This window comes from Heptranchias perlo, chromosome 8, assembly GCF_035084215.1.
Source record: "Heptranchias perlo isolate sHepPer1 chromosome 8, sHepPer1.hap1, whole genome shotgun sequence".
Lineage (NCBI taxonomy): Eukaryota > Metazoa > Chordata > Chondrichthyes > Hexanchiformes > Hexanchidae > Heptranchias > Heptranchias perlo.
In genome coordinates this window covers 19526897-19590163 of record NC_090332.1, presented here as the reverse complement: position 1 = coordinate 19590163, position 63267 = coordinate 19526897, and the positions used below count along the sequence as shown (strand labels likewise).

Genomic DNA, 63267 nt, shown 5'->3' with positions numbered 1-63267 from the left:
TCGCTGCAGGTAGGCTTGTTGGTTCTAGAGGAAACACTTCTGCTCCTCCGGGCCCACAAGCTGTGCAATGAAGGCATTTACCTGCTGAGCCGGGCTTTCTCGCCTCCTCTCATGTGGCAGGAAGCAGAAGGCCCGGGGATCCTGGCCCCCGGGAGTTAAAAATAAAAAACCTGTCAAAATGGAGGCCCGCAACCTCCTTAAATGCTTTCACTGTCCGACCCGCCTCCTAAGAGTGGGTTGGTTATCCACCCGTTGACCCGTCTCCGTTAAAACTGGAAGTGGGTGGGTTGGAGTCGGGTTTTACTTTTTTACGATTTTTACCTTCCCACCCGTCCCCAACCCACCCATTCTTGGGATTAAAATTTACCCCAAAGTGTTTGTTTTTGGGCTGCTGATTGATGTATGTGCAGGTGATGATGGTTCATCTGCACTGTAACCTGATGACCAATGGGTTTTCTATACGCTGTGAAGACAGCAGGTGGGATATTCTTAGCACCTAAGCACATTTATCCATTTGGATACTGCACTTTCATTCACTTAATTATGAAATACTTGTGCAGAATGAGTATAACACACAGTACACAGCGTGGAATATATGAATAATATAATACATACCAGCCCTCCACCCTCCTAGCGCTCCCCTTCCTATGAACTGCACCATGTGCTAATCATGTTTTGACAAAGACATTTTTTGGATAGTCCTGTTGCACACATTGCCCTACTATTCAGGACAAGTTGGCCTTCAAACATAAGAACAATGTGAATTAACAATGGCACTACATTCATTCCTTTCACTGTCTGAGGACTGCATTGCTTTCATTCAGCTCTTTAACAAAGTATATAACCGTCAACTCCATATTAGGGCCCATGTGCCTTATGGCATTACATTCATTCATTCATTTAATTCAATCTTTAACAAAATGCACTACAAAGAATCCTTAATATATGTCCTTCAATTGCATATTAAGACATGGTAATACTCTTGTTTTACCTTTGTGCTATTTTTCAAGTTGTAGAATCTCTTCTGACTTCTGTCCAGACTCTGGTATGTTCTTTGGGTCCAGTGCAACTTTGTGAGCTGTTCCACTCCTTCCCTGGTCACCTTTAGCCTCGGCCTAAAAGGCTCAGACATTATTCCAGAACGTTACCAAATGGGACTTAGACGTCCTGGTCCATGAAATAGTTTGTAAATTTCTATTTTGCTCTAGTTTTACAGAGTTCTGTGTACTCCATAGCTAGATGGGCCGAATACTCACCATTTGTACCAGCACAGTGGAAATGCAGATGCTTGAAAAGTGTGAAAGCAGTCATGATCAGGCACTTTTCTTTTCTACCCACAGTTGAATTCAGATAACACAGAAATGTTGAGCAAAAAATGGCCAACCTGATTTGGGTTTGTTATTTTCCATAAAGGGCAATTAGCTCTTTATTCAGAAAAAGAGCAGAATATAGCCCTTAATCCTTCCCCAGTGTCAGCCTGCACAACAAACTTGTTTTACAGCACATCACGGAGCATTACAAACCTTGCTACCAATTCACTTATGTTCTCCATCAATGTTCTGAAAGCTAGCTTCAGTACTTGAGTAGAATGGTGTATTGATTTGGCTACTGAACTTCTCAAGCCAGGGTTTACCTACAGTCTAGTACCTGTTAGCAATGTAAAAAGGACCTAATACAGGAGGCAAAGGGTGAGTTTTCTTTTAATAAAATATATTTCTACTGATAATGTAGGTATTAGTGACTAGCACTGAATAAAATATATAATGGGATATTTAAGTGGGACTGGATAATGCAGTGGTCCAATCCTTTTACCTGGAAGACCTGGATTTAGTTCCAGCTCAGACTGATGGGATGAAAGCCTTCACTGCCTATTCGCTGTCCTATGTGAAGTTGATTTGAGTTGAGTTCACTAGTTCCTAGTGGGTGTTGGCTCACAGCAGAAAACTGCCTCAAATTCAGCACGAATTTGCACTAAATAGGTAATCTCAGTGATACAGCGTGCTGAACAGGTGGTGTGGGAAATGGAAATGGTCACACTGATGAAGCAGGGGTGCTTTTCTGAGGTTAAGGCTAAGACACATTGTCAGGCAGAGGTTTGTTTTACATCCAAACCTCCCAAAGGCAAGTTTAACAAAACTACCTAACATTCATCCAGCCTTATACTGTCCTCTATTCATTCCTGACTGGTTACTTTTTTTTGTTCATGGTCTCAGCGACCACCATGTTCCATACAGCGTTAGATCATCTCTTCGTGTGTTTGTCTATTTATTCCTTATTTCTGTTCCAACTCAGAAATTCAGCTCGATCTTTTTAATTTTAAAACTGCTAATTGACATTTCAAATATACTATTGGAAAAATCCTTCTAATTCTGAAACTGGTGAAACAATGAATAAGAAAAGTTCACTTTTAACTTTAGTGTCTGTTTGCACACCAGCGTAGGGTCCAGCTGCCTCCTTGTTAACCCATTAATCAATACTATGTAATTATATTTAGTCGAGACTTTACTCAGTGTGAAACACTGGGAGCGATTTTAAACATACACCTAGAATGGGTGTGAAGTTGGAGGAGCAGCTGCGTTGCCCGTACAAAGCCAGTGTTGGGAGGCCCAAGACATGTTCAGGTTAGGACCTCATTTGAATGCAGTCTCGATAGGCACCTCGCTGCAGCTCACTGGTCATGGGAGGACTGGAAATCGGACTGTTCCTACGCTGATCCCAGAGGGGCCGAGCAAAGGCTGGTAGCAGGCCGCAGTATTTTTGTGGAACCAGGAGGGGCACTCCTGCTCTTCCTCACTCCACAAACATAAAGAAAAAGAGGTCTGGGGCCCTTTTATGGAGGGGCCACCAGTGGTCCCTTTAAGGATTGCTGGATAGGCAACTCACCACCTGGTATAAATGGGCAGAGTATCCAGGGCGCACACTCTGCCCATTTGTGCTTGAAAATTGCAATCAGGGTCCTACAACGGGGTAGGACTCCAATTTGCAAATTTAAAAAAACCTCCCACCCAAAACAGATGCAAGTGATGTGCGCCCATTACAACAAGCCTGCCTACAAATTGTATCAGGTGAGTCTTGGGCATTCAAGGGGGCCCGAGGTTTCTCCCCACTTCCCCTACTACGATTTTCCTCAGGCAAGAAATAGGTGAGCGATAGTTGAAAATTGTCCCTGATGTGTCTACTCAGCCCCTAACAAGGCTGCCATTAGTTTTTCAAGTATTAACTGACAATACTAATTAGTGCCATTTTATTTCTGTTCTTCCACAGTGAAAGTGTTTGTATTCCAAATGCAGATTGGCCGATTACTCATAAATTACTGGTAGACTTTGTATCGGGATTATATTGAATTTCACATGGGTTGTGTTGACCTCTGTGGAAATAGCAGGAAAATCCTCAAAAAGTTTTGAGTGGGATGGAGTGGTAGATGAGATTTGTTTTAGTGAGAGGGGATCTGGTCAGGGAATTAAAATTTTGATACAATTTCAGTACAGTGTAAATAGCTGGTCAGAAACCAAATTGACCACTTAATCTGTTCCATTTATCTCTTTGTGAGTCATTGACCTATTCATTGGGCAGTTGTTCACACAATACATTTAAATTTGCTTTTCAGGTCACAGCATGTATCAATATTTTCTGCTGCATTTTCCTGATCGCTGATGTAATTACAGTATGAATAATATATCATCCCCAATACTACCAGGGCTTTGCAAATCTGGCCAATGCCAATTTGCAAAAAAACCCGCTCTTCTCTGTGACCTGTATCTGAGTACCAGAGACAGAGACTGCAGGGACTCGATATGTGTTACGCCTTATTTTAAACATGTAAAAGATTTTCTCATCAGGCACATTTCTGTAAAAAGGGAAAAGTCAGATGATGAAAGTTTTTAACAATATGGTGCAATCTTGATCTGGCTCTGAATCCCCCACCTATTGGAAAGAACCATATAAACCCACTAAGCAAGACTGCAATCAACAAAAACTGCAAATGGGGAGAGGGAAATAACCTTTAAACTGGGAGAAAAAACTCTGACAATAATAGATGAGGCCTCAGAAATGCATATAGTTTAAGTTGAGTGCTGTAGACCTTGGGACTGCATGTGGCGTGAGATGTCATGAATCATTCTGGAGATGTGCTGTAGAAGGCAGCAGGAAGAGTACTCAGGCTAAGTACTCTTTGTACCTTTGCTGAATAAAATCTGACTGCCCTGATTGCCGCTAAAGCTTTTGTTTTTTTCACCTACTTTCACTAGTTTCTGCTAACCTGTTATTCATAATGGCTAAAGCACCCACCCCTCCCGAGAAGCCATTCTGCCTCGTGTTGACGCAAACTGTCCGAGGATAACCATTGGCAGTTTCTGACAGCTGCTTCTGCAGGATGGCGAGTGACACCTTGTTGGAGGCAGTGAGGTCCCTCATAGAGATCATTTCACCAGACAGCCTCCTTCCCTCTGTGTCGCTGTCACATGGCCCATCTGTATCTGCCAAGACGTGGTTCCTACGGATACGAGATTGTCCCGGCGTGATAGCGTTGCGCCGGCCAGTGCGCATCTTTCCTCTCCGGCATCTTGGGCAGCACCTACATTCTAGTTTCTTCAGTAGCCAGTTCAGGAACTGCTTGATCACGATGGAGATGACATTGAAGAGAGAATAGATACAGCACACCCCCAGGAGTATGAATACAAAATTACCAAATCTGTACAATCCCTGATTTGTATAAACTGCGTTCTGACTGCTGACCAGATCCCCAAAGCCAATAGTACTGAACGTGACAAAGCAGAAGTACAAAGAGTCGGTGTAATTCCATCCCTCCACTGGCGTGTACATTGCTGCAGCACAGCAGGAGATTATAATCGCTGAAATCCCGAGGATCAGCATGACGTAGTACACAGACGGCTTCCAACCGGTCAAACTGTCCGTGTCCAAGTTGGCAGATCCCCGACGAATGATGGGAGGCAGCAGGCCTTTACTCCGCAGCTGCCTCTGGTAGCATGCCTTCATGATGAAAGCCAGCAGGGTAATGATGCGCTCCAGGAAGAGGTTGAAAAACAGAATGGTTGCTGCACACCCGAGTAGGCCATAAAATATCAGGAACACCTTTCCTGCCACGGTTGCTGGAGTTGTCATGCCAAAACCTAAAACAAAACAAAAAAAAGAGTGGGTTTTCTGGGTTCGCCATTCACACTTGCAATCCTTTAAACATGTAGTGGAGAGCCGTTTACCAGATATCCCAGCTGACCAATTATATGAACCAGCTGGACCTCCCAGTGTGCCCTGTGTGGGTAATTGTTAGTTGTACTGACTAACATATTCAATGCTGAATTAATATAATTTAAGACAGTACAACACTTAAAATAATATATGATCAGTTCTATAAATTACTTACACAAACAGGGCTGTTTCCCAAACTGTTTGAAAAAAAACTGCATTCCATCAAACTACAGGCGTTGACTCCTTCATTTGTTTCTTAAATATAACATTACGGCTTCTTTCTTCTTTCCACCTATTTTGAAATTATTTCCTCCTCCCTTTTCTCTGTTTAGATCATACAGTCACACACCATCCCTATCAAGAACCTGTTCTCAGATCATTTTAACAGCAACTGCAACCAACTGGGGATCAATCTGAAGCTACTCAGTCTGTGGAAAACATGTTTCATACAATGCATGCGGGCCACCAAACCGATAGGGTAGTTTTTTGGGGCTGGATGGCTCCACGTTGTCTCCTAACCCAGTCAAAATTTGCAGCCACCATTTCAATTATGCCACTGGAATGACCAAGAGAAAAGGTCACCATTGGGTGGGAAACCTCATGTTTGAATCATGTTTTCTTCTTACATAGACATTGGGGGAATACTTAAAGCAAAAAGGCAAGGCAAGAGAGATTCTGAAGTGAGGACATGTCCAATACAATCAAGTACTTTGTGATCACCAGGGATCTTTTGCTGCTGGGACCATAGAGGGATCACCTGTGCAAAGCTGAAAAATGAAGATGGAGGTGCCGATAGATATTCTGAAATTTTGTTTAATTATCTTTGGGTTTGAGGGAGAAATTTGGCAGAACCTTTTTTCAAGAGGCAGAGTTCAATACAGGGTGGATTGTACATGATCTGCGCAAAAAATGTGGACTCTTCATCCTCAAAAAGGGGCATGTGAGGGGAGTGTTAAGGTTTTGTTTTTTTTTACTCTAGTTATTTTTGCCTCTCATGGGTGATCCCTAATTCCCTATGTCTTCATTGTGAGTGTCTTCGTTTGCTCTGATATCTAGGCAAGATTCACAGTGTGCCGAGTGCCTCCACAGGATCCTCTTTGTCCTTGAAAGGTAGCAGTATAACACTACACTAGACATTGTTTTCAGCTTTAACGGCTAAACAGGCTTATTAAACAATAATGAATGAGATATAACAGTAATTCAACATATATTCTTACAGAAATAGTTAAGCTTATTTGGCTCTTCATTGTAGAAAATAATTACTAACGTGCAACTTCTATGCTAAGCTAAATTTGAAATAAATTTCCTGCTTGTTTATACTTTTTATTTTCTCACTGACTACAGAAGTTTCTGGCCAACTAATGGTCTTTGGAAATTTCTGACAGATTCACTTCAAAGATTGCAGACAGCCTCTTGCCTCTTTGAAAGTCTCAAATGGACTTACTGGTTTGAAAATATCAGACCGATTTATCCCTTTAAAAACAGTAACTACAGTCAAGTAGAATTTAAATAGCTATCAATTAAATTCAAAGCTGACTATCAGACACATACTTGAACAAATCACACAGCATGTTTGTATTCAAATTGAATGGCTTGCCTCCTCCCTCAATCAAACAGCCTGTCAAAACAGACTAATCTTCACAATGATGTATTGAGTGAAGCTGGGACATGATTTCTGTGAGTGAAGTTGATTTTCAATTGAGTGAGCTGCGACAAAATTAAAGCCAATATAAACTAAATCTTAAGACATAAATGCTTCAATTTCCTCACAGAAACTTTACTTCGATTCTACAACACAGAAACAGGCCATTTGACCCGATTGGTCTATGTCGGTGTTTCTGTTCCACACAAACCTCCACCCACTGCAATTACCTCTTCCCATCTCATCCCCCTCTATTCCATTCTCTCTCATGTATGCAAGTCTCCCCTTAAATGTTTCAATGCTATCTACTTCAACCAGTTACAGAAATATATTTTTATCTCCATTACCATCTCCAGAAAATCATTCCGGGTATTAATCACTCTTAATGTGAAGAAGTACTTTCTGACATCAGTTTTGTACTTGCCTTTTACAAGTTCGTATCTATGGCCCCTTGTCCTGCAGTTGTGGTTTGACTTGAAATTGTGCTGAGAAATAACACTTTTAGAGTAGCTTTATTACTGGAATAATATGGTTTATTTCAAACTGTGCGTGACCTGAAAACTTATAAACTGGTTAGTTCAGGAAGACATGAATTTCCCTGGAACTGCCAACAGTCTAAGAGTTGATTGTATAATTTGCATTGTAAAAATGCTCTGTTACATGATGCCTGAAGTCACATCAATTATTAAAGAGTATTTGCATTCTCGTTCAAAAATTCATGCCATTTGATTGAGGCTGAGGGGTTGTAGGCATTATTAAATGGAAATAACTAGTCTTAAGCATTTTGACACAATTGCGTATTAAGGCAAGTCCAAAGGGGAATTACTTCCATGTTACTCCAACAACCTTTTTATCCAATATGTGCTACTAAGCTTACTTGGTCAATAACTTACACTTAAAGTCAATATGCTTTAATGTGGTTAATACTCTTCTCATGCAATACTCTTGGGGATGTGAGAAGGCAGCTGTGTGAATACAAGGAGTTTGGCCTGATCTGGAGTTTAGCACTGAAGTGTAGTTGGCTTTCAGTTATTTGATTTTCTGAATTATTTGAGTCAATTTATTATAGCAGGACAGTGGAAGCAAGTGCTGTGGGAAATGTACATGATGTAGGAGTTTCTGGAAACTATGAGTGTCCAGGGAAATCACAAGAGTAAGAAATGTTTCCAGGTGGATTTTCTCAAGCTCAAAATGACTGAGTTTGAAGAACTGTTGGGATTTGCTCTAAGGGAAGAGGAAGGGGTTCCTAGAGCACAAATTGTGGGAAGTGGTCATTACACAGCTGGAGAGGAATAGTGAAGCAGAGAAAGAGAAACGGATGACCATCCACCAGGAGGGAGGAGGAGAAGGAGGACTCAGGTAGAGGCAGTTCAAGGAAACTCTTGGTAGTCTATAACACTTGATAGTTGTGCAATGCGGGATACCTATGAGGATGGCAACTCACGGGAGGGAAATCACAAACATTGTGGAACAAGATAGAATCTTTTGGAATTAGTGGTAATCTACAGTGCTGGTTTGAGAATTGGCTGATAGCCTGGAAACAGAAAGTGGTTGTCGATGGATTTGGATCTGCTTGGAGACCATTCACCAGTGCTGTCCAACACTGATCGGTGTTAGGACCTTTGCTATTTACTATTTTCATTAATGATCTAGATGTAGGTGTAGGGGGAATGATCTAGGTACATAGGAACAGGAATAGGCCACTTAGCCCCTCGAGCCTGTTCCGCCATTCAATGAGATCATGGCTGATCTATGACCTAACTTCATATACCCACCTTAGCCCCACCCTGAAGTACTCCAATCTAGCCTTTTTAGGTCCAAAGTGGATAACCTCACACTTGCCTACACTGAAATCCATTTGCCACAGTTTTGCCCATTCACTTAATCTATTAATATCTCTCTGTAATTTTATACTTCCATCTACACTGCTTACAATACTGCCTCTCTTTGTCATCGGCAAACTTGGACATGTGGCTCTCTATCCATCCTCTAAGTCATTAATGAATATAAAGAATAGTTGAGGCCCCAACACAGATCCCTATGGGACACCACTAGTCACATCCTGCCAATTTGAGAACCTGCTTATTATCCCTACTTTCCGTCTCCTGCCGCTCAGCCAATTTCTTAATTTGCCCTCGATTCCATGAACTTCATCTTTAGCTAACAGTCTCTTATGAGGGACTTTATTGAATGCCTTCTGGAAGTCCATATAAATAATATCCATAGACTTTTCCCTGACCACTACTTTAGTCACCTCTTTAAAAATTTCGATCAGGTTCATCAGGCATGATCTACCCTTTACAAATCCATGCTGGCTCTCTCTGATCAGCTGAAAATTTTCAAGGTGTTCAGTCACTCTATCCTTAATTATAGACTCTAGTAATTTCCCAACAACAGATGTTAGACTAACTGGTCTATAATTCCTTGGTTTCACTCTTTCACCTTTCTTAAATAGCGGAGTGACGTGCAATTTTCCAATCTAAAAGAACGGTTCCTGAATTGAGAGAACTTTGGAAGATTAAAGCTAGGGCATCCGCAATGTTCTCACCTATTTCCTTTAAAACCCTGGGATGGAAACCACCAGATCCTGGTGATTTGTTACTCTTTAGTGCCATTATTTTCTTCATTACTGTTAATTTGCTTACGTTAATTTTGGTGAGTCCCTGTCCCTAATTCAGAATCGATTTCCTTGGGGTGTCCGGCATGCTATCCTCTTCCTCTACTATAAATACTGACACAAAGTAATTATTTAACATGTCCACCATTTCCTTATTTTTATTTACTGTATCACCATTATCAGTTTTTAAGGGGCCCACATTGCTCTGGACCACCCTCTTTTTCCTAATATAATTGTGAAAATTTTTTGCGTTGATTTTGATACTCCCTTTTTGTAGATCTTGCAATCTGTTTTGTCACCTTTTGCTGTTTTTTTTGTATCTCTCTCAGTCACCAGGATCTGTGCTATTTTTTGCATTTTTCTATGCTTTTTCATTTAGTTTTACGTTGTCCCTTACCTCTTCTGTCGTCCATGGCTGTTTTTTTTCGGCAAGTAGAGCTCTTGTTTGCCAAGTTTGCAGACGATACCAAGATCTGTGCGAGTTAGGACTGTAGAGGATGCTTGAATACTAAAAGCAGATCTAAATGCCCTGGGGGATTGGGTCCCCGATTGGCAAATAACGTTTAACTTAGAAAAGTGCATGTGGGCAGGTCAAATGCTGAACATACTTACACCCTTCAGGGTAAAGAATTAAAGCTAGTGGTGAAAGAAAGAGTTTTAGTGCATCAATTTCTAAAGGTTCATGACCAATGCCATGAAGCTATAGCTAAAGCGAATAGGGTGCTAGGGTATTTATAGGACCATTCACTATAAGACAAAGCGCACCATTTTGTCCTTGTACAAGACCTTGGTTAGGTCTCAGTTAGAATACTGTGTCCAGTTTTGGTGTCCTCACATTAAGGTTTTGGGAAGGATGCAGAGGAGGGCCACAGGATTAATTCCCAGATTAAAAGCATCTTAATTACCCAGATAGGCTTAAAGAGTTGGGTCTCTAAACTTTAGAGAAGTGTAGACTTAGGGGTGATTTGATCAAGGTTTATAAGACGATGACGGGACTAGTTTGTGTTTGTGTAGACCAATTGTTTCAACTGAATAGGTTAGGGAAGACCAGGGGTCATTCTTACAAGTTATGGAAGGGCAGAATTAGGTTAGTTGTAGGAGGTTCTTTCTTCTCCAGAGAATAGTGGACCTGTAGAACAGGTTGCCGGCTTGAGTGGTGAACGCTGATTAGCTGAGTTCCTTCAAGCAGGAGCTGGATCTGTTTCTGGCTGGGGCGGAGATCAGCTCGTACAAGAGGTAAATACCTTGTAACATTAATCAGGGCCAGAATGGTCTCCTGAACTAGTTTCAATCGCCTAAGGGAGTAGGAGAGGTATTTTCTATATTTTTTTCCCTCATGCTCCTCCTGGCCCCACAAAAATAATTTAAAACTTACCTATCTGGAGCCTCCGGCTATACCTCCAGTAAAACTGGTCAGAGTAAGCATGGCGCACGCTGAGCCCAGTTGTGTCCCAAAATGGCAATCGGGGCCTTATACATGTCATAGGACCCTGATTGGCAGATTAAAAGGGTCTGCTGCCTGAAATAGGCAGACACTTCGGCTGCCCAGTGGCAGGCCCCTTTAAAAACGGTGGTGTCCAGAGCGTCGGTGTTAATAAGGTGATAAGTCTATTGATCCAATTTTGAGGCCATTAGTGCCTTGTTAACGTTGATTTGACCGTTAAAATCAGCCCCTGTGATTCTTCATTTAACACCTCAAATTTTTCCTAGCAGTGACAAACCTGTAACCAAACAGGCATAACCACCAACTAAATGATGGTAGGGACACATCACATATAATTTAATGGCCTCAGTCAAGAAGATGTTCGGATCCACTGCTTTAACTAAATGGACTAATCAAGGTTTTACACTTTAAAAGGTGAATTCAATGGAGGATAACAAGATTTATACAGTGCGAGAGACTGATCATTCCTCCCAGCCCACACATTTCGCACAGACCAATGTTTTCTTTACTCCTTCCTGCTTGAACAGAACCAATAGATTTCTGGACTTTGAGACTAGTGACTGAGTCAGTAACTCACAACAGCGTTTCCAACATCTAACCACATTATATGCAACATTTCCAGTAATAGTGAGGCACACATTGAAGCAGCTCATCTGTTGGGCTCATGCATCTTTATAGCTTGTGGCACTCTGGGGCTCTTCGGCCGTGTATGCAGGTCAGGCTAATTTGTCACGGGGGCAGCCGCGCAGTTAAAGTCATCTTTGAAAAAGTACTGCCCCATTCCCGCCTTGTTTCCGCTCCGTTCCTGCCCGTTGCTGCTTTAACTGGGCCCTCTTTTTAAGCGGCCGAGGTGCCCACTTGACTCAGGCAGGAACCTTGTTATTATAGACAAAACGAGGGGGGGGGGGAAGGGGGGACTGGAAGCTCTAAAAGGTAACTTTTAACCTGGCCCTACAAGGAAAGTCTGGGCCTCAGCTTCCCCTCACCCATCTTGGGCAGCTAGCTGGCCAGCAAGATGTAAATGATGCCTGGGAGTTAAAACAGCCCGGGCTTCAAATTGAAGACTGGGTGGGGGGGGGCGAGTGACATTTGCTCCTGTGCCCCCCTGCCCACCTGAAACCTGCTCCCAGATAAAATCCCCCCCCCCCGATTCTCATCATTAGAAAAGAAATGATTACAAAATATCCTTCTTAAATTTTACACCTTTCTCTCCAGCATAGTTCTGTTTTTTATTATTTGTTTTCAAAATTTGACATCATTGGGAAACTGATTTAAAGGAGTTCCTGGTCTCAGTTGTGTTAAGCAGCTAAATAAACATTTGTAGCTGAAGCAGCTCCTGGCTGGAATTGTCCTGTGCTCTGTCATATTTTTGGTCACGTTGTTAAATCGATGAAATTATTTTTTTTGGGTGTTGGGGGGATATACTATAAGCATCATGACTCCAGTTGCATTTTGTACTGTTAAGCAGTGTTAAAGACCACTACCTGTGTATAAAATTACCAATACAGTCTACACCATATAATTCGAAGTTGCTTCATTCGAATTATCTGTTAATTTTTTCCTGCACTGCAGCCGGGTTCTGGGGCACCACCCAGCTGGTGGCATTTATTTGCTCTGCCACCTCTTTCCATGTCTGCTGACTAATTTGTCTTGGCACCTATTGCCCATGGAGGTGGGGGGAGGGGGGGGGTGGAAGGGAATTCCTTCCTGCTGCTCACTTGGTCAATGGGCCCTCAGATTCTCGACCGCTGTGTTCGAGAATCTGAGGGCCCTGGTCGCAGTCAGCCTGCTGCTCCACTATTCACCACTGAGAAAAGTAACTCCTCTTCAAGGTGCTGCAGGCTGCCTTTAAGTAGAGGCTGCCCCGTCAGATTTCCCACTCTCCCCATCAGTGTGCTGCCTACAGGGAGTGCATTTGGCAGCGGCAGCTCACTGATTTAATTCAAATGAGGCCCTACCATAAAAATGGCTCAGGCCCCATTCATATATCTTCAGGCGCACACCTCACCCATCCCCTGCCCCATTAATGATGAAACCGAAAATCATTGCCAATAACTCATACAGTGAGTAAATTTAAGGTATTAATTCAATCTCAGAGTTAGAGGAAAATTACCACATTACTTGAGCGTCACATTTCTGTGATGAGTGTCATCTGAACTCCTCAACTGGATTAATATCCTGCAGTTGACAGAGATGAATCCATTATCCCCTTAACAGGTATATTAGGAACCAGCCCTACATACAGCAAAGAGCAAGAAGCTCAGGGAGTCTCAAAGCTCAAGCCAATTCACCAATACTTCAAGGTAGACAGAAGGAAATAGGAAGAAAGCTCTTTCGAATGCTGACAATCACATTACATCGCCTTTTCACAGCGTGACTTATATAGTTCATGCATCCTGATCACCCAGAACTGCTCTCATTTATCTTCCACATGCAGCACTGCACTGGGATTAAACAGACTTTGTGACATCTGAAGTGCTAGGAGTTTTTTTGGGGGGGAGGGTATTTATCTGTATAGTCATTATTCCTTTTTATTTTCCTTGGAGAAACTGTAGCAGGAAGTTGGGAACTGAGGTCAGAAATGAATATGAAATCATATAACACAATCAGGGAATTATGGCCAACTAAACAGGATTAATTTTACCTGTAATTCACTGGGGTATATCGGTGGAATACACTGAATTGTGATTACTACAGGTCAATCCTCGCGGATTTCATTTTCACATCGTTCACCTGAGGAAGGAGGTAGCCTCCGAAAGCTTGTGAATTTAAAATAAAATTGCTGGACTATAACTTGGTGTTGTGAATTTATTTTGACAGTGGAGCCTCTGTTTAAATTGGAAGCTGCAACATATAACTGAGAATACCCTATCATTGCAGCAGTGGTCTGAGACTGAATGCTGCAGTCAGAAGTTTGGGGCAGGCATTTATACTGTGGACAGCTGATGGCCGTGAATTATACACTCTTGCTGCTATGAGTGAGAGCTGAGCTCCCAGCTCAGAGCACAGGCACCCCAGGGAGAGCCGGCAGAATGACTTGATCGATTTGGGTCAGATGAAAGATTGACAATTAAAAAAAAATTTAAGCTCTTTTTTTTTGAATATTAGCACTTTAAATACAATTCCCCTTATACTTGTCTTCTCCTTGAGTGTTCACATGTCATATATTGTGGCCAGGATTCTTCTCTTCAGGCCAGAGTTCTGGCAAAATGTCAATCACGCACTGCGGGCTGAATTTTAGGCCTCCTGCCAGGTACTGACAATAACCAAATGCCCCGTTGTCACTGTCACTGTGGCCATGGCGATGTTTCCCTGGGCCTACTGCTGGGCGGCCAGAGAGGCCCCGAGTCCAGCAGTAGACCCATTTAAAATTCCGATCGAGGTTCTATGATGTACAGAGGGACCCCGATTGCCATTTTTGGTCTGAATTGGGTGGGACGTGTACAGTGCACGCTGGCCGCCCAGTTGAAGAGGATCCCAAAGTGAAGTCCCTCTTTACTTTTGTGGGGCAGGAAGGAGCAGGACAGCTCTTCCAGGCCCCACAAAACCAGCCTGGACTGCTACTGCCCCAGCTCCACACTCCCCCACACTCCGCCCCCCCCCACCAACTCCTGAGATCGGGGCCCTCTCTTCCACTTAGCTTCTTGTGGCCGATATTGCAACGGTTCTGAGCCGGCCGGCTGCCCCAGGGCATTTGTTCTCATTGCATGTCGTCAACCCGTCATTTGTGTCCTATTAAAAAATACTCCTGTACATATTTGGGCAAACATATTACAGGACCCAACTCACTTCCGACAACAGATCCGGGAAGTGGTGTGTGGTGGCGAGGAGTTGGCAGAAAGGCACCTTTATACTGTGGGCAGCTGATGGCTCTGAATCCACACATTAGCCCATTTTTCTTCAGCCGATCTGGGCTTTGGGTACCTCCTTCTGGAGTGGCAGAGCACTGCTCCGACGTGCACCTCCTCGGTGGAGAGGGTGCCTCTGCCGCGCTGTTACGGGCACAGGGCTTGCCTTGAATATCTAATAATCTGGCGGATTTGGAATTGGGTTAGTGGCAGGGCAAAGTGGTGGGCAGAAGATCCCCTCCCTCACTGCACTTCTGCCCCCTCAAAGGGGTCAGTGGAATTTCTACCCTTTATTCTTTATCGGGTTACAAGACATCAGGTTGTAGATGAGGTGAAATATCCTTTCGCTTAAGAAAAACTGAAGCCATTGTTTTTGGTTCTAACATCAGAACATTTGGCTCTGATGCCATTCACCTCCCTGGCAGCCCACTAAGTTGAACCAGATGGTGTCCAACCTCAGCATTCTGCTCAACCTTCAGCTGTCCTTCCTACCCCATATTTGGTCAGCTGCCAAGGGTGTATTTTTCCAGATCTGCAACACTGCTTTCCTTTGCCACAGGAATCCTAATCTGTGCTCTCTTCAGCTCGAGAATAGATTTCTCTTTAGCCCTCACCTTTATTTATTTCACAAACCCCAGTTAATTCAGAGCTCTAACTACAATCCTGTCCCATGTATCCGATACTCTTGTCCATGCAAAACTTCTTTGGCTCCCTGTTCACCAGTGCATCGACTTTAAGGTCCTAATCCTCATTTTCAAATCTCTCCACATTTCGACCTGCCTTATCTGAGTGATCTTCTGCCAAATGTCCTGGTCTACATCCTCCACTCCTATGTTACTGGATCACTGCTCCCCAGAGTTGAGCATTCAGTCACCACACTTTGGAGCACTCTCTCAAAATTGCTTTGGTTTATTAGCTTTCTTCGTACGGCTCTTAAGAACCAATCTTTTTGATTGAGCCTTCAGGTCCCACTTTAATTCTTCCCATCTCCAATTTTGTGTCCTCCTGCCAAGTACTCTGAGGTCTTCTTCTATGTGAGGGATACTATCAAAATGCAACTTCTTGTTATGCCAGACATTTAAAATATAATTTTCTCTCCTCACCACTTACCTGACTGACGGGGACTGTTCCCATGGGTCCCGGGCAGCGGCCTTCCTGTCGCCCGAATTTCCGCTCCCACCGGCCGGCCAGACAGTGATTCCTGCCGGGCTCGGGCGTGAGTTGGGTTTGAATACTAAAATGAGGCTCCGGAGTTAAAATCTCTCCGGGTCTTGACATGTGAGCTTGTTGTTTGCCCAGGTCCCTCACAAGGATGGATCCTGCCCTGTGATAAAATCAGGGCCATTGATACAATAAAGCTTCTTGAATAGTTAACTAGCCACTTAACTGTTTAAGAAGCTTTAAAGTATCAATGATACTCCTGGAAGTGGCCCAAAGTTCATTCGTCTAGAGTGTAAGATTTTTCTGGTAAATGGCTCAATAAAAAAATTTAAAAGTCCACAATTTACCTACAAGGCTCTTTGTGTGCCTAGGACTATAATGCCGGTTCTGAGTTTCCTCCAGAATGGTTTGAATTACAATGAGCCATTGCTACATTATGAGAGCCAGCCAAGCCTCTGATATAACAAGGATATCATGGGATATATTTTCGAGGTCTGCACTGGCAGTGAAGTAGCTTGCCTACTGCCAGCTGTATCGGAAAATCTTGGGATAAAGACAGAGGTACTCAATCCTACGACCAATGGATCAGAACAAAACTCTGTAGCCCTACCACGTCCTGTCAAGAATAGTGAAGCCTAGGAACACAATCCAACATGTCCCCTTGATGTAGGGGGAGATCCCCCCATGGTTCCACTGACTGGAATTTCTAGGATCTGGTCGAAATGTGGTGGAATCACAGTGTAATTGGTACGATTGGCAGCATAATGGGTTTGCCCATCGGGGCATGGCTACTCTGAAAGTTTTCAATAAAATTTATGCCCCAAATAGTTAATTTAATATAATTAGTTGATCTCACATGGCCACTGTCTTACCTATCTCTGATGTTTCTGTGTGGCTGATTCTCCGTGTCTTGCCACTGCTGACTCTCTTCTCTGCTGATTTTTTATGTCCTCTTCTGCTTCGCTCTGTCTTTTTATTTTGTTCTTTCCTTTTCGGTGGGAGGAATTGTGTGGTGTGACATGGAAAGGAGCCACCGACAACTGAAATGTTACAGCATGGAAGGAGGCCATTCGGCCCATCGAGTCCGAGACTGCAGGCTGCATTTGGGGTGGGGTTGTGGGGATCTGCAGGTCCCGTCTCATCTCCTCCCCCAATCACTCAAGCTTCTTCCCAGCCCTTTGCTCTCATTCTGTCCCCTACCCCTTCATTTTCCTTCCTACTACCCCCTCACTCCCATCCTATCCCTACCTCTTCCTCTTTGAATGACCCACTCAACCCCTGAATCCTCCCTTCCACCTTGCTCCACTGCCTCACATCACCATTCCATCCAATCTACCCCCTCTCACTCACTCCTCCCAAGGGTGGGTACTGAGAGGCGGAAGGCTCCCTCACCTTTAATTAGTTTCTTTCCTACCCTCTCTTCCTATCTGTTTCCAATAAAGTGGCTTTGTTGGCTTTCAAAATGTGACAACTTTTTAAAAAATAAAAGATCATATTAGAATGAGGAAAGAGTTTCTCTCTATCAGCCTTTCTTTCCCTTTGTCTTATAGGTGTTAAAAATTAGAAGCTGTGTCTCACAGGTGTATCTGATTAGCATTGACCTTTTCTAACTGTTAGGTGGAGATAATCAGTTGGTTTCAAAATGTAACTATTTTTTCAAAATTGAAGTAATATTAAATGAAGAAAGCACACACTCTCTCTTTATTTCTCCCAATCCCTCTTCCTCTCATCTCTCCCTTACTTTAATATGCTTTTTAAAGTTTATAGAACATAAAACAAAAACTACACAGACGTGCATTCGGAACACTGTCATTTCTTTTTCACTCAGACAGACACACACGCTGCCTCTTATTGTTAAAAGAAAACACAATATCAATTTTACCTCAGTAAAGTTTTTTAAATTTATCCTCTTGGTCTTCAAAATTATTTGAAGAAAAACTACTGGGCAGAAAGCGCTAGGAGGTAAAGAAAAATATCCCATCAGTACAGCTGACTGAACAGTACTGATGTATCCTGCGAAATTAGGCACACTGCACATGCTCAGGCCGCATAATCCAAATTTAGTTCAGAGTCACAGCTCGAGGCAAAAGTATCATTCCTGACTATGCGACACACGGCGTAAATCAGGCACTTGCTGTCTCCATATTCTTGCACTATACTTACGCCACAATTTTCTCGAAAATTGATTTGACTGTAGTGCAGCGAGCTTAATGATGAATCAGGGACTTCATTTGCAGCGCAGCCAATGGCTTACCCTGCAGACCTACCACATTATAAAAGACTGAGAACAGACGCTAGAACTCTGAGTGAGGCTTGGCATTGAGTGATAAGAGTGCATCTGTTAAAATCATCTTAAATCAATTTGAAAAAGTTAAATTTACTTGAAAATTGTTGTAAAACACCGTAAAAGTAATTTAGAATCATACAACTCAGAAGGAGGCCATTCAGCCCATTGTGCCTGTGCCAGCTCTTTGAACTAACTATTCAATTAGTTTCACTCTCCCGCTCTTTCCCCTTACCTCTGCAATTTTTTCCAGTGTCTCCACATCCCCTTTTCCACAGATGTGTTGCAGTCATGAAGAAGCACAGAAAAGGGCCGTGAACTTCAGGGACCCAATGAATTTGAGCAGAGATGTGACCGGACGTATTTAATGAAGTCGGATGCCCTGAGAAAGAAGGCAACTTGTCAGCTATTGAATGCAGGCCCTCACAGTTCTTGGTTGATGTTACAGAGGTGTCCAGTGCCTGACTGGAAGGAACCAGAGCATTAGAAATTCTGAGCCATTATCACCTTCATTCCCACTGACAAGGCCTGACGGGAGGTAGACCCTGGCTTCAGGTTTTCTTGCAGCATTTCGCAGAGGTGGACAATTGCTTCTTTGGTGAAACACATTCTGTGCACGGAAACTCCTCCAACAGTGCCTCAAATGACATTCGCTCCCTGTGCACTCTCGAGAGCTGGGGAATGCCCAATGGATAGGCCATTGCAATCCTTCTTGACACGTAGAGAGGGGTGAGGGGTTCTGAAAGTATTGCCTTCAGACACTCAAAGGACTCGGGATGGCAAAACTGTCAACTGAGAGAACGAGAAAAGAAAATCTGAGAACAATTTCCAGACAGCAGGGATGAGGCTCCAGAGCTTTACTGACCCCTTTGTTGTCCTCCTAGGCTGAAAGTCATGTGGGGCCCATAAATCCCGCTAATACCAGGTCACCTGCACCATTCGTTTTTAGTCGAAGCGACTACGACGAGAAAACGGAGGTATATCCAGGAAATTTGTGATCGCCAGTCATGGCAATGGTGGGTGGAGCTATGATGATGAACTTTTGTTGGTTTCGACAAGGGTCTCAGCGGAGTGGTGCAAAAGTCCCAGAAAATTATGGCACAGCACAAATAATGGCATAATTCACTTACACCATTATTTCCAGGATCTTCTACGCTGAAATAGTGACACAAGCCATTGATGCACCATTACTATAATGGCACCTTTCCAGGAAATTCCGGGCCGTCAATGCTACACCCAGCTTTTGGGAGAGGCTGAGGCCTTCAAGTAAGGCATTAGAGACACAAAAAAACCAAAGCAATTGATACATTTCATGATGCTATTGTGAAATATGCATTTTTCATCACATTTAAATGTGGCGGAATGGGCCTGGTGTTTTTTTTGGAAGGATAATTCAGGTTCATTTTTATTTTGTGGTGGATTTGAAGCAGCAGCCTTTAAGAATGCATTTTCCTCTGTTTACTGCTCCAAATCTGCCCCAAAATAATCAGTAAGTCAGAGGAGAATCCAAGCCATTCTCACCACAATGTCACCAGGAAAAATGAGTATCTTCCCATACACTTTACAACCTTCCGGACTCAACATTGATTTCAATAACTTCAGTTCATAATCATTGCTCCCATTTTTCCGGGCAGCAAGTGCTGATAATGGTTCTGCTGTTACCATTTACAGCTACTCCAGACGATCTTTTGTTTCTTAACTTATCCCATTACCACACTCCTTGTCTTGCACCATCATCCCTTTTGTCATTTAATCACTCCTGCCCTCCGCCCTATCACAGACCTTCCCTTATGTTCTTTCCTCCCGTCCCTCCGCCCCCACTTTCCCTGGCTCTATACTTGCTTAAAAACTTTAACTCTTTAACATCTTCCAGTTCTGATGAAAGGTCTTCGACCTGAGACGTGAACTCTGTTTCTTTCTCCACAGATGTTGCCTCACTTGCTGAGCTTCTCCGGCATTTTCTGTTTTTATTTCAGATTTCCAGCATCCGCGGTATTTTGCTTTTGATTGAGGAAAAGAGGCAAATCGTTTGATTGGACTACGAAGGAAAGATTGATAACAGCAGATGATATACTGAGCCACTTATATCAGATTCAATTGCCAGACCCAGATTCAATCCTAGAATCCTAGAGTCCTAGAATGATACAGCGCAGAAGGAGGCCAATCGGCCCATTGTGCCTGTGCTGAATTAGTTAATTTTAGTCAGAGTGGCAGCAAACGCCATCACGGCTTCAGTACCACTAGTCTAGGGAGGGGTTCCTGCTCCTTATCGCTATCTGGTAACCGCACGTGTGGACCTAAAGTGAGAACAGGATTGGATTTAGCTGTAATACTTCAATGGTAAAATGACATTCGAAACTTCATCTAATCTTATATTTAATGAATAGTCATTTGGGTGAGGTACTTGGGTGGGGTTAGGGGTGGGGGATTGGTGCCCCTGGAAGCGTATCCCAGAAAGTCAGTACCTTCAGAAGAGGAGAAAGGGGAAACAAATTGGGAAAAATAAAAGAATGTTAGAACGGGAAAGGCCAGTCGGTTTTCCAGATTCTGTTTCAGGATTCAACTTGATTATTTTTTCCCCGTCTCACACCCTTATCCCTCACTCCACACTGCATTAGGAATCGACATTAGATCTTCCCGTTCTCTTCTCAATGCTTCAAGTTTGTCAGTATTTTCTGCATTCTGCATTCTGCAAGCAGGACAAATCCAATCCGGCCAATTACCACTCCATCAGTCTACTCTCAATCATCAGCAAAGTGATGGATGGTGTCGTCAACAGTGCTATCAAGCAGCACTTACTCACCAATAACCTGCTCACTGATGCTCACTTTGGGATCCGCCAGGACCACTCGGCTCCAGGCCTTATTACAGCCTTGGTCCAAACATGGACAAAAGAGCTGAATTCCAGAGGTGAGGTGAAAGTAACTCCCCTTAACATCAAGGCAGCATTTGACCGAGTGTGGCACCAAGGAGCCCTAGTAAAATTGAAGTCAATGGGAATCAGGGGGAAAACTCTTCAATGGCTGGAATCATACCTAGCACAAAGGAAGATGGTAGTGGTTGTTGGAGGCCAATCAACTCAGTCCCAGGACATTGCTGCAGGTGTTCCTCAGGGTAGTGTCCTAGGCCCAACCATCTTCAGCTGCTTCATCAATGACCTTCCCTCCATCATAAGGTCAGAAATGGGGATGTTCGCTGATGATTGCACAGTGTTCAGTTCCATTCGCAACCCCTCAGATAATGAAGCAGTCCGTGTCCGCATGCAGCAAGACCTGGACAACATCCAGGCTTGGGCTCAAGTAACATTCACACCAGACAAGTGCCAGGCAATGACCATCTCCAACAAGAGAGAATCTAACCACCTCCCCTTGACATTCAATGGCATTACCATCGCCGAGTCCCCTACCATCAACATCCTGGGTCACCATTGACCAGAAACTTAACTGGACCAGCCATATAAATACTGTGGCTACAAGAGCAGGTCAGAGGCTGGGTATTCTGCGACGAGTGACTCATCTCCTGACTCCCCAAAGCCTTTCCACCATCTACAAGGCACAAGTCAGGAGTGTGATGGAATACTCTCCACTTGCCTGGATGAGTGCAACTTCAACAACACCATCCAGGACAAAGCAGCCCGCTTGATTGGCACCCCATCCACTACCCTAAACATTCATTCCCTTCACCACCGGCGCACTGTGGCTGCAGTGTGTACCATCCACAGGATGCACTGCAGCAACTCACCAAGGCTTTTTCGACAGCACCTCCCCAACCCGTGACCTCTACCACCTAGAAAGATAAGAGCAGCAGGCACATGGGAACAACACCACCTGCACGTTCCCCTCCAAGTCACACACCATCCCGACTTGGAAATATATCGCCATTCCTTCATCGTCGCTGGGTCAAAATCCTGGAACTCCCTTCCTAATAGCACTGTGGGAGAACCTTCACCACACGGACTGCAGCGGTTCAAGAAGGCGGCTCACCACCACCTTCTCAAGAGCAATTAGGGATGGGCAATAAATGTTGGCCTTGCCAGCGTCGCCCGCATCCCATGAACAAATTTTTAAAAAATTCAGTGTCAGTCTATGCCATAAGTCAGTGAGCCTAATCAAGTAGAAGTTATTCCTTCAGGTTAGCACAAAGCTCTTTTGCAGTTTTTTGATGAAGAATATTTTTTGAGTAATTTTATAATGGAGAACTATCAAAGTCAAAACAATGCATTGTACTCACTTTATTAAAGATTTATATATTATTATCCAATGGCAGGCACTTATAGTTGTCACTTTGTGATAGATGATTAATGTCTGTGAAACAACACTCCGGGCATATTGCACAGATGTGAATTCTTGGCATCCTTCTTAATGTGTGCTTTCAATTCAACAATGTACTTTTTTGTAATGTGATTTTTTTCAAACCTAATCAGGAGCTAAATACTTGATGAGAGGTACTTCCGACACCAAGACAGCATTTGATCAAGTATGGCACCAGTAAGCCCTAGCAAAACTGAGGTCAGTGGGAGGCTGAAGGACAAACTCTCTCCTCCAGTCTGGGGCACCTGCCCAGGAACATTTGGGTGTAGGCCAGGCCATGCAAATAAGGTGAGCTCAGAAATTCATCTGGGGTCAGCTGCACTGCACTCAGTTGCGATGCAGCCCGGCTATTGCTCGACTTTAGCTGGCGTGGAGGAGGGAGGAAAATCAGATCTGTAGTTGCGATGAAAGTGCGGTGGGAGCTTGTCCTAACTTAAGTTGCAAGTACACCAGCATCCCATCACTTGTACACAGAAAATTATAGCAAGAAATGTCAGGAGTTTCTTCTGCTTGTTACAGAGGGCTAGTATGGAGATGCAAGGGTATTATATTTTGCTAAATTTGGTTGTTAAATTGTTTATACAGTCATCACAGTGACACCGAAGCACAATCCATTCCCACCCCAGTTCACATGGTCCTCCTCTCCATCTCCCACCCCCACAACCCCCCGTTCAGGCTGGCGCTATTCACCTCCCTCCACCCTACTTCACACTGGTACTCTTCTACAATTTGTCCTTTCCCTGTTCACATTGGCGCTCTTCTCCCTTTTCCCCCTTAGTTCATCCTAGCACTCTCCTCCTGCTTCAGTTCATGTTGGCACCTTTCTCCCCTTCCTGTCAGTTCATGCTGGTACACATCCAACTCCCCCGGTTCATGCTGACAATCTACTCCTTCAATTAATATTAGCATTCCTCTCCTTTCTCTTTTCTCGGGGCGGAGCCGGGGTCGGCGGTGAGGGGCGGAGCCGGGGTCGGCGGTGAGGGGCGGAGCCGGGGTCGGCGGTGAGGGGCGGAGCCGGGGTCGGCGGTGAGGGGCGGAGCCGGGGTCGGCGGTGAGGGGCGGAGCCGGGGTCGGCGGTGAGGGGCGGAGCCGGGGTCGGCGGTGAGGGGTGGAGCTGATTTTCATCCACTGACTCCAAAATGCCAATGTGCGAATGAAATATGGACAATTGCAAATAAGATTTGTTGAAGAAAGAGGGGTGGATTGACTCAGTGTAGACATGGTATTAGGATAGATTTCCTGGGGAAAAGATCTGTTACGGGAGTGAATTTATTTCTTGACAACGGCTGCTGTGCCTCCTGCTGCAGTTTTCTTTGTTCGCACGGTGACATCAACATTTTGGGCAGAAGCCAAGGGTGATATTAAGGAGCTGACTCAGAGCAGCCAAAACTGCCCAGCACAGACACATTTTGCATGTACCTCCACCCCGAGTCCACTTTCCTGCTCATGAATATATCAATTAAAAGGCACAGTTAGCACTTCTCACAGCCAACAATCTCACTATTTATTAGACACAAAAAGCTGCAACTGTTTATTTTTAGATGATAAGATTCTCTAAATAAGGCTTCAAAAAGAAATAATAAAGCTGCAAAAAAAACACATTGTGAATTGATGTTGGCCGTTAGAGTGCTGGCTGAAAAACCACAGAGAGGTCAATTTGGCCCGTATGAGACGACCTCCATAAGGCGCAGCTGGATCGAGCAACAATGTAAATTAGTTAAGAAATGTAAAGAAGATAGAGTGTAGAATGGTTAAAATAGTTATCTCAGAGAAAAGTAGTCAAAAATAATAAAAGTCGGCGGGGGGGGGGCGATGGTTTGGAATGACAGAATGAAAATACAGGACAAGCAAAAGTAAAGCGTTGAAAATGTTCTTTTTATTTAAAATTGGTTTTAAGTTTTTGTTTTTGCAGCATAGGATTATTAAAAGATGTTTCAGGATCACAGTTTGTGATGGGAAACATTTTAAAAAACTGGCCAGTCTGGAATTCTCTGAAGCTGCTAACAGTCTACGGGTTAACTTTAAAGAAATAGCAGTTTAGATTATTTGATTGTGCTATAATCATCAACTTACTTTTATATAATGCTTATGGTGTTAAAAAAAAGGTGTTTCACAAATGGAAACAGAGAGGGAAATGGGCGCTGATCCATGGGAGAGAGATTAGGAGTGACTGAAAACCTAATCGAAAAGAGGTTTTTTTTTTGACAATGCTTTTAGAAGGATGAGGGAGAAGTGGAGAGATGAAGAGTTTTAGGGAAGGAGTTCCAGAGAGTGGGGGAGAGACTCTTCCTCCACTGGTGGGGCAAACTGGGGGGGCGGGGTGGTGGTGGTGGGACTCATAAAAGACCAGATTTGAAAGACCAACGGGTGGGGGGAGGGGCCAGGGGGAATATAAGGTTAGTGGAAGTTGCAGAGATAAGTTGGTTGAAGGTCCTGGAAGGATATAAAGACAAGCGGGTAGATCTTGACTTTGTGCGATAGTGTAAAGCGGGTGACAGCGAGTCGAGGCTCATTTTCCATCTCTCCCGATTGTTATTGCCATGAACTATCACTTGACTTCACAGGAAGGATTTGCACCAGTTAATAACCATTTAAAACTGACTAACACCTGTAGACAAAAATTGGCCCCACCGACTTGGAGCAGATATTGAGCTCAACCGTCATTAACTCAGACAGCTTCAGCAATCTTACTCCTCCATGCATTCCATGTCATCAGGTTCAGTAACTCCACCAAGCTAGGTTTCTTGACGATGTTATCCAAGCTCACTGTTAAATTAAAATATTCCATATATACTGGGAAATTCAGTTTTGCAAATCATCGCTTGTTATAATTATTCAGCTATATGGATCAAATATTACCTTCTAAACCCATTTCCCATTTGTCCTCATGTGTTTAGCCTTAGTTACAATGATCACTGGGCATTGAGATGTAAGCAACAGATCAGAAGTGATTTTCTTTGATGTTTCACAGGAAAGAAATATTTTAACAGCTCATAAGAATGCCAATTACAGCTGGATTGGCCTGCCTTGGTAAACAAATTAGCCTTTCTGATTTCCTTCTCTCCCCAACAATACAACTTGTGCAGAGTTCTAACCTGATAACAAACAAGGATACAATCAGGAATGCTTTGCTGACCAATCAGAACCCAGATTGCAGACTTAGAACTTGGGGGCAGACCCATTCAAGACGTTGACTGTAGTGAAGGGACCGAGTGTGATGTATCCAAGTTTGCTGATGATACAAAGGTAGGTGGGAAAGTAAGGAGGATGCAAAGAGGCTGCAAAGGGATATAGACAGGTTAAGTGAGTTGGCAAGAAGGTGGTGGATGGAGTATAATGTGGGGAAATGTGAGGTCATTTACTTTGGTAGTAAGAATAGAAAAGTAGAATATTTTTTAAATGGTGAGAAACTATTAAATATAGGTGTTCAGAGAAATCTGGGCGTCCATGTACAAGGACCACAGAAAGTTAGCATGCAGATACAGCAAGCAATTAGGAAGGCAAATGGCATGCCGGCCTTTATTGCAAGGGGATTGGAGTACAAGAGTATGGAAGTCTTGCTACAATTGTACAGGGCCTTGGTTGAGGCCTCACCTGGTGTACTGCGTACAGTTTTGGTCTCCTTATCTAAGGAAGGATATACTTGCCTTGGAGACGGTGCAACGAAGGTTCACTAGATTGATTCCTGGAATGAGAGGGTTGTTCTGTGTGGAAAGAATAAGTAGAATGGGCCGATACTCTCTGGAGTTTAGAAGAATGAGAGGTGATCTCATTGAAACATATAAGATTCAGAGGGGGCCTGACAGGGTAGAAGCTGAGAAGCTGTTTCCCCTGGCTGGAGAGTCCAGAACTAGGGGGCATAGTCTCAGAATAAGGGGTCGGCCATTTAAGAGTGAGATGAGGAGGAATTTCTTCACTCGGAGGGTTGTGAATCTTTGGAATTTCTCTACCCCAGAGGGCTGTGGATGTTCAGTCATTGAATACATTCAAGGCTTAGATTGATAGATTTTTGGACTCTAGGGGAATCAAGGGATATGGGGATCAGGCAGGAAAATGGAATTGAGGCCAAAAATCAAACATAATCTTATTGAATGGCGGAGCAGGCTCAAGGGGCCGTATGGCCCAATCCTGCTCCTATTTCTTATGTACTTATGTTCTTACTAGAACACCCCAGCTGTAGAATCAACTAAACAGAGGAAAGTTACAGATGCTTTCTGCACTGCTAACACTTTACACACTTTAGACCAATGTATCATTATACCTAAACAGAGAGCTGCATAAATCAATCGTTTTACTCGAATTCCACCGTATAAATAAAACAACAATGTCGATCCATTTTTAAAAATGAAGGTGAGGCTGCCCTTATAATTCATAATTCAAGGCATCTCTCTTTAAAGAGGCATTGATCCAGCATTATAGAGTCTTGCAACTTTACCATTTGTACACACAGAACAGGGCACATACACTCAATCAGATTAAGGCAATGATGCCTTTGTATTGCCGATTACATCTGGTGCTATACGTTAATTTTATTCAATCAAAATTAAAGCAAGGCATTGAGATAAGTCAAAATTCACATTGCAAATAATTACACTACAGTACAATTAACATCTAATGCAGTGTAACACAATTTTGGGGCAACACAGTATTCTTTTGAGAGAAGAAAGCTCCTAACCTTTCCAAGAACTAGAATATCCCCAATGCAGTGGCACTGACCCTTTAATAAACTATTAATTTCCCTCATGGATTACACCAGAACCTGGAACTGTCTTAGTTATGCAAACACTTAACTTGCTCGTATCAAATTGCTCTTCCTGCTATTTTAACAAATCTGTTAATATGTTTATTTTACACAGGTTAACACCTCAGTTAAGATAGCTGAAAGAGGAATTTGATATGAACACGTGAAACCATCTTATGATAGCATCACTTGTGGTAATTTTCAGGTTTATGTGGCCCAATTGTTTTTAAATTAGGATTAGTATCCTCTAACTTAGCCGGCAAAGAACTGGAATTTCAAGAACTATCTATTATTGTTTACACAATGCTTCATTTACTTTTTAACTCTGAGCACTGGAAGGCTTTATCAAAATCTAACATGATAGTTTAAAATTATCCTTTTCCCTCATTATTAGTTCTTTCTCCCCCATTTAGATCCGCACCATGTACTAGGCTGAGGCTAAGGGCAGACAAGTGACTTGCTCCCATGCCACTGCCAATGCTGCCCTGAAAATGGCCACTAGGAGCTACAAGTGTGTAAACTCTTTCATTAAAAATGATCTTCATGTGATAACTTCACTTCAGATACTCTTTGGCCAGGCAACTGTGCGCATGTTTAGATGGAAGAACCTAAATGAAAGTAATTAATTAGAAACGAGGTTAACGATACTGTATTACTGCTCTCGGAATCAAACAGCAGCAGAGAGCTCACCATTGCTCTCAAATGCTGTTGAATCAATTTGCACTGAAGGAGGCAATTGACTGAGACCTGGTCATGTGTCAGAACATGTTGTGAAGGTGTCCTCGATCAGCCCAGATGGGAGCAAGCCACTTGTCTGCCCTTAGCCTCAGTCAAATTGAGCCAGCTGTGATCAAATATAAACTATTCATGGAATAAGCAAGAATATTGCAATCATGTTACAATTTGCTTCTGCTGCTCCTAGTCCACTAAGGAAATGCTGGAGGCATATTCACTTGATCGAATGTACAATGCTACCAAACTCTAAGGAACTGTGAGTGCTTTGATTCTGATGCATTGTAATAATAAAACTACCCATTGGAAAAACAAATATTGCTTTTGACAGAGCAATATGTAGATGATAACCAGCTCAAAGCTCAAACGATTGGGAAATTAAATTAAAGGGTATGACGGTTGAGAAGCAATGGCAAACATTTAAAGAAATATTTCAATATTCTCAACAAATATACATTTCATTGAGAAATAAAAACACCACAGGAAATGTGATCCACCAGTGGCTAACTAAAGAAGTTGAGGATAGTATTAGGTTAAAAGAAGAGGCCTATAATGCTGCCAAGAAGAGTAGTAAGCCTGAGGGTTAGGTGAATTTTAGAAACCAGCAAAGGACGACCAAAAAATTGATAAAAAGGGAGAAAATAGAATAATAAACTAGCAAGAAATATAAAAACGGATTCTAAGAGCTTCTACAAGTATGTAAAAAGGAAGAGAGTAGCAAAAGTAAACGTTGGTCCCCTAGAGGCTGAGACAGGAGAAATTATGATGGGCAATCAGGAAATGGCAGATGCATTAAACAAATATTCTGTATCTGTCTTCACAGTAGAAGACACAAAAAGCATACCAGGAACAGTGGGGAAGCAAGGGGCTAATGAGAATGAGGAACTTAAAGTAATTATTATCAGTAGAGAAAAAGTACTTGAGAAACTAATGAGACTGAAAGCCGATAAATCCCCAGGACCTGATGGCCTACATCCGAGGGTTCTAAAAGAGGTGGCTGCAGATATAGTGGATGCATTGGTTATGATTTTTCAAAATTCCCTACATTCTAGAACGGTTCCAGCGAATTGGAAGGTAGCAGATGTAACCCCACTATTCAAGAAAGGAGGGAGAGGGAAAACATGGAACAATAGGCCAGTTAGTCTGACATCAGTCATCGGGAAAATGCTGGAATCCATTATTAGGGAAGTGGTAACAGGGCACTTAGAACATCATAATATGATTAGGCAGAGTTAACATGGTTTTATGAAAGGGAAATCATGTTTCACAAATTTCTTAGAGTTTTTTGAGGATGTAACCAGCAGAGTAGATAAAGGGGAACCAGTGGGTGTAGTATATTTGGATTTTCAAAAGGCATTTGATAAGGTGCCACACGCAATATAAGGGCTCATTGGGTTGGGGGTAACATATTAGCATGGATAGAGGATTGGTTAATGGAGAGAAAACAGAAAGTAGGGATAAACGGGTCATTTTCAGGTTGGCAGGCATAACTAGTGGGGTACAGCAAGGATCGGTGCTTGGGCCTCAGCTATTTACAATCTATATTAATGACTTGGATGACGGGACCGAGTATAATGTATCCAAGTTTGCTGATGATACAAAGCTAGGTGGGAAAGTAAGCAGTGAGGAGGACATAAAGAGTCTGCAAAGGGATATAGACAAGTTAAGTGAGTGGGCAAGAAGGTGGCAGATGTAGTATAATGTGGGGAAATGTGAGGTTATTCACTTTGGTAGGGAGAATAGAAAAACAGAATATTTTTTGAATGGTGAGAAACTATTAAATGTTGGTGTCCAGAGAGACTTGGGTGTCCTGATACAAGAAACACAAGAAGTTAACATGCAGGTACAGCAGGCAATTAGGAAAGCAAATGGCATGTTGGCCTTTATTGCAAGGGGGTTGGAGTACAAGAGTAAGGAAGTCTTACTACAATTGTACAGGGCTTTGGTGAGACCTCACCTGGAGTACTGCATACAGTTTTGATCTCCTTATCTAAGGAAGGATATACTTGCCTTCGAGGCGGTGCAACAAAAGTTCACTAGATTAATTCCTGGAATGAGAGAGTTGTCCTATGAGGAGAGGTTGAGTAGAATGGGCCTATACTCTCTGGAGTTTAGAAGAATGAAAGGTGATCACATTGAAACATATAAGATTCTGAGGGGGCTTGACAGGGTAGATGCTGAGAAGTTGTTTTCCGGGGCTGGAGAGTCTAGAACTAGAGGGAATAGTCGCAGGGCAAGGGGTCGGCCATTTAAGACTGAGATGAGGAGGAATTTCTTCACTCAGAGGGTTGTGAATCTTTGGAATTCTCTACCCCAGAGGGCTGTGGATGCTGAGTCGTTGAATATGTTCAAGGCTGAGATAGATAGATTTTTGGACTCTAGGGGAATCAAGGGGTATGGGGATCGGGCAGGAAAATGGAGTTGAGGTTGAAGATCAGCCATGATCTGATTGAATGGCGGAGCAGGCTCGAGGAGCCGTACGGCCTACTCCTACTCCTATTTCTGATGTTCTTATGTTCTTAACTAGCTCAAACTCAAATTAAATGAGGGCTAGGTCAGTGGGTTTCATGCTTGGCCACATTTTCCTCACTTACTGCCCGGTGGCCAATGGTGGAAAGGATCTCCACAGGGATTGTGGGCCTGCTTGTGGTGGCCTCCATCATTAAAGGACAGCAGGGACCTAGAGCAGCCTGAATAGAAGTTCTTAAAGTTTATCACGCAACCAGGTGCAAATAGCCACATGGGAATATGATGTAATGTTGGTAATGGAGGCCTGGCTCAAAAAAGGGCAGGATTGGGTACAAAATATTCCTGAATACAAGACATTTAGGAAAGAAAGGAAAGGAAAAAAAGGAGGAGGGGTGGCAGTATTGATTAAGGAGAATATTGCAGTGCAGGAGAGAGAGGATGTCATTGAGGGGTCAAGAACTGAATCTATTTGGTTGGAGTTAAGAAACAATAGAGGCGCCATTATACTACTGGGTGCATTCTATAGGCCACCAACTGGTGGCAAGGATATAGAGAGCAAATTTTCAGGGAAATTAGAGAGAGGTGCAAGAGCTATAGAGTGGTGATAATGGGGGACTTCAACTATCCTAATATAGTCTGGGATAGTAATACCATAAAGGGCAAAAAGGGGAAGGAAATTCTGAAGTGTGTTCAGGAGAACTTTCTTGATCAGTATGTTCCCAGCCCAATGAGGAAGGAGGCATTGCTGGATATGGTTCTAGGGAATGAAGTGGGTCAAGTGGAGCAAGTGTTAGTGGGGGAACATTTAGGGAACAGTGATCATAGTATCACAACGTTTAGATTACTTATGGAAAAGGACAAGGAACAATCTAGAGTAAAAATACTTAATTGGAGAAGGGCCAATTTCAGTGGGTTGAGAACAGATCTGGCCCAGGTAAATTGGAATCAAAGATTGGCAGGCAAAACTGTAATCAAACAATGGGCGGCCTTTAAAGAGCAGTCTAAGTACGTTCCCACGAGGGGGAAAGGTAGGGCAACCAAAGCCAGAGCTCCCTGGATGACGAAAGAGTTAGAGAGTGAGATGAAGCAGATAAAGGGGGAATATGACATATTTCAGGTTGATAATACATTTTTTTGTATTCGTTCATGGGATGTGGGCATCATTGGCAAGGCCAGCATTTATTGCCAATCCCTAATTGCCCTTGAGAAGGTGGTGGCGAGCCGCCTTCTTGAACCGCTGCAGTCCGTGTGATGAAGATTCTCCCACAGTGCTGTTAGGTAGGGAGTTCCAAGATTTTGACCCAGCGACGATGAAAGAACGGCAATATATTTCCAAGTCGGGATGGTTGTGATTTGGAGGGGAACGTGCAGGTGGTGTTGTTCCCATGTGCCTGCTGCCATTGTCCTTCTAGATGATAGAGGTTGCGGGTTTGGGAGGTGCTGTCGAAGAAGCCTTGGCGAGTTGCTGCAGTGCATCCTGTGGATGGTACACACTGCAGCCATGGTGCGCTGGTGGTGGAGGGAGTGGATGTTTAGGGTGGTGGATGGGGTGCCAATCAAGTGGGCTGCTTTGTCCTGAATGATGTTGAGCTTCTTGAGTGCTGTTGGAGCTGCGATCATCCAGGCAAGTGGAGAGTATTCCATCACACTCCTGACTTGTGCCTTGTAGATGGTGGAAAGGCTTTGGGGAGTCAGGAGGTGGGTCACTCGTCGCAGAATACCCAGCCTCTGACCTGCTTTTATAGCCACAGTATTTATGTGGCTGGTCCAGTTAAGTTTCTGGTCAATGGTGGCCCCCAGGATGTTGATGGTGGGGGATTCGGCAATGGTAATGCCGTTGAATGTCAAGGGGAGGTGGTTAGATTCTCTCTTGTTGGAGGTGGTCATTGTCTGGTACTTGTCTGGGGCGAATGTTACTTGCCACTTATCAACCCAAGCCTGGATATTGTCCAGGTCATGCTGCATGTGGGCACAGACTGCTTCATTATCTGAGGGGTTGCAAATGGAACTGAACACTGTGCAATCATCAGCGAACATCCCCATTCCTGACCTCATGATGGAGGGAAGGTCATTGATGAAGCAGCTGAAGATAGTTGGGCCAAGGACACTGCCCTGAGGATCTCATATGTCTCAATACATGTGAGAACCAGGCTGAGTATAGAAAGTACAGAGCAGAAGTGAAAAAGGAAATAAGAGGGGCAAAGAGAGAGTATGAAAATAGACTGGCGGCGAACATAAAAGGGAATCCAAAAGTCTTCTATAGGCATGTAAACGGGTAGTAAGAAGAGGGGTGATTAGGGACCAAAAAGGAGATCTACGCATGGAGGCAGAGGGCATGGCTGAGATATTAATGAGTACTTTGCATCTGTCTTTACCAAGGAAGAAGATGCTGTCAAAGTCACAGTAAAAGAGGAAATAGTTGAGATGCTGAATGGGCTAAAAATTGATGGAGGAGGTACTAGAAAGGCTGGCTGTACTTAAAGTAGATAAGTCACTCCGTCTGGTTGGGATGTATCCTAGGTTGCTGAGGGAAGTAAGGGTGGAAATTGCAGAGATGCTGGCCATAATCTTCCAAACCTCCTTATATATGTGGGTGGTGCCAGAGGACTGGAGAATTGCAAATGTTACAACCTTGTTCAAAAAAGGGAGTAAGGATAAACCCGGCAGTTACAGGCCAGTCAGTTTAACCTCAGTGGTGGGGAAGCTTTTAGAAATGATAATCCAGGACAAAATTAATAGTTACTTGGACAAGTGTGGATTAATAAAGGAAAGCCAGCACGGATTTTTTAAAGGCAAATTGTGTTTAACTAACTTGATTGAGTTTTTTGATGAGGTAACAGAGAGGGTCGATGAGGGCAACGTGGTTGATGTTGTGTATATAGACTTTCAAAAGGCGTTTGATAATGTGCCACACAATAGGCTTGTCAGCAAAATTGAAGCCCATGGAAGAAAAGGGGCAGTGGCAGCATGGATACAAAATTGGCTAAGTGACAGGAAACAGAGAGTAATGGTGAACGGTTGTTTTTCGGACTGGAGGAAGGTATACAGTGGTGTTCCCCAGGGGGACCACTGCTTTTTTTGATATATATTAATAACTTGGACTTGGGTGTACAGGACACAATTTCAAAATTTGCAGATGTCACAAAATTTGGAAGTAGTTTCTAGGACAGGGAGTTGGATAGTAATAGATGTCAAGAGGACATAGACAGGCTAGTGGAATGGGCGAACACATGGCAGATGAAATTTAATGCAGAGAAGTGTGAAGTGATACATTTTGGAAGGAAGAATGAGGAGAGGCAATATAAACTAACTGGTACAATTCTAAAGGGGATGCAGGAACAGAGAGACCTGGGGGTGTATGTGCACAAATCTTTGAAGGTGGCATGACAGGTTGAGAAAGCGGTTGAAAAAGCATATGGGATCCTGGGCTTTATAAATATAGGCATAGAGTACAAAAGCAAGGAAGTAATGTTGAACCTTTATAAAACACTGGTTTGGCTACAACTGGGGTATTGTGTCCAATTCTGGGCACCGCTCTTTAGGAAGGATGTGAAGGCCTTAGGGAGGGAGCAGAAAAGATTTACTAGAATGGTTCCAGGAATGAGGAACTTCAGTTATGTGGGTAGACTGGAGAAGCTGGGGTTGTTCTCCTTAGAGCAGAGAAGGTTGAGATATTTGATAGAAGTGTTCAAAATCATGAAGGGTTTAGATAAAGTAAATAAAGAGAAACTGTTCCCATTGGCGGAAGGGGCGAGAACCAGAGGGCACAGAATTGAGGAGATTGGCAAAAGAACCAAAGGCGACATGAGGAAACACTTTTTTACGAGTACTTATGATCTGGAATGCGCTGCCTGAAAGGGTGGTGAAAGCAGATTCAATCATGGCTTTCAAAAAAGAATTGGATAAATACTTGAAGGGAAAAAATTTGCAGGGCTACAGGGAAAGAGCGGGGGAATTGGGACTAATTGGATTGCTCTTACAAAGAGCCGGCATGAGCTCGATGGACCAAATGGCCTCCTTCTGTGCTGTAACCATTCTATGATTCTATGAATTTTTTAACTGTATTTTTGCAATTTTCTTGAAAGTATTTTTTTTTTACAAGTTTCCTATTTTAAAAGTTGCTTTAATCCTTTTTAAAGGTTCCCCAAGTATATTAAAAGTATATGTATGAATTTTTACAGTGTTTTTTTTTCTTACTATAACCTTGTGGGCTTCACCCTGTTTGAGCAGGAGGTTGAGGAGGACGACTGCAGCGATGTCAGGATGCACATGAACAGGAGACCGCCCCCAGTCACTGCCTGCTCCCCACGCCTCCCTGTCTACAGATGCAGTTCACCATCACCCTCATCAATGTTTGATAAGACTGTGCTTCCCCTACAAAGCAATCACTGAGTTGTAGCAGCTGTCAGACATTGGAGGGCACAGCTCATCTAACTAACATCTGAGGCCGCCGCCAAATGAATCCACGGCCATCGAGGTCCTCCTTTGGCAACAAAGTCAACTCAGTTACTAACTGACATCGAACTCTCCTCCACAGCTTCCAAAGTTCCCATTTGGAGATAATTCTGCTATTCCTTCACACGGCATTCCTCCACCTTGCCCCAAATCATTCTGCATGCATCCCATTAGTGATAAAAACATCTCACAGACAATAAACCTGACAACTTCCTTACTGTTTAGGTGTTAACTGTTGTGTGGCCCTTCATCTTAGTCTAACTGGAGAGTGACGAATCCCCAGGACCAGATGGTTTCCATCCCAGGGTTTTAAAGGAAGTAGGTGAGCAGATTGCAGATGTCCTAACTATAATCTTTCAAAGTTCTTTAGATTCAGGAACTGTCCCTCTAGATTGGAAAATTGCACATGTCACTCCGCTTTTTAAGAAAGGAGAGAGAGGGAAACCGGGGAATTATAGACCAGTTAGCCTAACATCTGTTGTGGGGAAATTGCTGGAGTCTATAATTAAGGATAGGGTGACTGAACACCTCGAGAATTTTCAGTTAATCAGGGAGAGCCAGCATGGATTTGTGAAAGGTAGGTTGTGCCTGACAAACCTGATTGAATTTTTTGAAGAGGTGACTAAAGTGGTGGACAGGGGAATGTCAATGGATGTTATTTATATGGACTTCCAGAAGGCATTTGATAAGGTCCCACATAAGAGACTGTTAGCTAAGTTAGAAGCCCATGGAATCGAGGGAAAAGTACGGACTTGGTTAGGAAATTGGCTGAGCGAAAGGCGATAGAGAGTAGGGATAATGGGTAAGTATTCACATTGGCAGGATGTGACTAGTGGAGTCCCGCAGGGATCTGTCTTGGGGCCTCAATTATTCACAATATTTATTAACGACTTAGATGAAGGCATAGAAAGTCTCATATCTAAGTTTGCCGATGACACAAAGATTGGTGGTATTGTAAGCAGTGTAGATGAAAACATAAAATTACAAAGGGATATTGATAGATTAGGTGAATGGGCAAAATTGTGGCAAATGGAATTCAATGTAGACAAATGTGAGGTCATCCACTTTGGATCAAAAAAGGATAGAACAGGGTACTTTCTAAATGGTAAAACATTAATAGCTGTTGATGTCCAAAGGGACTTAGGGGTTCAAGTACATAGATCATTGAAGTGTCATGAACAGGTGCAGAAAATAATCAGTAAGGCTAATGGAATGCTGGCCTTTATATCTAGAGGACTAGAGTACAAGGGGGCAGAAGTTATGCTGCAGCTACACAAAACCCTGGTTAGACCGCACCTTCGGAAGGACATATTGGCCTTGGAGGGAGTGCAGCGTAGGTTTACTAGAATGATACCCGGACTTCAAGGGTTAAGTTACGAGGAGAGATTACACAAATTGGGGTTGTATTCTCTAGAGTTTAGAAGGTTAAGGGGTGATCTGATCGAAGTTTATAACATATTAAGGGGAACGGATAGGGTGGATAGAGAGAAACTATTTCCGCTGGTTGGGGATTTTAGGAGTAGGGGGCACAGTCTAAAAATTAGAGCCAGACCTTTCAGGAGCGAGATTAGAAAACATTTCTACACACAAAGGGTGGTAGAAGTTGGAACTCTCTTCCGCAAACGGCACTTGATACTAGCTCAATTGCTAAATTTAAATCTGAGATAGATAGCTTTTTGGCAACCAAAGGTATTAAGTGATATGGGCCAAAGGCAGGTATATGGAGCTAGATCACAGATCAGCCATGATCTTATCAAATGGCAGAGCAGGCACGAGGGGCTGAATGGCCTACTCCTGTTCCTATGTTCCTAACTACTTCTCCTGCAGTGGCAGGAGGTTCTGAAATGGCTGACTAATTATTTGCAGCAGGAGCCTTGGGGAGATTAAGACGGTACTTCCTTGTCTCTGGTTTTGCAAAAAAAGTGTAAAATGGGTGTAAGCAGCTGAGCTCCTGTGCAGCCTTTAAAAAGACAGTTCAGCCTGCACACTGCAGCTGTCTGGAGACAACGAGGTGAGAGAGGTGCAGTCCTGTGCTCTTTCACTTCACTCTCAAATAACTTCACTGCATGTCTAAGCAAAATTTTTATTATACTTGTACAGAATTATGACCACTCAAGGGCAGCATCTCTACCCAGAGGGCAGCAGGGCAGGGTCCCATCCAGGAATGGAAATAAAAATTGGGAAAAAAGTAAAACGGGCGGGAGATTCGATATCACCCATTTTACACTATCGCCTAAAGTCAAAATTGTCCCTGTAGTGTTTAAACTCTCCAGACTCTTCACGCCTCACTCCTACCTTGACCAGATGATCCTGACAGCTCTGGTGCCTCATATATCACAGTCTAACGTACCCAGAGTGCACTAGCAGTGCAACCCCAGGAAACTCGAAGCTGCTTCGCCTGTGACTGTCACTCTGAGATATGCAAATAAGGCCAGCGAGGACTCAACAGGCAGATTGTGGGAAGGCTCAGAAAGCATGAGAGAATTCGACAGAAGGGTTTTAAAGGCACGGAACAGGAGGAAATTTCCTCGCTCAAAAAATTTCCTACGCCGTTTAGACACTGTTAATACGCTGAAAATGGTGAGGAAATTCACCCTCTGTATCTTGAACAGGTGCGGGATAAAATTGCTGCTATAAACAGTCTTTAAATATATTGGCACTGATTTAGAACACATGTAGAATAACAAATGCCTGAAAGTGCATTACCAGGCCCTAACTCAATGAAGGAGCATCAGTGAGGTCATAAACATTTGTAAATGCCACCTGACCTCCAAGATTGAATTTCAGTTTGTTAATCAATTAGTTGTCTTATATCGAATCTATGGGTTGAATTTCTGCCAGGATACTCCTGCTCGTGATCACCTGATCATTATGTGGTGAGCCCTATTCAAAAACCACAAGATGGATTTTCCTCATCAGCAGATTTACTGCAGGGAAGTGCAATAGTACAGGGAAAGAGCAGGGGAGTGACTAATTGGATAGCTCTTTCAAATAGCCTGCACAGGCACGATGGGCCGAATGGCCTCCTTCTATGCTGTATGATTCTATGATTTTTAAAAAAAAATTAGACATCTTTCTATATAAATCGAATGTTTACAATTTAAAAATCCCTACTTTTGGCACTCATGCTGTCCTGCTCCCCCTCTCATCCTGCTGGCAGGCATACTACAATACCTGCAGCCATAATGGCAAACCCACTCCCTCGTCCTGTGACTGCAAGTGGCTTCTGTGAACACACTATTTACGCCCGTTCTCCAAAGTTTCCATGGATCGTCTGCCGAAGTTACCTGTCGTTACATTTTTGTCACACTTTTTGTGTCAGCTTTTTCCCATTTTAAGTTCCTATGTCCATGTTTGACAAGGCTTTTGCCTATGTAAACTTTTCACAATGAATGCACAATCATGGTGCCTCTGCAGTAGCTTTCTTTTCCTGAAGCTTGGAGACGGTGACTATTAACCTTTCTATTAGATGTTTTTACTTTGGAATTTTTCATTTTTAAATAATATATTTAAAAATTTGAACATCTTCAACTGGAAGAAAAGGAACAAGTCGAGCCACAACCCCGACCCATGAAGATACTAGATGACTTGTAGGCTCTGGGCCATGGAATGTCCACCCCAGTCAGATACTCACTGGCCCCGATCCATTTTTAAAGAAAGACCTGCCCTGCTCTGATTTATAAAATATACCAGCCTCACTCCGTTTATTAAAAAAATGTGAAGGCTGGCTGTATTGCATTCAAAAAGAATATATAGAGGGAAAACTGATTTATTTTTATTTGAGGCGCTGGTATGGTGGCGAGGGCTTTCCTCCTCTTCCCCCTCCCCTCAGTTCCTCCTCCCTCTTCTCTTCCATCTCTCTCCATTCTCCCTTTTCCTTCCATTTCTCTCCCCCCTCCTCTATCCCCTCTTCCCTCCTCTTCACTCTCCCCAAAACCCTCTCTCCTCCTCCCGCTCTTCCTTCCCTTTCCCCTCTCCCTTTTCTCACCTCGTCCCTCCCTGCTCCTCAGCCTGTGCTGCAGGGAAACTCCGGAGCTTCCACCAACTCTACTTCTCTGCTTCCCACATTGCCATACGCTTTGCTCTTTAGCTATAAATAAGAATACATCAAAGTATTACATAAAAATAAGGACAAAATGTATGATGTTAAAATGGTGACTGAACTATAACAAGATGCTCTGGTTGAATTATACCCCACCCTCTAACTCTGCTTCACCTAAAGACTACATTTGATCTGCAACGCCACGGGAGATTGACCAGTAGACATTTAAAATGTTGATGCAATTAGTGGGTGGGCTGAATTAGCAGTTGCAGAATTGACGAAGCACAGTAGACTACTTAGGACATTATTGAAATGTAGAACCTGAAAGTACGCTGCTTAGACATGACGGGGTTTGTTTTGACATAAAAGCGTGCAATAAAAATTCACCTCACAGTATGGAGCAACATAGAATTACAGCTGGGTAATGTTAGTCAGACTGTGTCTATAATTGCATTTTCAAACAAATCAAAATGTCTTTGGAGGTCTGTCTGTCTCAGGCATTTCTCATTGAAAGCACCAAACCCTATGTGAACAGGACACATGCAGACTCTGAGGCGATAAACACATTTAACCTCCTGATACAGACAAAGAATCATTAACAGGAGAAAATCTTCTAATCATTCACTGACTATATCATTGTTTGTTATTTTCAAACCCAAAGCAGATACTGATCTCTCAGTTGGAGCTTGACAATTTCTGGGTTTTCTAAGAATCATAAAAAATGCCAGCCTAGAAGGAGGCTGTTTACTCCATCGTGCCACTGCTATCACCACATTAGAGCTATCTACTCTAATCCCATTACCCTGCACATTCCCCATTGCCTTTAATACTTTTTCTTCTTCAAATGTTTATCTAATTCTCTCTTAAATGCCATGTTTGATTCAGCTTCAGTAGCCACTTGTGGTGATGCATTCTAGATTCTAATAATTGCTTGCATGAAAAAAATCTAACCCCCCTTTAGTGCTTCTAGAACTTATCCTGATTTTAAACTTGCTGTCACTGTAGTGTATTTTCTTTAGGCGCTCTTACATTTAGATATATATCTAATGTTATTAAGGAGTAACAGTCAATTTATGAAAAATATATTTTTTACATAAACTGGTTTAACTTTACAGTTTCTGTCCTAGATGCCAGTGACTATGTGGCTCTGTCTGAGAGGGCCACTACTCATGTGATGATGCATCTCTTGTTGTCATTATTACTTCAAAGTACACCAAGAAAGTAGAACAAAAGGACATCAATGGAAATTAAATCTAGAACAAGGTTAAGAAAAACTTCTGTATCCAAAGAGTGATAAATGTTTGGGATAATTTGCCAAGCAAGGCAATGGAGCTTTAATGGGACAGATGGCCTTTTCTCATCACTGAATTTCTTAAGCAAAATACTGCGGATGCTGGAAATCTGAAATAAAAACAGAAAACGCTGGAGAATCTCAGCAAGTCAGGCAGCATCTGTGGAGAAAGAAACAGAGTTAACGTTTCAGAACTGAGTTGAATTCTGACAAAAGGCTTTCGACCTGAAACGTTAACTCTTGATTCTTTCTCCACAGATGCTGCCTCACTTGCTGAGCTTTTCTAGCATTTTCTGTTTTATTACTGAATTTCTTAATATTTTTTTGCAAAATAAAAAAAAATACTTGGCTCATCAACCCCACTCCTTCCAATAATCATACAGAATCTGTATTGTTATGCACATAGTCCAATTTATCTAATTTGCTGGCAGGTAAATAACAGAAAGGATTAACGTAAGAATTTTTACAAACAGGAACAGACCATCAGATACAGCTAATCCAACCTATTTTGATAGATCAATCTCCCTACTGCCTTCTCGCTATATCCCTGGACTGTATTTTCCAAGAATGTCATTCTTTATTTTAAATAGTGGAGTTACATTAGTCATCATTAGCCCTGGAATCATTATTGATTTTGCCTACTTACAAAAAAATGAGTTAAAGCTTCATTCATTTCTGTTCCCATCTTTTTAAAGTGTCATGAATGGAAGTTGTCTAGACTAGGTAGTTATCTATTTTAAAAAATCTAACCTTTTCATAATCATATCCATTATTATTTGTGTGTTATCCAGACCACAAAACTGATATTTCTTCCCAAAGTTACTTAGTGAAAACTCCAGGATATCAGTCCAACATTTTAATTTACATAATTTGACAATGACTGCTGCATTTCACAAATGATATTCCTAATACAACAAAAACTTGCATTTATATAGTGCCTTTAATGTACTAAAATGTCCCAAGGCCCTTCACAGGAGCACAATCAGACAGAAACTGACACCAAGCCAACGAAGGAGACATTAGGGCAAGTAACCCAAAGCTTGGTCAAAAAGGTAGGTTTTAAGTAATGTCTTAAAGGAGGAGAGAGAGGTAGAGAGGCGGAGGTTTAGGGAGGGAATTTCACAGCTGAGGGCCTAGATGGCTGAAGGCACAGTAGGGTGAAAGAAGTGGGGGATGCACAAGAGGCCAGAGTTGGAGGAAGGCAGAGTTTATGGAGGGTTGTAGGGCTGGACGAGGTGACAGAGATAGGGAGGAGTGAGGCCATGCAGGGATTTGAACATGAGAATGAGGATTTTAAAATCGAGGTGCTTCTGGACCGGGAGCCAATGTAGGTCAGTGAGCACAGGGGTGATGGGTGAATGGGACTTGGTGCAAGTTAGAATATTGGCAGCAGAGTTTTGGATGAGCTTAAGTTTATGGAAGGTGGAAGATGGGAGGCCAGCTAGGAAAGCACTGGAGTAATTGAGCCTGGAGATAACAAGAGCATGAACAAGGGTTTCAGCAGCAGATGGGCCAAGACAGTGGTGGAAAAAGGGGATATTACAGAGGAAGTCGACAGTCTTTGTGGGGTCGGAAACTCAGCTCAGGGTCAAATAGGGCACCGAGGTTGCGAACAGTCTGGTGCAGCCTGAGACAGTGGCCAGGGAGGGGGATCCCCCTGGCCACTGTCTCAGGCTGCACCAGACAAGCAGTCCGACAAAACAGATGCAGTGGGTGGGGGGGGGGATCGAGAGAGGTATTGGTGAGGTATAGCTGGGTGTTGTCAGCGTACATGTGGAACCTGACATGTTTTCAGATGATATCGCCGAGGGACAGCATGTAGATAAGAAATGGGAGTGGGCCAAAGATGGAACCTTGGGGGACTCCTGAGGTAACGGTGTGGGGGTGGGAAGAGAAGCCATTGCAGCAGATTCTCTGGCTATGACTGGATAGGTAAGATGCTCCAATAGATCAAGAACAATAGTGTTCCAGGGAGTATTTGATCATCTGTCCTAATATTTCCTCCTTTGGCCCGGTGTCATAATATTTTCGGTTATGCCTCTGTGAAGTGCCTTGGAATGCTTTTCTACATTAAAGTCATCAAATAAATGAGAGTTCTTGTCGCTGGTGTCTCCATCTATATTTATTCAGTTCTTAATCAGATGATCATTCAATTGCTTTATAAAGGGATTAATTGACACACTGTTAATTGGTAAGGATCTAGTCTACAAATCAATTATTCTGCAGGGAGATAACATTTCTTTTAATCTCTAATCTTGCTTGAGGATTGTCAATTCTGCACTTGTCTTCTAGTTCTATGATCACAGTTCAAGTTAAGTATTCATATTGTCAGTATTTTAAAGACCTATCCCAATTCTCTTAGCTCCCCTGAGATCAAGTTCAATTCCATCGCCTCATTATGGAATGTTCCCACATCCTGAATCATCCCTGTCATCCCTCCCTGAAACCTCTCCAATGCATCAATAGTCTTTTGAAGGAAAAAAATGTTTTTTTTTGTCCACTTAGCAAATAAAATGGTTCAAAAATGGAAAGCAATGCATAGAATAAATTGTTCCAATCCTGAACTTAAATTGGAAATATGTGATTGCTGAATTTGTCTCCTGTACGACAGCATTGAAAACCAACCTATTGGAACCTAAGCAGTAATGTTAGTTTTTGATGTTACAGACGACCAAGATTAAAGTTAAAAAAAACTGTTTAAAAAAACAAATCTGGAGCAACGTTTTCCCTATTTAAGGGCAGATATTCTAAAGAGTCTTGTTTTCCGATCCACTTTTAAAGACAGAAGTTACAAAGAAATATTATCAGCATTGACATCCTTTTATTTTGACCTATCCACTTTTGTCTTCTCACCGTATCCCTCCATCCCTTCTCCAGAAATGAGCCTAATTGTGTCTGAGTCCATTTTTATTATTTGCTTGAGTGGCCTTCCCTGGTAAATTTCTTATCGTTTGGGAGAAAAGTTTCCTTCTGACTTTGATTCTTGCTCCTAACTTCATCGTTTTTAATTTGATATTTTCACTGTTGTATTATGTTACTTGACCCATGATGGCATTGGGTTTTATTTTACTGCCAATTACCAAGGAATAGCACTATCTTTATTTTAAGGCAATTATACATTGGGTTATAATTTTTCTATATTAATTTTATGGTATCTTATGCACGTTCTCTATGAAAACACACCTCATTATGATATGTAAATTGTTAACCCCCAAGTGAAGGTGATACAGTCAGTGTGGTTCTGCAAATATTAGTGTTTATGACTGGAAAATAGTGTTCCTTATTGTAAAAAAGTTAAAAATCAGATTCAAATATTGTTTTATGTTTTATCTGAAACTGAAGTAAGTCATTTTATAGTTAGGGGCTGGTGTACAAAACAATACTCACAATATGAAACTGTATGCATACATACCAATCATCTGTACAAATGCAAAAGGTGAGAAAAGACCATCAGGCCCATTAAGCCCACCCCATTGAGAAACTGTATAACCTCATACACTGTTCCAGGTATTCATCTCATCATGTTTTGCCCCATAGCTGTCTTCTGTTGTCACAACTAAATAACCACATTTTTTGGTCATTACTGCCAGAGCAACACTGAACATAAGGAATGCCTGTATACATCAGGCATCCAGGATTGCTTGTGTGGTGGATTCCTTTCAGAAGTTAAAAGTCCCACCCCAGGAAGTGTAATCAATCATGAGGAGATCATGCTCCTGCTGGCACTTTGTGCTGATTCAGCAGAGACCAGATGCTTTTCTCTGGCCTGGAGGAGGGTGGCCCATTCAAGCTGTTGTCGGTACCAGAATCCTGTGGTAGCAGGGATTTTTTTGCATCCTATTGTGACGGGATCCCCGGCACAGACAGAAACCCTTTCGAGGATCCCATCAAAAATGATTAAATTAGGCTAATCACAAAAAATTCACCAGAGTCGGCATAACATCAAAGAGAAAAATCTCGGCCACTATCTTCAAGGAGGTATTGTGTCAGGGCATCGAACAGCATCTGCCGTTAGTTGGACTTAGCCTTGCATGTTTAGGTTTTTAAGTTCTTTGTGTGGGAAGTTGCGGAAAGTGCGATGTGATAATGTCGCAGTGAGGGAAACAGGGCATCTGGGACCTGAGTGAACAGGGCAAACAACTGTGTATCTTGCTAACCAATCAGATTGAAGGTTTGTGAAATTAACAGCGCAAGGGCTGAGAAGGAAGTGTAAATTAGAGTGAGTGAATTCAATGTTAAATCAGGTACAGAAAGAGAAATAAAGAGAGGGAAAGAAAGGTTGGATTAAGAGAGAGAAAAGAGACAGAAAGGAAAAGTAAAAGAAAAAATTTAAAATTTAAAATTTTACATTTTTAAAATCTCCAACAATTAAAACCAGAAGGAATGAGACTCCACACTTGTAATAGTTAATTTTCAGTGCCATAGAGGTTGATTGGCAGTAATTAACACTTAGCATATCGTTAAACAAATCTCTGACAGCTAACAAGCTCCCTTTGTCTGAATCCAGGCTTAATTAAATATGCACTCCAAGACAGGCTCCTTGCCTTGCTTTAGACCAGCCCTAACTTTCTGTGGTCAGTTTAGTTCATATCTACCACAGCAACTTCACGTCATTCTACGCATTTCAATGGTGAGCCAGACAGCGAGATGCCGTTTTTGCGAAGCTAATGGCGGAGCGGCACAACTCGGACAGCAACTTTTGGATATTTGAGTTTAACTGCGCATCTGCTCCTCATCTGAAGCTGCTGTACCATTTGTGCATAAATAACGGCGAGTGCCATTAACCTCACCGTTACTTTGACAGCAAAATCTGGGCTACTGTCTTAAGGAAGCAGATTTTGGAAAAGGACGTAGTGGTCTGAAGTTAGTAGTGGTGACCTTTGGGACAGAAATGATCACACATGAAAGAATAACATTATCATTTGGCCCCATTAAGATCAGCTTTTCTTTTTTTGTGTATGAAATTTTAGACTGTATAAAATTTAGCATTGGGCTGCTCCGATGACTTGGTCAATAATTGTTCCATGAGGTATAGTACTGAACCACATAGACCAGGAAGGACACGGGTTTGATCCTTGGTCTGCGTTGAGTTAGCTCCACTGAGGCAGTGATGAGAACATTGTAATTGGCCTCAATCTGTTGTGTTTGCCAGCTGTGCTAGTCCATAGTGAGTTTTGCTTGTACCACCAGAGCTTTTAAAGTTACCCTATTCCACCGAGGCGAAGCATGCTCCAGATATTTTCAATGTGGGCTTCAGCTGTTGGTAGTGCGCCAGGAATCAGGACTAGATTTTAAAACTTTCTCCTGGTTCAGCTTTAACAGGATGTTTTTGGAATGGGCTACCTTCCATAATTTCTCAATCTACATTGGCCACGGAGGGGTGCGGGGGGTGGCGGGGGCGGAAAGGGGGAGACTGCTTCCTGCTGCTGTGATGCATTGATGGACTGCAGTTAGGAGCGTGCCCACATTGGGATCCAGAGGGTTGCCGTAGGGATAGTTCATCTTAATAATCAAATAATTATTTTCTATATATAGAATTGTTGCAACACATATCTGTGAGTACAAAGTTGAGTGGTCATTTTTCAGCTCTGTGAACGGTTCATGTCATATTATGCCAGTATGCCAAAGATTAAGAAAAGATTTCCATAGCAACTCCTACCAGCAGTGTGGCTAGAAAACAGCAAGGAATCAAAACTTCATCCCAAATCTCCATGGCACTAGGCATTAGTGCTCTAATGTATTGTACTACTGCACGCTATTGGAAAGATCATTAAAGAAAATGCTACTCTGGCTTGAATTCTTGAAGGTGAAAGCTGATATTCCCTGAAAAATGCTTCCCCCCTCCCCCCCACAACCCCCATTTTCTCTCCTTTCCTGACAAGGCAAGACAAGAAAAAAAAAGAGACGACAAGACAAAAGAGAGAATCGACAGACTGAAATTCATGCAGCCTCTTTATCACTGTTCCAAAACAGTTACAAAGGTTGTGCTGCAGTGATCCCAGAGATACACTAAGATCCTAATAAATGCCCTGAGGCCCAAGTTCGTTCAGATATTTGGAAACTCGATTATTTTTTTCCTTCAGCTTTCACCCCCTTCTCCTAAAGCTGTCAATTCATTGTGGAACACCGATCACCCTCCAACCTTGCCCAAGTAGCTGTTTGCCGTGTGTCCACCGAAACGGTGAATGTCGGCAAGCTATTTAACTGCTAGGGGCATTACAGACAACACCAAAGCGATTTTTGGGGGGGAGAAAAGCATTTTCATGTGTGCACACTTTCTAGTCGGAGTCACTGGACGGGGATCGGCACTGGGAACTCTGACTGATTTCCCCCCTCCTTGACCCAGGAACACTGATGCCAATTGTGATGTCCCCTAACACTAAAGTGCTTGAGATCAGCTAAATTAGCAAAGAGCAGAGATTGAGTGTGGGAGCTTTCTGGTCTGTGGGAGAAGCCAACTTAGCACTCTCAAGCTTCCTGGTGTTAAATTTCAAAATGCATGCCACAAACATGGGAAGGAATGCACTGTGACACCTGGTAAAAGAACTCCTGAGTATCTGCATTCATGGTACAAATTTCCTCGATGCTGAAACTCAATTCCAAATGTGATTGATTACTATTAATAGAGATCAATCTTGGAGCCCATGTACAAAAACCATCGTAATGTAATCAACTCATTAGTAAGGGTCAATATTCTCAAATCCTCTACCTAATGCCATTGTGGGAGCACCATCTGCACAAGGGCTGCAGGGGTTCAACGAGAAGGATCAGCACCACCTTCTCACAACTTCTTGGGAAGGGTAAAAAATGCAGACTTGACAGCATTGCCCAAATCCCGAGTACAAATTTTTTTAAAAGGCCACTGATTTGTGGTTTTGACAGAAAATGGATAATATCACAGATTGCAACCCCAAAACTCCAGTAAAACTCCTGGAAAATTTTGTAATCCCATGCATTATAAACTGGAATATAAGATAGTCATATCGAGAAATCATGGAAGTTCTTAGCACAGTTTTCCATCTATAAAAATAAGTGCGCCATGGGGCGGAGGGGGACTGCATATTTGGAAAAATCACTCCTTAACGATCCTATGGAACTATCTGAAGAGCCTATCTCAGTGTCCTAGTCAACATTCTTCGCTCGACCAATATCACCAAAAGTAGATTAATTGGTCATTCATTTCATTGTTAGTTGTGGGATGCTGCTATGCATAAAATGGCTGCCGCTTTCACCTATACAATGACAGAGATTGCACTTCAAAGTAATTCATTGCACTTAAATTCCTTTAAGACTTTATCAAGCGAAGTGGTAAGATGTTACATAAATGTAAGTCTGTTCTGCTAGGTGCAATTAACAGGAAAAATGCCATATGATGTATTCCCATAATTTGCATCTCATTATATGTCTGCCCAAGAAATTTCCACCACATTCTGCGTGAGTTGTACCAGGAAGCTGGTGTACCTGAGCGGAAAATCCGGCTTACGCTTTCTTATGCATTCCCAGTTTTTTATACACACGCTCACAGTCACTTTTGACAAACTCACACTTTCTCACATACTTTTTCCACACATACACTTTCTCCCTCACACACGCACATATGAACTGGCAAATGCAAGTGATAACAGCCTTACCCTCAGCTCAAAGATTTGTCTTGAGATGTCAGGTGTGATTTTAGCAGTGATGTTGTTCTGTGGTATACACTTTTTGCTTTTCTTACATTATAAAAAACAAATAACCACAAAAGCTGCAGGACCCAAAGGCAAATAGATTACCTAATTTACAAATCTAAAAAACCTACATGGTGACATTTCATTTTTTAAATTAATTTTTCATAGACTAGCACAAAAACAGTGGAAATCAGCAGTCAGTGAGATTTACCATTGTCATACGCCCATTCAAATACACATATACATAATTTCACACACTTCCACTCATACACATATACATCATTTCACACACTTCCGCTTACACACACATATACATTCACACACTTCCACTCACACACACATATACATTCACACACTTCCACTCACATACACATATACATTCTCTCACACACTTAGACTCATTCACACACTAATTCACTTTGCCAAAAACACAAGCACACAGATTCATAGATTGAAATCAATTCATATACACAAATACTTGCTCCACAGACACACACTAAACTCACATAAACAGTCATAAATATATTCATACACTAACCTCACTCACTCACACATTTACATATTACAAATATTCACACTCACCCACCCAAATGCACACAATGAAACTTACACTCAGGAATTCACACTCACTCCACACTAGAACTCACACTCAGTCTTATACACACACATGCACGCACACATGAACAGACTTACACAAATACACTCACATACACACTCTTAGATAAGTACACATTAAAACTCACACTCATACACAGTGATATTCTTACACTTTCATTCACTGACCCTCTGACTCACATTCACTGATACTCCACACTCAGACTCACTGACACACTCACTCAGACTCACTAACACACTCAGACTCACTGACACACTCGCTCAGACTCACTGACACTCACTGACACACTCACTCAGACTCAATGACACACTCAGACTCACTGACACACTCACTCAGACTCACTGACACTCACTGACACACTCACTCAGACTCAATGACACACTCACTCAGACTCACTAACACACTCAGACTCACTGACACACTCGCTCAGACTCACTGACACTCAATGACACACTCAGACTCACTGACACACTCACTCAGACTCAATGACACTCACTCAGACTCACTAACACACTCAGACTCACTGACACACTCGCTCAGACTCACTGACACTCACTGACACACTCACTCAGACTCAATGACACACTCAGACTCATTGACACACTCACTCAGATTCACTGACACACTCAGACTCACTAACACTCTCCCTTTCTGAAACCCCCACTCAGCCTCTGGTTGATCACTCACTCACTCACTCAGGACTGAGATGGACTTTCTTACCGATGGTGGACACCACAGTCCCCACGAAGTAAAAGGCTCCGGTGAAGTCCCACCTGGGTCTCAGGGTGTCGGCGTGGATTCCGGCGGCGATAGCTGCCTCGTAGTCCCGCAGGAAGGCGCTCAGCTCCCCGCCGGCGATGTCGAACTTCTCGGCGAAGTTGCGCAGAGTCCGGTTCCACCTGGCCCGAGCCTCCAGCTCGGTGGGCCGCTCGATGGCCGAGAACACGGCGGCCCCGCACAGCAGGTAAGCCACGATGAGGAGGGCCAGGAGCACGAAGCGCCCGTTGTCTTCGTTGAGATGCAGGAGAGCGCAGCCCCGGGCGCTGGCGCTGCCCATCATCCGCCGATCAGCAGCACCAGCGCACTCCCTCTGCCAGGGGCACCCAGCGCCCGAGCACTCATCAACCAAACTTTGAGGGGGCAAACTCTAGCAAGGAAATATACCCCCCCCCCCCCACCACCACCACCCCTTCCAGCCTTTGAGAAGGTCCAAGCGCCCAACCGACCTCAGCCTGGCCTTCCTTGGCTCCCAATATTGGACATGGAATCTCACGTAGTAAATAGCCACAACTTCACCCTATATTCACCAGCCAACCGATCTGTCAACAGGAAGAATTTCAACTGCTGCTCTACAATATTTTTCCTCCAACATTTCTTCCCACAAACCGAGCAGGAATGTGCAGGATTTTTTTTTTTAACGTGGTGTTTTGGTTTCCAACATTCGCTCTCACATACCCAGATCGATCTGCAGTACTTCTGAATTGCTCTCTGATAGTCAACCTCTCCCAATAGTTTTGGTCTCCAGTGGTCGCCGTCAGACAGTCAGATCGATTTATAATGTTTAGATCCAGCTTTTTTTCCCTCTCTCTCCCCAATAGTCAGGAGATAATTCGATCTGCTTTAGGAAGTCCGGAAACCAATTTGCAGCCAGCTGACAACGAGGTGTCACATTTCGAGTGTCAAAATAAAACTAGCATGAAGGCAATAGGTTGGAATACAGAGGGTATACCCGGGACACATTGGCATGGAGTGGGGGACACCGACTGCTGCCCCTCTCGGAATACATGTGAAGCCCATTCCTATGTGAAATCTCCGCCGATCTTGTTTGGAAATGTGGCTATCCTGAAAAAGAGAGAGGGAGAGAGAGACAGAGGTAATGGAAACTGAGAGGCGGGTCCCTCTCCTGCACAGCCAACCTCAACCTTCATTTCAGCACCATGGACGGGGCTACGACTCCCAGCACCGTCTCATCTTTTTTTTTTCCTTTGGCGTTTTACAACACTTTCCCCCGCCCTCTCCCCACCCTCCCCCCCCCCCCCCACCCCCCGGCCAAAAGACAGAAGTGCCCACGCTGTGGAGGGCGATGGCTTCACCCTGCCGATGCCCGAAGTTGCCCAGCTCCGCTCCAAAGCCCAATCCAGCCATCTGCCCATCCCAACCAGCGCTGCAGCGCTGGACATCCTTAAAGTGCTCTTTCTTCAGACTGACATCTGTGTCACTCAAGAGGCTTGTGCCTGGACGAGTTTACTCCAGGATCTACTGGAAGAGTTTACTCCAGGATCGGCTAGACCACCAACTTCCATTCCTTGTATCGATGGGCTTTTATTCTGAACGCATAATTGAACAGAAAACGCCTCCCCCCACCCAACCCCTATTGAAATGAAGTTTCCGAGATTGGTACCGAACAGTGCTAGTTAAAAGTTCAGATCTCACAGCAACAGTATGATGAGCACTTCCCTGGTCAGGTTAAGTACAACATAAGGCATGAAAGTCACAGCTAATCTTTGGTTACTTTCTCCATTACATACAGGTTCTTGTCAATCTTGTAATATTCATGCAAAGCGCTACGATTCTATGGCTCTCTCCTCTCGCTTCTCCCATAATATACAACTAGAAAAAGTCACACGTTTTCTTCCCTCTCTATTATCATTTTAATGTAAAAAGCAAATCACGAGCGGACCTATCTGTGCTACAACCCTAAATGGCTCCATTAAATATTAACCCAGAGAAGCATACTGCGGTTCTACTAAGCGCCGTTGCTGGGAGATCGGCCAGAGAAGGACCCTGAATTGTTGGCGTTATTGTCACATCTGGAAGGGCTGCCTGTAACTTCGGGGGGAGCACCTGGCTGGAATTAGCCTGCGAAACCACAAGCAAAATAGAAATATCGAGAAAGATAGTAGATATTAAAATCTAAATGATCCCTGCATTAGAACGGTGCTTTGGTATATTGATAGTTTAATGTTAGCTTGACATTAAAACGTTAACTCAGAAAGATCAAGGGGGCAGAAATCGCAGAGAAAGGCAGAGGGGGTAAAAGGATATTTAACCTGCTTTGGGATCCTGATTTCCACGGAGCCACTCGAGTTTTCAACGTCCATCCAAGTAAAAATGGAACTGTTTTATGCTCAGAAGGTCTGAATTTACTGAGTAACAAGATATTTTCGAATCAAGGCTCAATTCATATCTCAAACTGCTTCATTTTTACCGCGATTGTTTTTCTATGGTGAGGGGAATCAAGTCTCGTTAAACATACCCATTATTGACGGTCCCTCCAGCAACGAAGGCCGCGAAGTTGACAAGGGCACATTCACATCACCGTTAGACCTGTCTGAATATTATCGCTTTCTAACCAGGCGAGCGAAGATGAGATCAAAGCTCTCAGTGGAAGGAGTTCTTACTTAATATTGTCTGCTCGCTTTAGTGGACGTTATTCGGTTCCTCCCGGAATCATTTCATAAGATGCTCATCTTCACCGTGATTACAGTTTTGTGACGAGCTCCATGCTGTTCATAGTCGTAGCGATGTATGTGTTTAATTCCAACACTTGAAAAGAAATTTAAAAACGAATGCCGAACTCAGTAAAAAAAAAGTCAGATCTCTGACACTTTCTGTAGATCTTCCAGTCTATCCTATTTCATTCTGAAATATTGATACTGTCATTAGCAGAGAATTGCTTCAGTTTGCTGGATGGTTGGGGCCTCTGTCTTGGATCTATTGCTGCATTTAACCCTGCAGTATGGGTTCTCTATGGTTACATGTATGCACCGAGATGCTCTCCTACTGATTAAGCCCAGCACTTCGCCTAGCGGTTAAAACCTAAATGTTTATCGGATCCGGACAGCGGTGGTCCAGCATTTAAACGAACTCTGCGTACGTTTAAAGACTCCTCAGGCAGTTCAAGAAATCTCACGGGCTTTTTAAACCCAGGTTTGACACCGTGAAGGAGTTATGCTCCATCCCACACCAAACCAAAGCCGCGTCAGAATACCACCTGCAGGGAGTCTCACTTCAGATCAAGCCCTGAATCTGGTCTACAATCCAAATTTAGTATCAGTGCCACTACACATCAAAGCAAAAGTCATAGAGCAATGCGTCCGACGGTATTCTTTACTGGCTGTAACTAGATGAAACCACTTCTCTCATTATTGCTGTTGCCTTAGAAGAGACAGGAAACAATGACACAAAGAAAAACTCATTTGGTGCTGTGGGCTGCAATAGTTCGACCATAGGCCCGTCTTCAACCGTTCGATGGCATTTATTGCAAGTTGGTTCCAGTGCATTGGCACTTCTGAGTTCAGTTTTATGGTTTTTTACTCTGGGTTTTTTTTTAACACTAACTGTCCAAAGTTTCTCGCAATATTTTAATGTTATATTTTTAAAAAGAAAAGGCATTTGATAAAGTGCCGCATAATAGGCTTGTCATCAAGATTGAAGCCCATGGAATAAAGGAGGCAGTGGCAGCATGGATACAAAATTGGCTAAGTATTAGGAAACAGAGAGTAGTGAACGGTTGTGTTTTTCGGATTGGAGGGAGGTGTACAGTGGTGTTCCCCAGGGGTCGGTGCTGGGACCACTGCTTTTCTTGATATATATTAATGACTTGGACTTAGGTGTACAGGGCACAATTTCCAAATTTGCAGTTGACACAAAACTTGGAAGTGCAGTGAACAGTGAGGAGGATAGTGATAGACTTCAAGAGGATATAGTCATGCTAGTGGAATGGGTGGACACATGGCAGATGAAATTTAACCCAGAAAAATGTGAAGTGATACATTTCGGTAGGAAGAATGAGGAGAGGCAATATAAACTAGAGGGCACAATTCTAAAAGGGGTACAGGAACAGAGGGATCTGGGGATATATGTGCACAAATCGTTGAGTGACAGGGTAGGTTGAGAAAGCGGTTAAAAAAGCATATGGGATCCTGGGCTTTATAAATAGAGGCATAGAGTACAAAAGTAGGGAAGTCATGATGAACCTTTATAAAACACTGGTTCGACCACAACTGGAGTATTGTGTCCAGTTCTGGGCACCGCACTTTAGGAAAGATGTGAAGGCCTTAGAGAGGGTGCAGAAAAGATTTACTCGAATGATTCCAGGGATGAGGGACTTTACTTATGTGGATAGACTGGAGAAGCTGGGGTTGTTCTTCTTGGAACAGAGAAGGTTGAGAGGAGATTTGATAGAGGTATTTAAAATCGTGAAGGGTCTAGACAGAATAGATAGAGAGAAACTGTTCCCATTGGTGGAAGGGTCAAGAACCAGAGGACATAGATTTAAGGTGATTGGCAAAAGAACCCAGGTGACATGAGGGAAAACCTTTTTACACAGCGATTGGCTAGGATCTGGAATGCACTGCCTGAGGGGGTGGTGGAGGCAGATTCAATCATGGCTTTCAAAAGGGAACTGGATAAGTACTTGAAAGGAAAAAATTTGCAGGGCTACAGGGATAGGGCAGGGGAGTGGTACTAGCTGGATTGCTCTTGCATCGAGCCGGCACAGACTCGATGGGCTGAATGGCCTCCTTCCATGCTGTAACCTTTCTATGGTTCTAAAAAATTGGCTCACCATCAGTAAATATTTGTTAGTTTTATTCAAAGTTTGCCTTGAAGTGATGAATACACGTTGTGTACACTCCAATATGAAAACCTGTAAGATGGCAATTTAGGATAACAGATCTTTAATATTGTGTTTCATATAGGATGATAGACACTTGTACAAAGCATAGAGCTACATAATGGATTACTAATGTCATTTTGGGACTGAAATTTGATGAATGCAGCCAATGTTTGAAAAAAAGCAGCACTGGGCATGTTCAGTCTGGCATCACACAGACTCAGGGCATTCTGCAGTGTGATCCCATGAAGTTGCAATATGCCAAAGCTCTGAATGACACCATGTAGAATCAGTATGGAATGACATGGTCTCAGGATGGTGCTGGGGAAGCTCAACGGGGCACTGCCCCAGTTCAGTAAAGAACAGCCAGGCTCAGTGTGACATTGGGAAAACTCATTACAGCACTGAGCAGACAAAACAAAGTTTCAAAAGATTCAAATGGAAATGTTTGAAACTTGATTGGTATTTTTCAAAATTTTAGTAGAAACCTGACAGGGCAACTGTTTTGCATTGGCCAGAGTGTGACGTGTAGCCAGCAGTATGACTTGGGTCTGTTAGCCCCACATTGCTGTCAGTCATTAGAAATCAGTTGTTATAATAATACCCCTGTTTAACAATTTAAGACCAGGAAATATGGCCTTAGTTTGTGTTATGAGACTCATGATGCCATTTTTTTGGTGAATCTATTAGCTGATCAGAACTTCCAGTTGTATTTCTAACGGACTGGAGGGGTTCAGAAAGTATAATAAACTTGGCAAGCAAATCTCATCATCTGAATCCTGGAATCTTGGGGCTGTGTTCGAGTCTCATAACACACTGTTTATAGAATATTATTGATCTGATAGTGTGTTACAAGATTGTAACACGTTCAAAGGGTGCTGATTACATCATGAGAGTAAAACGCAAGTCAGATACAATCTTCTGAATCCTCAAATTACGTGCTAGCTTTGCAACACACTCTCTGTTATCTGTTTTGTATAACACTGTGCTCTGTACTGTTGTAGATTTGGGTTTATGTCTCTCAGCCTTTTCCATCTTATATTCCATGTTTCTCAATTACTGACAGGAACCTTGTCCACTTCTGAGGTTATTGTGATTTTTTTCCATTTGTCTGAATTACCTGTTACTTTGTGAGCTCAACGTGTTAATCCATCTGACTCGTACTGTACGTTATGGTACCAGGCTGAATAGTGAAATCTTAAACCTATCTAATAGGTGTCCATCCAATCATAGTGGGGGTTGAAAGGCAGGTTTGTATTTCCTTGACAAATCTATGCGCCTTTGCTTCAAGCAATCTAGATCCACAAAGGAAACCTTTAGAGTGAATCAAGGTTTCATTTGTATTGACAGCTTTGACACAGCAATTTCAAATGCTGGAATTTGATGGGCTTGGGCCAGATTGGGTCAAAACATACAGGAGATCTGAAAATGAGGGCAATTAGCTTACTTTACAAAGCCTATAGTCCCGCTATGTACACTTCACAAAAAGACCACAGGGTGGCCACAATTCTTATCTAACCTTTCAGCAATTTGCAATGCAAGTAACACAAAGTCACACACAAACAGGAATCAAGTTTAATACTGAAAGGAGCATTGTTTTCCCCTCAGCAGTTCAAAAGAAGCTCTGTTTCTGCAACAGCTAGTAACTTTCTGGCTTGCAAGGCCACCACTTGCCTCTGTCCTTGCCAGTGACTTCATCCCCCTCCCTGACCAAAATATTTTTGAGTTGGTGCGTCTCTTGGTGGCAGTGTATGTTGTGTGTGCTCTTAGTGCTTCCCCAGTGGCAGGAATAAGTGAGATGCCAACTGTTGGGTGTCTGTGGAAGCCTCTTGGATGTGAGTTGATTCTCTGTCTCCTTGTGCTGGGTCATAAGATCGCTCTGCAACTGACTCCATCATATTTGCTGCTGTAGTGGCTGCCTGGTCGTACTCCTTTCTGGCATATTTACAGTCATTTGGAGGGGGGGAGGTGCAGGAAGTGCATCGCCATGAGAGACAGCAGCTACATCTGTGACTACTCCAGACATTCTCCTGTGGCTGGACACTCTCTCAGCATGTCCAGCGATCTCTGTGAGAGCAGAATTCTGGGCGGCAGTGAGGGCAGCAAAAGCTGTGCATAATGGCTCTCTCCATCTAATTCCCCCATCACTTTGAAACCAGACATGAGAGCCTGTTGGAGATTGGAACCCAATAGCCTCTATAGCAGCTTTCTGAGCAGTCTTGAGAGATACTCCAACTGGGCCTAGGATCTGTTATTGGGAGTTCTGCTGCAGACAGCCTTGGAGTTGCCATGTACCCCATGTAAACGGCAGTTCTGTTCAACAGTCATGCATGATTGTACTGGTGCGGGTAGTGGATTCCTCCACAGTTGCCACCAGACCTTGCAGGGTCCTTGGCACATCCTCTAACGACTGGAAAGCATGTTGGTGCTTGGTTAGCATCCTTTTAAATGCAAGCCCCAAATCCAGTGCTCTGCAACTGAGGAAGGATGTGCGCTGTCCCTTTGGCCAGCAGGCTGTTGCACCACCTGTGTCTGCACCATCTGCTGCTCACATCTGATTGGTGCTTCAGTTGATATACCCACCTCAAACTGACAGTCTAAATCTCCCAGGCTAGATGTACCTGTGCTAGTGCTTGCTATGAGTGGAGTGGGTGATGCTGAGTGCTGTGAGACGCTGGCTTTGTGGAGCTACTCATGTTTGCTTACTCTTTGGGGCTGCCTGTGGAAACAGAAGAACATGCGTTGGAATGGTGGCTTGGAACTTGCCATGAATATGTAATGAGTCTGGTCAGGTAAATCTTATGATGTTAGGCAAGTGCAGTTCTGGTCAGTGCTATGAAGTCCCCCCCAAAGACCTGCTGCTTCAATAGTGGGATCTGAAAATTAATCTGATATAGAAAAGGGGAGACATGGGGACCCACAGAGCAGTTCTTTCAGGGGGCCCTAAACATCTTGATGGGATAGCATATACTGGATACCGCCATAGAATTTTATAGCACAGAAGTATGCTACTTGGCCCTTTGTGTCTATGCCAACTCTTTACTAGAACAATCCCAAACAAATCCCACTGACCTGCTTTCTCCCCATAGCCCTGTATCTTCCTCTGTTTTAATTGTTTATCTACTCTACTCCGTTATGGACAAACTTGCTGCAGTGGTGGTGAAGTCTCCCTCATCCAGAAAGCACAAAGTACTCATCAGTGGAACCAGCCCTACCACAGCTCCCATGCCAGTCTGATGCTAAACAAAGTTTTCAGGAAATAACTACAGGATCGTGATAAGAAATAAAGTGCTGACATCAACATAGTACAGATAACATATATGGAACACCATGCTCCACATCACAAACTACCCATGGGCAATACCATGAGAGAGCAACTGGTATAATGTAAAGTGAAATATATTGTTATTTCAAAACTCCGACACATTTTGGGGTTCAGAGGATATTACCCGAACTCCTTAGTTTGTTTACTCTCCTGTAAATCATTTCTATAGATGCAGTACCTGACATTACACCTTTCGAAGGCATCACATCTGAAAGTGTAGTTTCAGAGACATCACATCTCAAAGTGCCACGTGTCCTTGGACAAAAGGTAGTAATTGGTTTAAATAACCACTTTCCTGTTAAATTACTAATCAAAAATGCAATTGACTCAAATGTAACAAAAGATACCAATGAGGAACAAGAGAAGTTCTTTTTAGTCCATCAGCATTAAGTAACATTTGCCTGAGGAAGGAGAAAATCTCCGAAAGCTTGTGAATTTAAAATAAAATTGCTGGACTATAACTTGGTGTTGTAAAATTGTTTACAATTGTCAACCCCAGTCCATCACCGGCATCTCCACATCATTAAGTAACTAGTAGAACACCATGCAATCAATTTCCTCCTTTTTTGCAAAGCTACCATTCATACAAAAAGCTGACCAATCAAATTAGTCAATCAATTTCTTCAGATGGCTTTCAGCCACTGTTATCCATTTTCACGCATTCAGCTAGAAATACAACTTATAAAGAACACATGAAAAATTATACAATTCTGAAAACCATGACTAAACTTAACCATAACATTGGTCATTTAGTGTTAGAAATACCTGCAAGAAGTTTCCTTCACATAGGCCTATGCTTTTGTCTGAGGCCTGGAGCTTGAGTTGCAAATTTTAACTGGGTCAGGGGTGTTGGGGATTTCCGACTGCTGTGAAAAATTCTGTATGTGTGAGAGAAAGAGATACGTCATGGTAGTTGTCTTTTTTTTCCTCTGCTGCTGTGGTACTACAATGTCCAGAGAATATTGTGAAAACTAGATAAAACATTTACAAGTAACAACTGTGCAATGTGCGGTGGAAAGATCAAAAATAAAACAAGGCAAATTTTTCAGTTACACTGTTTAAGCCATTAAATAAAAATTCTGAGCTGACTGTGTTGCTTGGGATATGTTTTTTTTATTGTATCATTGAGAAGAACTGCTGGGGCTAGAGGGGAATGTTTCTGAGGTGCTTTGATACTGATCTCAAACACTGCAGTCAGAGTTGGTCAGTCAAGCAAGCCCGGATGGCTACCTTTCCAGGTAATGGTCATTGTAGAGATGATGGTGGGAAAAATTACCTTCCTGGACGGTGCTTAACCAGAATCTACTAGTGAAAGTAAAAGGGAGAAAAAATATGCCTGAGGGATCTGTGTCTTTCAGCATCAGTACGATATGTAATATTTTTGCCTTGAGTCATTCATGTGACATATTACTTAATGTTTTGCTGCATTACATTAACGGTTAAATCATTGCCACACGAGCAAGGTAAGCATAAAAAATACCACATCCAGGCCCTGGACTACCCTTGTGCATCACTTCAGAAGATCTATGAATATAGATATTAATTAGTAGAAAGCGCTTTCTTCATCATGCATGGCTATTCTCATTCTATGCTTATCTTCCAAACTATTTAGACACAAGGTGTGAATCCATGACAAGGACCTCAGTTGGTAAGGTTAGCCATTTATAGCCGAGATTTTACCTGCCTCTGGTAATTAAAAGGGAAAAGTAATAGCTATGATTGGCAGCCACATTGTTCTGTAGTAATTAATGCAAAAGCTAATTTTAGATTTATTCCCATGCGGAGAAGGAAGTCACTCAATACAATTAGAAGTCATGGGCAGAACTTTGAACTTCGGCGAGGTGTAAAACTTGAAGCCAATGGATTGGAAACTCGGGTGTGGTGTGTAATGGGGGGCCGATCCATCACCACCCGTTTTACGCCCTTACTGATTCTGCCATATGCCAGTTATCAAAAGACCCTCGTCATCCAGCATGTTGGTAACAGTCTATTCTATCAAAAATTGTGACAAATAGAACATGAAAGAAAAAAATGTAAACAAGCATCCATTTTGTTTTGTTTTCTATGGGTAGCGTGTGCACAGTAGGTTAGGGAGCTGAATGGCACAGTGGGTCCACAGTGTCCTTTAACCTGTAAGACTTGGGGTTTCAATCCAGCTCAGACCAATGAGATGAAAGCCTCTTCCCTCGGCCAAGGACAAAGCAGCCCGCTTGATTGGCACCCCATCCACCACCCTAAACATTCACTCCCTTCACCACCAGTGCACCGCAGATCCACAGCATGCACTGCAGCAACTCGCCAAGGCTTCTTCGACAGCACCTCCCAAACCTGCGACCTCTATCACCTAGAAGGACAAGAGCAGCAGGCACATGGGAACAACACCACCTGCATGTTCCCCTTCAAGTCACACACCATCCCGATTTGGAAATATATCGCCGTTCCTTCATCGTCGCTGGGTCAAAATCCTGGAACTCCCTTTCTAACAGCACTGTGGGAGAACCTTCACCACACGGACTGCAGCGGTTCAAGAAGGCGGCTCACCACCACCTTCTCAAGGGCAATTAGGGACGGGCAATAACGCCCAGTAACGCCCACATCCCATGAACGAATTTTAAAAAAGTATCATGTTCCTCAATATAATGAGTTTTTATGGCCCAGTTCTTGTACAGCAGAAAGGTATCCACAGTTTGGCACTAAATTGTTAATCACATTCATACAGTTTTTATTTAAAATGTATCTTCAAGGCTGTCTGGTGATGCAGTGAGTCATGGTAATGCTCCGTGCCATGAAGTAGCAGAACATGGGTATGATTTGCTAGGTGGATGAAGGTGGATGACAGGAACGTCCTTAAAGAGGCCAAATGGCCGATGAATAGAGAGCAGCATTGGAAAAAAAACCTTTGAATTAGACCCCTTGCCGGGGAGGAACTTTAAATTTCAGACAAATTAATTGTTAAATATGTGTGGAAGAATCTAACAAAATTAAAATTTAGATGAGATTATATCACAGCTGATGTGTTATATATAATAAATTGGGAATGAACAAAAAGTTGTATAACACCAGATACACATGATGTTACATTTTTATAAAGGAATCAGGATATAGCCTGTAGTCAGACATGTACATTTTAGGGCTGGTTGACTACAAATTACTATAAAGGGATCAAAACATGGCATGTAACTAGATTCATATATAAGACGGCTGATTATATATTACTGAAAATGAATCAGGAGGTCGTCTATAATCAGAATCATAAATAAGAGGCTGACTGTACGTTATTGTAATGGGAGCAGCGTGTGTTGTAAAACCATGCTTGTGTATAATAGGAATGACTGTACATTATTGCTAAGGGTGTTGGTCATGGGATATAACTAGGCTATACATTACCGTTAAGGGATCAGGGCACATATAGGTCTCACAGATAACAAAGACTTGGACACAGAATAAAGAAGAAGCTTTGACTGTAGAATTGTTTGTAATAGCTACTGTGCTGTAATTTATAGTAATTCATCAGAAGTCCTGTCTTAGTGCCATAAGCTCACTTCAGTGCTTGTCCAAATTATGAAGCAGCTCTTTCCTAATTGCCTGATCTCTCTGTGTGTCTGTTTACAGCTGGATAAAGATGAATAGAATGGTATTAGTTGGGATACACTGCTCCGATCAAGCAATCCATTAACTGGTACAATTGCAGCTATTTTCTCTTTTTTAATTTCCTTCCTTGCCCTTGGCCTTAGTTAGTCTTATATGTACCGTATATCTAAACACACCATCTCACATATCGGCTTTTCATGTTTAATTATGTTTTCTGATCATTATTTTTGTGACAAAGTCACATATTACATCTGTAGCGGAAGGGAATGATGGTGAATGTTCATAGTTTACAAACAGCTTCCAATTAAAAAAGAACCATCAGCACTACGCTGAGTTAATTGCAATAGTGGGACGACACAGTTAGCTTCAGTGCCTTTGGATTAGAGAGGAGAAAAGAAATCAGTGAACATTTGAGGGCTGAAAATCCGTGGAATTCCATCCCGGTAGTTATGGTGGGATCACATCTGCTCGTGCCCTCCAACGCTGATCCTGCCGGAGTTTGTGGAGGGGGGAGAGATGTTCACTTTTACCCCCTTTCTCAGAGGCACCATTCACAGGCCTCTTCAATCCCTGTGTAAGGGGGTTGATACTAAAAGTGTTTTTTATAAATGCTGCCATCTTTGGGGACAGGCTGCTTCCCTAACCTGGACTCTTCCTCTACCCCTGTCGGGCCCACTTGTGGAGGCTGCTACACCTCACCTGACTTAGTGTACCGGCCTGCAGTCTTACACTTTATGGGCCAGGGAAGCAGGAACTTCCAAAATAAAGAGTCCCTGCCCCAGCCCCAGCCCCACCCCATCCGGGTCACTGGCCTTGTAAGGTTCAGGTGGAGGCTCTGAGCCATGCTGCCCAGCTCCAGGTGATTGGCAGAATGGCGGAGTAAAATCACCCCCTTCTACTCCTGATCACCATCCAATGACCCTTGCTGGAGAGTATGCAGGTGTGGATGTTGGGTGAGGAGACTATTGGGCTCAGCTGTGACATTCTCCCACAGTCAAACATCCTCAATGCCTAAGCTTATACACTAAGAATGGCCACTTGGGTGATGTACCAGAGGGATGCAGCACTTGTGGAAATATTCCCTAATACGAACCAGTGCCTACAGGAAAATAAAACAGACTTTTGTCAATAAAAAGTAACCTCTCATTATAACAATGTATAGCGTGGCATGAGATCCAATCTATAAGTTACATTAATTATATTGTTAATTTGTGATCGTGAATATGGTTCTCTGCATCACTAATGATCTTGCTGCCTTTGTCATGCACTTCTGCAAGTCTACTCTTGAATGCTTTAGTGAATCATTTGTCATTGCCGTGCGTATCATCAAACCCATTGACAGTGACAAGGACTACACACTCCTAAGCAAATTGACAGTTTCCTATCAAAGCCAAATTTTTGCCTATCTAAATTCCTCTCAAATTGTAGTACCTGTGTTGTAGTTGATAGCTTATCCTCTTTTAACATTAAGTAAGAGGTTCCCACTCAATTTCCCACTGTTTCTCTTTCATATCAATAACCATCTCCATTCATCATCCAATTCTATCTACTTTTTTGCTGAAGGTTCCCATCTGCATTCATCAACTTGCTTCAGACTGTATGACTTCAGTGTATACCATTTCCATTACTCTTATGGTGCAATGGCTGAATGAATACATTCCTTCAAAGAGATAATGAAAATTTTGACTCAATTTTTCTAAAACACAGGCTCTGGAATTATTTTATGCGATAGCAGTGTGTAAATGTTTAAACGCGATCAACTGAAATTCCCCTCTCTTTTATTTTAACAGCAATGTTAAAAAGGTGCCTAAACTGATGGGATCGGATCAGCCATCCGTTTTACACCCACCCGATTTTACTCTCATTGAAATTGGGCGGCCGATCCAATCCCATCAGTTTCCCGCTGTGGAGGTTAGAGTTAAAATGACCCCCTCTTGCATTCATTTCAAGTACAGCTCTTTAGTAGAAGCACGGGATTGGTGGATTTAATCTAATGAGTTCTCAGCTCAACAATAACAACAAAAACTTGCATTGATAGAGCTTCTTTAAAATAAAAGAGTCCCGAAGTATTTCACACGGGGGTGACATCGCGTTACATCGAAACTACAGCCAGAAACAGGCCATTCGGCCCAACTGGTCTATGCTGGCGTTTATGCTCCACAAGAGCCTCCTCCTTCCCTACTATCACGGAAGCCAGTCTTCGGCCAATT

At 42.9% G+C, this 63267-nt stretch overlaps 1 protein-coding gene across 1 annotated transcript; it reads right to left on the bottom strand.

Annotated features, from left to right (window-relative positions):
• Positions 1–4230: 4230 nt before the first annotated feature.
• LOC137324155 (potassium channel subfamily K member 12-like) lies at positions 4231–49584 on the bottom strand. The gene is made up of 2 exons (XM_067988297.1): positions 49245–49584; positions 4231–5129 (listed from the first exon to the last, which is right to left on the bottom strand). The coding sequence occupies exons 1-2, from the start codon at positions 49582–49584 to the stop codon at positions 4231–4233; spliced, it is 1239 nt and encodes a 412-aa protein (XP_067844398.1).
• Positions 49585–63267: the final 13683 nt, after the last annotated feature.

What these genes read in the sequence shown, in the direction of transcription:
- LOC137324155 (XM_067988297.1), bottom strand. Translation starts at nt 49,584, where the DNA reads ATGATGGGCAGCGCCAGCGCCCGGGGCTGCGCTCTCCTGCATCTCAAC. An exon ending in GACTGTGGTGTCCACCATCG is followed by an intron (nt 5,130 to 49,244) that starts GTAAGAAAGTCC and finishes GTTTTGTTTTAG; the next exon opens with GTTTTGGCATGACAACTCCA.